The sequence below is a fragment of the Vombatus ursinus genome, unplaced genomic scaffold, assembly GCF_900497805.2.
Source record: "Vombatus ursinus unplaced genomic scaffold, bare-nosed wombat genome assembly UNPS02014781.1, whole genome shotgun sequence".
NCBI classification, from domain to species: domain Eukaryota; kingdom Metazoa; phylum Chordata; class Mammalia; order Diprotodontia; family Vombatidae; genus Vombatus; species Vombatus ursinus.
In genome coordinates this window covers 42,239,238-42,311,326 of record NW_020954559.1, presented here as the reverse complement: position 1 = coordinate 42,311,326, position 72,089 = coordinate 42,239,238, and the positions used below count along the sequence as shown (strand labels likewise).

The following is a 72,089-nucleotide window of genomic DNA, read 5'->3' as shown; positions in this document are numbered from 1 at the left end:
TTGTGACCTTGAGGCTACAGGTTCCCCATCCCTGTATTAGACCAACTATATACAGAGGAGAACTGTGCTCAAGGTAACAAGTTTGTGAATGTGTTGAGGGGTGTGATTCACAAAATATCAGAAGGAAGGAAAGATACTAAAGGTGTAAGAAAAATCTTGGGCTTTATTTATAACTAAAAAAGTGAACAACTACTATCAATTCATTCCTTTGCTGTGTCTGTCCTGTAGTGTACTGATGGATAAACTCTAGTACCCCTTTAACTATATTTCATAGTCTGAACAGTACACATTTGCCATCTACATGGTTTTTCCATGTGGATGGTAAGGCCAAACTTTTTAAAACAACTGAACAAGTTGTGGTATATGATTGTGATGGAATACTACTGTGCTATAAGAAATGAGCTCAATGATCTTAGAAAAACATGGATAGACTTGGATGAAATAATAAACAAAATGAGCAGAACCAAGAGAAAGTTCTACAGTAACAATTTTTTTATTAATTTATTTATTTTTAGTTTTCAACATTCACTTCCACAAGATTTTGAGTTCCAAATTTTCTCCCCATCTCGTCCCTACCCTCACCACAAGATGGCATGCATTCTGACTATCCCTTCCCCTAATTTGCCCTCCCTTCTATCTCTCCCCCCTTCTCTTACCCTCTTCCCCTTCAATTTTCCTGTAGGGCAGGATAGATTTCTATACTCCATTTCCTGTATAGCTTATTTCCCAGTTGCATATGAAAACAATTTTTTAACATTTGTTTTTAAAACTTCGGGTTCCAAATTTTCTCCCTTTCTCCCTTCCCACCCAACAATATTGTTTTAAGAACAATTCTGAATGACAAAGTCATTTTGACTATTATAAATACCCAAATTAACTAGAAAAGGAGCTACAAAGGAATATGCTACCTGCATCCAGAGAAAGAACTGATAAATAGGGGGTGGAGCTAAGATGATAGAACAAAAGCAGTGCCTTGCTTGAGTTCTCCCCCAAACCCCTCCAAATACCTGTAAAAAATTACTCTGAACAAATTCTAGAGCAGCAGAACCCACAAAAAAGACAGAGTGAAACAAATTTCTAGCCCAAGACAACCTGGATGGTTGATGGGAAAGGTCTGTTGCACCAAGCTGGGAGAGGGGCATAGTTCAACATGGGCCACAGGCAAAGACAAGGCCCCAGTAAAGCTGGAACAGGCCTCAGGGTATTGAATCACTGGCAGCTGTAGCAGTTTCCAGACTTCCCAACCCACAAACACCAAAGACAACTTAGATCAGTAGGAAAGGTCTGTTGGACCTGGGTGAGAGAGAAGCATGGTCCAGCCTCAGACCTGGCACAGCCCTGAGGTGGTAGCAGCTGCTTCCAGAGCTTTCGGCACACAAATGGTGGGGGGATCAAACAGCTGATCGGAGGGGGATTGCAGGGATCTCTTTGCTGGCTTTGAGGCAGGATTCTCTTGCTTTGCCCATGCTTGGATTTGGGTCACAGTCCTGGATGGCAGTCCTGGGGCAAGAAGGAATGCTGGCGTAGCAGAACTTGTGGTACTGGTAGAGAGGGAATGCTCCTCTCAGTTCCAAAGCAGAAAAGAATGCTTGTAGTCACTCACAGACCAGAGCACAAGTCAGGAAAGGAGTAAACACCTCTCTTTTGATCATGCCACCTTGGAAGAACTGAAAATTTACAGGTCCCTAGAAGTATCTCTGAAAACAGCTGCACAAAACCCCTGAAGCTTGGGACAGTATACCCTCCACACTACAACCAGAGCCCTACCTTAACAAAGAGTTAAAAAGTCAAGTAACTGGCTGGGAACATGAGCAAACAAAGGGGGAAAAAATTAGACTATAGAACCTTACTTTAGTGACGAAGAAGATCAAAACATACAACCACAAGAAGACAACCAAGTCAAAGCTCCTACATCCAAAGCCTCTAAGAAAAATATGAATTGGTCTCAGGCCATGGAAGAGCTCAAAAAGGATTTTGAAAAACAAGTAAGAGAAATAGAGGAAAAATTGGGAAGAGAAATTAGAGTGATGCAAGAAAATCATGAAAAAGGGTCAACAGCTTGCTAAAAGAGACCCAAAAAATACTGAAGAAAATAACACCTTAAAAAATAGCCTAACCCAAACGGCAAAAGAGGTCCAAAAAGCCAATGAGGAGAAGAATGCCTTAAAAAGCAGAATTGGACAAATGGAAAAGGATATCCAAAAGCTCACTAAAGAAAATAACTCCTTAAAAATTAGAATGGAGCAAACAGAAGCTAATGACTCTATGAGAAATCAAGACATTATAAAACAAAACCAAAAGAATGAAGAAATAGAAGACAATATGAAATATCGCACTGGAAAAACAACTGACCTAGAAAATAGATCTAGGAGAGATAATTTTAAAATTATTGGACTACCTGAAAACCATAATCAAAAAAAAAACCTAGACATCATCTTATTATAGCTAAATTCCAGAGTTCCCAGATCAAGGAGAAAATATTGCAAGCAGTCAGAAAGAAACAATTCAACTATTGTGGAAACACAATCAGGATAACATAAGATGTAGCAGCTTCTACATTAAGGGATAAGAGATCTTGGAATATGATATTCCAGAGGCCAAAGAAGCTAGGATTAAAATCAAGAATCACCTACCTAGCAAAACTGAGTATAATCCTTCAGGGGAAAAAAATAGACATTCAATGAAATAGAGGACTTTCAAGCATTCTTGATGAAAAGACCAGAACTGAATAGAAAATTTGACTTTCAAATACAAGACTCAAGAGAAGCATGAAAAGGTAAACAGGAAAGAGAAATCATAAGGGACTTATTAAAGTCAAACTGTTTACATTCCTACATGGGAAGATGATATCTGTAACTCATGACATCCCAGTATTAGGGGAGTTGGAGAGAATATATATATATAGACAGAGGGCACAGGGTGAGTTGAATATGAAGGAATGATATCTAAAAAATAAAATTAAATGGTGAGAGAGGATTGTATTGGGAGGAGAAAGGGAGAGGTAGAATGGAGTAAATTATCTCACATAAAAGAGTCAAGAAAAAGTTTTTACAGTGGAGGGAAGAAGGGAGAGGTGAGAGGGAATGAGTGAATCTTACTCTCATCGGATTTGGCTTAAGGAGGGAGTGACATACATGCTCAATTGGGTATAGAAATCTATCTTACCCTATAGGAAAATAGAGGGGGGAATGGAATAAGAGATGGGGGAGAGGGGAATGATAGAAGAGAGGGCAGATTGGAGGAGGGTGTAATCAGAAGCAAACACTTTTGAGGAAGGACAAGGTCAAAGGAGAGAATAGAATAAACAGCAGGGGCTGTGAGATAGGATGGAGGAAAATATAGTTAGTCTTTCACAACATGACTATTATGGAAGTGTTTTATATGACTACACATGTATAACCTATATCAAATTGCTTGCCTTCTCAATGGGGGTGGGTAGGGAAGGAGAAAGGGAGAGAATTTGGAACTTAAAGTTTTAAAAACGAATGTTAAAAATTGTTTTTACATGCAACTGGGAAATAAGATATAGAGGCAATGGGGTATAAAAATCTATCCCGCCCTACAGGAAAATAGAAAGGGGGGGGGGCAGCTAGGTGGTACAGTAGATAGAGGACCAGCCCTGGATTCAGGAGGACCTGAGTTCAAATCTGGCCTCAGACAAATAACATTTACTAGCTGGGCAAGTCACTTAACCCCATTGCCTAGACCAAAAAAAAAAAAAAAAAAAGGGAGGGGGATAATAGAAGGCAAGGGGGTGATAGAAGGGAGGGAAGATTGGGGTAAGGGATATTCAGAATGCAAGCCATCTTGGGGTAGGGGAAGGGACAGATGGGGAGAAAATTTGGAACTCAAAATCTTGTGGAAGTGAATGTTGAAAACTGAAAATAATAGAGCACCAGTCCTGGATTCAGGAGGACCTGAGTTCAAATCTGGCCTCAGACACATAACACTTAAGAGCTGTGTGACCCTGGGCAAGTCACTTAACCCCATTGCCTAGCCAAAAAAAAACAAAAAAACTAAGAACTAAAAATTAATTAATAAAAAAGAACTGTTAAATAGAATCATGTATAGAATGACTTTACAAACATACATATATACATATATATATAAAAAATGTAATGGTAGCCATCTTTGGGGGGGAGAAAAAAGGGGAAAAATCTTTATTATATACTTGATTATATACTTTAAAAAATAGCAAGTTGTACATATTAGATTTGAGGTTTCAAGTACAATCACCTTTTTTGTTGTTATTTTACTAAGTTATGGAAATGCTTGTTTTATTTCTTAAGTTCAGGATAAAATAAATAAAAATTTTTAAAAATAGAATGGTTATGATCTAAAAGGCTCTTTAGTGTTCCAGGTCATTTTGAAACTTGCAGTTCCATTAGCAAATAGCATATGAAGGACCTCACCATCTATAGGTATATCCCTTTCAGCAAGTTTCCCAGAACTATTGAGCTAACTTCCTTGAGGGGGAGAATTAGGATCACAGTTATGTTGGAGTTTGAGATGAGACTGTACAATGTGTTGTCTCTGCATGAAGTTTGGGGGCACTTGGAGATGAGTGAAGACAGAGAAGAGAGAGTTCTAGAAGATCAAAGGTCCACAGCAGGCACTTGAGGCACTGGCAACCACAGCAGAGGAATAGTAATGGATTTTTACCCTGTGGTTGGCCAAGCAACTATTCTATCTCTTTCCACATTGCCTACTCCTTGTATACCCAGATGGTGCCTTTTCGATTCTCTTTACACTGATCTTTCACAGTGCACTGATGAGTTTGGGGGCTTTTTTTTTATGTTGTTAAGCTTGATTTATTTAGATATATGTTCTAAAATATTTAAGCAGCTCTTTTTGTGGTGGCAAAGACCTGGAAATTGAAAGGATGTCCATCATTTGGGGAATGGCTAAATAAGTTGTGGTCTATGATGGAACTGTGATGGAATACTACTGTGCTGTAAGAAATGACAAACAGGTTGACTTTAGAAAAACATGGAAAGACCTGAATAAAATAATGAAGAGTAAAATGAACAGAATCAAGAGAACATTGTATACAACAAACAGCAATGTTGTTTGAAGAGCAACTGTGAATGACTAAGCTATTCTGAGTAATACAAATATTCAAATCAACTACAAAGGATTTAGGAAGGAAAATGCTCACAGTTATAGGTACAGACATAGACATAGACATAGATATATACATACATATATTGGTCTTGCCTGGTGCAGAATTGGGCAGGAGAGAGAGAGAAACAGCTCAGAACTGAAAATGTAACAACAACAAAAAGAATGATATATTTTGTGTGTTCATTTGTTTGATTCTATCTTGTTAAAGCCTTGAGGTTTGTGTAAGATTTTGCAAGTTTTTTGTTTTTGTTGATTCTTATTAAGTTTGTGGTTTTGCCAAGTTGTTTGTTTTTGTTGGTTCTTAATAAGTTTGTGATTTTGCAATTTTTTTTAATGTGAACAAGACAAAATATAAATATTGCAATCTGGGTTATTTGAAGTTTTGAAGGCTTCTGCTAGAATATTTATATATCAATTCACAAACTTCCTTAAGTTTGCTTAAGACTATTAAACAAAAGACTGGTTGGTGTGAAGAATATGTTATAATTATTATTAGGGATATTAAAACCCTACTTGCCAGCATTTTCTTCATTGAATGAAATGGCATTTTTTTAAGGTTTCTAGTTAGATTCAGAAATGAAAAAAAATTTCTCAAATCTTACAAAAGGGTAAGATCAGCCTGACTGCTTCCATTTTCTTAAAGGGATAATTCTTCCAGACATTGCTAACAAAATTGGCAAAGGAAAATATCTAGAAAACAAGTAGTAAAAGAATTTCCTAGGTAGCTCCAGGAAGTAAGGAGGGACCCCATACTCCCACCTATCTGTTCCACCTGTTACTCCAACCCTTCCCTTATCTATTCTTGGAACTGCAGGTTTGGAAACATATATTAGCCAAACCTAAATGTAACAGAGGAACTGAGCTAGTCTGTTATAAGTAAAAACAGGAAAGAGGGCTGGCATAACTCTCTTTGTATCCCATGCTTAGCACAGTTCTATTTTATTTACGGTAGATAAAAAAAATCTGTCCTCTCCTTTGGAAATAATAAATATTCTAAAGCAACCCTCTTTCCCAATGTCTTTTCCGGGGAAACTTTTAGAAGGCTAGGATGATCATAACATCTATTTAATCTCATTATTATTTTGATAAGATTATTATTTCAAAAACTATTTTCTTCCAAGCTATAAACTGATAGAGATCTATAGCATGATTATAAGCTCTTTAAAATAAGCATTTCTTTGCTGCAGCATTAGCATAATGCAATTTACTGCACTAAACAGAGTATTCTCTTTGGAATATGAGTTCCAGCTTATTATTATGAGGCCTTCCTAAAAAGAGGAAAAAAAAATAAAGCCATTTATAGTCATTTGTCTTAATCATTACAAATGCGGCTTTCAAGTTCTTGTTGATTTATTCTATTATTCAGAGAATCATAAAATGTACAGATCATCTCATCTAATCTCACTTTATAGATGAAGGAAACCAAAGTCTAGTTAGGTTAAAGCAAAATGCCTAAAGTCAAACAATGTTTATGGCTGAGGTGGCACTGGAACACAGTTCTCCTTACCCCAAATCCAGTGTTCTTTGCACCTCATTATGCTGCCTACCATATTATACTTAACTGACTAGCCATTAGCTTTACCTACTACTTACATAGGTAGCACAACGGATGCCAGACTTGCAATCAGAAAGACCTGAGCTACATGACCCAGGTAAGTCTCTTAATGTCTTTCAGCTTCAGTTTCTTCTTCTGTAAAATGGGGATAAGACTAACACCAACCTCATTTGATTGTTGTTAGGATCAAATGAGATAACACATGTAAAGCTGTCTGCTTAAAGATCTTAAAGCACTAAACAAATGTGAACTATTATTATTCTCATTATATCTCTCAGTCTAGCAAACTGGCTTTCAAAACTTGTCAGACAACTATGAAATTTCTAATTTAGATTTGAATAACAAAAAAACTAAAATGACAATCTACCCAGGAAAAAACAAGCTGTTGAAGAATCCCTGCTATTCAGAATATGACACATAGGTGGATGGCCAACATATAGAGTTCACATAATTGTATAATATAGAATATAAGATGCTTGAGGGAAGAGATGGTTTCATGTTTGTCTTTGTATCCCCAAGGTCTATCACAGTCCTTCGATACACAGCAGGTGCTTAATAAATGCACTGCAAATGAACACTGAACTAGGCCCACGATGGAATAGGAAAGTGAACTGAATAGCCTTCGGGAAATTGAAAAATTCTTTTAATGACCTCCAAGCATCTCCCTGAAATAAAAACACATCTCTTTTTTCTTAACACAAATGGTCTTCTGCAGATTTTGTAAGGTTGAATTATGGAATGTTCTAATTGCTACAGAACTGAAATCAAGGATCACCCAAAAGGCAATGGAGAGATACATAGTACTTGTGAACTCTCTGCAATGTGTTAGAAACAGTGAATTACACAGAAATAGTATAAAAGCTGTGATCTGTAGCATTCTTCTTGATCTGCTTGATCCTCACTGCTAAGTAGCAAAGTTTTGGCTATTCACAGAGGAGCAAAAGAAGTGTGTCAGTAAGGAGCAGAGAGGTGGCACAGTAGATAGAGCACTGGTCTGGAGTTAGGAGAACCTGAGTTCAAATTTGGCCTCAGACGCTTAGTAGCTGTGACCTTAGGCAAGTCACTTAACACCAACTGCCTGGGGGGGCGGGGAGAGTGTGTAAGTAACAACGATGGGAGGAGGCTTCAGGTAAAGAGGGTATCATTAAAAAGGTCAAGGACTTAAAGACTGAGAAAAGACATAATATGCTTCTCAGACACTGAAAACTGGAACTGAAGGGCACAATGTCTGGGATAAAGAGGTAAGGGAGGGGGTGATTTGGTTCCTTTCCCCATCATTTGATGTAATCACAGAAAATAATGAAGCATTGATATGATGCAAAGATATATTAACACCCTGTAATCCTTTGGAAATGTTAAGAAGTTTTCCTTGATTGAACTGGAAGTTGAGTCTGGCCTTCTGATAGGTAAAGATTAGCCTGAAGACGCTTAGAAGGTCTGAGCTCACCAGCTCTATGGTTAGTTCAGAAAGAAGCCATCAGGCAAACAAAAATTCAATCTCTGAGGAAGAATCACTCCACCTTTTAGGAGGCTGGGGGAGAAGAAAAAGAATCCTCTCTTCCTACTCTCCACCCCCAGTTACCCATGGTGCTTCCTTGTGGAGCTAATGGACCAGTAGAAGATTCTTCATTCAACAGGGAGCAGAGGCACACACTAGAAATAGAAAGGCAATCACTTGAGGGAGGAAGCAGCTTCAAGGATCAGGATCTCTGGCAGCAAAGAAGAGAACCTACTATAGACTCAAGAGAAAACGAAACCTGGCAAATAAGAGATGAGCTGTGAAGAGGATCAAGCCCTGGGAACCTAGCTGAGCATCCCACCCAGCAGAGATGCTATGGGAGAAGGGGATGGGGGCCAGCATGAAGACTCTACAGGGAGAGAGTTAAAGTCCTATAGTACCCAGATATGGGTTTCCCTGCAGCACATATTCCCTGAATGTGTGCCTCATTAGCATTGTACTATAAGCATGTGCTCAGTCTTGGTACAGACAATGTATATATATGCCCCTCAGATATCTGAATGGAATGTTTTGTACCTATTGTTCTTACTGTGTCATCTTAGTAAACATCATTGAATTGAACTGTGTCTTGTTGCCTTCCTACCAGAGATAAATTAATGGGCAATCATGAACTATAATTTGGGAGGTCTAGAGCCCAGGCTATCCTTTGAACCTGTGAGAGTCCTTGAACCAGTTGGGATTCAACCTACAAACCTGTCTGTGCCAAGTTAGGGAGGTTCCTCAGAGGGGGCAAGTTTCTCTCTCCACATTCCAACTGGCTATCATGGCACTTCACTAGATCAGGCAGAAGTTCCAAGTTCTCCATGTTGTCGGTCAGCCCAGTCCTTACGTATGCCCCTGCTCTACAATAAACGATAATACAGCTACCATTAAAAAAAAAGTCATAAATCTCTGCCAAGGACAAAGTATGTTTGGAAAATGCACCAACAATAAGAGCCTATTTTTATCCAATCTCAAGTCCATGGTCTGTGCTCAAGGATGAGGGGCTGAGTCTCAAGTCCAGAGTAACCAAGACTTCATTTAATAGCTGGCACTACTACAAGGCAAGAGTAAAATATCATCTGGGAATGGTGTTTCACAGTCTCTAGTCTCTTCCTTTACCTCCTCACAGGAGCAACTAGGGAAACTAAACAAACCAAAAAGTGACTTTCAAAGAATTCCAAGATTCAAATTGGACTGGGTAGTATGGGCAGGGAAGGGGCTGCATGGACCTAGGAGAAGCTATAGGTCTACAGCTTTGTGGTATACACATACATATACATATATGCACATATATACCATGTATATATATGTGTGTGTGCACATACACTTATATAGGCATATACCCATACATAAACATATATAGGTATATTCATATTTACATATGCATATACAATACACATATGTATTTCATTTCAAATTTGTTTCATTTCATATACACATAAAACAAAACTCACTTATTTATATGTACATATGTCGAATTGAAACAGAAATGAAAATTTCATTTCATATATAATATACATGAAATGAAAGAGAAATGAAATGGAAATGAAATACCTATGTGTATGGAGTATATCTATATAATTATGGGGTATGTATGTGTATGTATTATATATACATATATTATATATACATATACATATACATATACATATATACATGTGCTTTTGCCAAGAATAAGAAACTACTTATAGATGGGTATGTTCTATCTCTTCCTAAATGGGAAGGCTTCCATTATGCCACAATAGTGTGACTTGGGATCAGTACAATATAACAAGTCCAAATAAGAGGTCAAATTTTGCCATTAGGATAGGAGTTTGAGAGCTGTTTTAATTGGGTAGATCCACCTTAACCACATTTCCTTTTCTGATGAGTTGGCAAGGCCACCCAGAGAAAGACTAAAAGAACCCGGTACTTTTGACCAGAACAATGAAGTGCCATGACAGCCAGACTGAGTACGAAACTTGCCCAGATTCTGATCATTCCTGTTAAATAGGAACAGTTTAATGTGGCACAGCAGCATCTACTCGTTAACCACCTATTTGCTTAAATATCAGAGAAATGTAGAGCTGGAAGAAAAGATAGACTGGTTAGAAAGCAAGAACGAGGCTTAACCACCTTCACAGCACATTGCACAGACCTCCTGTGGTGAACTTACCAGAGGAACATAGACAACAACAGTCACATAGGATGGGCAAGCATGGATAGCTTGCAGTGTATCATTGGAGGAGGAATACAAATTGATGAAATCAAAGGTCTGTTGGAGTGGTTTTTTTTGTTTGTTTGTTTTTCCTAGACAATGGGGTTAGGTGACTTGCCCAGGGTCACACAGCTAGTGAATGTTATGTGCCCAGGTCACATTTGAACTCAGGTCCTCCTGACTCCAGGGCCCGTACTCTATCCACTGCACCACCTAGCTGGCTCTTGGAGTGTTTTTTCATAGCAACATTATCATTCTTAGGATGATAGGATCATAGATTTAGAGCTGGAAGGGGTAGTGGTAGAGACTCAAAATCCAGCAATCTTTCTTTTCACCAGGTGACAACTATCTAAGTTTCAAAGGGGTATCCAGGTTTATTAACCTAATTCCACAGGAAAGTCACAAACCTTACAAGGTGTCCAGATTGATGGGTGATCACCAGTTGGCCCATTATCCAGATATAAATATTGCAGCCAACTCTTCCTATTTTTTCTGATTCTTCTTCCCAGTTTGATGCACCTTGTTCTATCTCCAATTTCAAATCTCCTTCACTAGGAGCACAGCACTGCTAATTTTCCCCTCAAGTGCTTATGGGAATGAAGTTTATGCTGAGATATGTTGGCAGTTTTGAAAATTAATCTTCTTTTTTTGGGGGGTGACATCTATAACATGACCCACCTTCCATTATCCCTTCAAAGGGCACAGGGCCATGAACAGAGCAGACCTACACAAAGTTTTGCTTTGGTCAATCATTTATTTACACTTAATGTCACCAAATGTGTGCCAAATGTGTGTCAAATGTGTGTTTTTTCATTTTGGAATCCTTTAACAGGTTGCACCTGATTAACCCTAGACTAACCTTTGTGGGTCATTTTAAGACTCTGGCATTAATACTGCCTTTCTTTTCTTTCTATTAGGTGACTCTAAGTGCCTCTGGCAACATAGTTTTAGGTGTATGCTTGAGAGAGGGAGAGAAGGACAGAGACAGGAAGATACAGAGACAGAGAGTGACAGAGACAGACAGATACAGAGATACAGACAAACAGATACAAAGAGACAGAGAGAGAGAGGGAGACAGAGCGAGCGACAGAGACCCAGAGAGACAGAGTGTGTGAGTGTGCGTGTGTGTGTGTCTCCGTGGGGGTGAGCCCGATATTTCGTCCACCTCCCTTGGCCTCCCCTTCCCCTTTTCTTCCCCTTCCCCCTCCCCCGGATTCACAGAACAAGGAGGAAAGGAGGAAAAACAGCGTTACTAGGCCCCGCGGCCTCCTCCCGGATCTGGAAGGCGGAAGCAGGAAGCGCCAGCTCAACCGACAGGCCGTGGGGCGAGGAGTGGGGGTGGGGCTGAGCAAGCTGGGGGAAGAGCCACAGAGGCGGTGCCGCGGTTACCGACGTAACAGTGGGGGCGGGGCTGGGCGGGGCTGCGGTGAAACGTCACCCTTGACCCGCGGATGGAGCCTACGTCAACAGTGGCTCCTGCCCCAGCAGCTGCTGGAGACGGAAGTGAAGGGACTGCGGCGGGGGCGGCAGCGGCGGCGGCGGCGGCAGCGACCGGCTAGTCCGGGCCGGGGGGGGGGGGGGGGGGGGGGGGGGGGGGGGGGGGGGTGTGCTTGTGTGTGGGTGTGTGTGATGCCGGCGTGGACATGGAGGTAAGGCGCTTCCGGGGATGTAGGGTTGGGGAGAAACTGAGGTGCCTGCGGCGTAGACGCCCCTCCCCTTACCCCTGCCCTCACGATGTCTTCCTGGCGTCGGAGGCCTCCTCAGCCGCCCCTGGACCCCCTCGGTGGCTGCCTGTACCCCGCCCCCCCATCCCCGCGCCGGGCCCGTGTCTTTCCTGCCCCCCAGCCCCGATGCAGGAAGTTCCCCGGGAGTGACAACCTCTCCCTTTCTAATGTCTCCTCATACCTGCCTGAAGCATCCCACCTTTCGCCCTCCCGCCTCCCCGCTACATCCCCAAGCCCTTCTCATTGCCCTTAAAGGAGTACAAGGTGTCCCCAAAGTCTTTAAATTATTAAAGCTTAAGACTTTGTGGGACACCCTATATTTTGCTCACCTGGTTCCAGGAGAGAGGTGGGTGTGAGTGGGTGTGTTTATCGATGTAGCCCCTTTAAAAGAACGCAATTCTGACAACTCACAGGTTTGAGTCTGCTTTTCTTGCAGGATCCCGGGCAAGATGTGGCCTCACCAGCCACATCTGGAACTGGCAAATCTAAGGTAAAAAAAAAAATCCTAATTAGGGCTGCGTACGGGGTTACTTAGCAAATTCTATGAAGAGTTCCTTGCCTCTGCCTCTTAGAATCCATAACTTCCTTTACAGCTTAACTCCAGTGTTGTTGGAAGCCTTTCCTTGTCTGCGTCTAGGGCCCTCCCCTACCCAAATAACTTTGCTTTTATTTCCCATATATTTGTTTTTCTTATTATTTTGTTTTCCCTCCAGTAAATTTCATGAGAAGCTTGTTTTTTGTCGTTGTATTTCCAGGACCTAACACAGTGTATTGAATGTAGCAAATGCTTATTGATTACCTGAAATTTTAATACAACCCAAAAATTGAGAACCGAAAGAACCTTAGAGGCCAATCTCCATTATTTTATAGCTTGAAAACAGTAGGAAAGCCCTTTAGAGGGTACTTATTAGGGACACCTCAATAAATTTAACGAATACATTTTTATTTCCTAATTGGCAGAGATGTTATAACTACTGAAAGAACCCACAATCCAAAAGTTAAGCACTTTGTGCATATTTCTGTAGTGAAACAAACAAACAAAAAAGTAAACTAAGTAGGAGTCAAAAGACTTGGGATAGTCAAAGTTCTTCTACTAACTAGTGGTGTGACCCTTAGTTATGACTTGTACCTAAGAGATCTCAGATTCTTCTTCTGTAAATTAGGGTATTGAATCACTTGATCTCTAAGGTCTCTGTGTATCTAAGAGGTCAATAATTTCTCCTGAAAAGTCTATGAAAACATTACGTTGTTGGTAGCCTAACTTGTCTCTTCTTTCTGTCTTAGAAACAGTTCTTGAATTTTCATTTAGTCAAACTTCCAGTTTCTTAAGAAGCCCACAAAAATGGTCTTTAAAAAAAAAGCTTAAAGATTCTTTTTATAATTGATTGCTTAAAAAGTAAACATGGAATTAGGAATAGTTATCTAAATACATTTAAATACATCTAAATACATTTCAGTTGGAAACATTACCCAAGGAAGATCTCATCAAGTTTGCCAAGAGGCAGATGATGTTGATGCAGAAAGTTAAATCAAGATGCACAGGTAATTGGATTGATAAAATGTTCACTTTAACTGCCCAAATCTTCATTTTCTTTTTAGAAAAATTATATAATTGCTAATATTACACTGACTTAGCTTTGGTCCTTGATGATAGCATGCAAAACATATAATTCTTTCCAGACTGTCTTATGGATCCTAAGGCTATTTAAGATTCCACCCACTCTAGCCTTTGATGTTTTCATTATCTTACCACACTAAAGAGCAGTTGCCTTTGTCTTATTGAGCTGAAGGGAATATTAGAAGGATAGAACAAAGCTTGTTTGAGGTGAGTGGAATTAGAAGATGAAGGGTGGAAAAAGAGATGGTTCTAATGAAATAATTTAAAACTATCAGTTTTTAGAACTGTTTCAGAAAGTATCAAAGAAATTAGAGAGTGAGGATCAAATGAGATAATAGTAAAGCACTTAGCACAGTGCCTGGCAATAGTAATCACTGTATAAATGTTAGTAGTTATTGTTGTTATTAATATTCATTGACTGCTATCTTCAGTTTATCTTTTCCTCTTAAAAAAAGAAAACTCTGTTATCTTTCTTTAATGTGAATATTTACATGTGTTACCTTTGAATTTCCTGAATTTTTAATGATTTAAAAATGTCACCCTAAAACTTAAATTCTTACTAGAAAAATTGCCAGTTCTGGTTTCAGTAATATTTAGATCAAGGTGAAAAGGGACGATATTTTAGTTAGAAAGAAATCCTGCTCCAGACGAGGGTATTTGTAGTTATATTTAGGTCTACACATAACCTGTTGTGTGCTGATCTTAGAGGGTATGATAGGTTTTACCTTGGTACTTAATACATTGTTGAGAGAGAAAGGAGGAGTGGAAGTGTTGCTTTGCCACATTGTAAATTAAAGATATAACTATACGTTTTACAAAACTCTTTTGTAGAATCTTTATGCAATTATTTTACTGATTTCTGAGTCGTTCAAAATGTAATGACAGATTTTTTTTAAACTTTTTTTTAGAATTAGAGAAGGAGATTGAAGAATTCAGATCAAAACCTCTTGCTGGGGAAACTAATGATGTAATTCAGGTAATAGCACATTTCTGAGTAGTACTAGTGGGATTGGTTGTTTTTATATGCATTTACTTTCATGGGAAATATCTGATAAGTCATGTCTCCTTGCAGGTTGGCAGCTTAGCGCATTGGAAAAAACACTACGATAAATCAGGAGATTTGAGTTCTAATACTGGCTCTTCTATCTCTCTGACCTAGGGAAAGTCACTTAGACTTTTAACACCTCAATTTCTCATCTGTAAAACAAGAGTGGACTCTAAAATCAGGAATTCTTGACCTTTTTGTATCTTGGACTCTTTGGCCCATATAATTGGTCTTGCTTCTACATTTGAGTGTTTGTTTTGTCTTCATATTCTTTTTTTTGAAATATCACTACCACTGCCCACAGACTTTTCCTCCCTACCTTCGACCCATTCCGTGTAAATAAAATCAAGCAAAGCAAATAATATGTGGCCAATTATTAAAGCATAGTATGCCTCATTCTGCACTCATAGTCCACCACATCTCTGCCAAGAAAAAGGGGTTATGCTTTGCCTTCCGTCTTCTGAAATCATGATTTATCACTTCATTTATCAGAGTTCCAAAGTCTTTCAGTATTGTTTTCTTTACATTATAATGCCCATCTAAAAATTGTTTTTTAATGTCTTTCCATCCCCTGAAACCCAACAAGACCAAATCCAAATATTCTTTCCTTTTCCCTTCAACCCTGCCTTTTCCCAACCCAGCTTCCTTTTCCAATTACCTTAGTTCTCTCAAAGCTGTTACCTTCCCTCTAGTCTTTTAGCCTTTGTGAGAGTTAAATCAAATTGAAAATAATTCTTGTGAAATATTAGCTGTTCCACCATCGGATTATCCTCAGAGTTTTATTATACCATTTCTAGATAGCAGGCCATAGAGAGTTCTTAAAAATAAGTGTCTGGTCGTCCATTTCCCTGATAAAAAGCAGAAAATGTTTCAAAACTATATTAATGTTCTGTAGTTGAACTATAATCTGTTTTTTGATTAGTACTTTACAAACACATTGTCTTGTTCAAAAATAGGCTCTCACAGAACGGCTGGATGCTATTCTTCTGGAAAAAGCAGAGGTTGAGCAACACTGTTTAGCTTTGAAGAAAGAAAATGTTCAAATGAAGCAAGAAACTGAAGTATGGAAATATAGTCTTCTCTTTTTTTTATATATTCTCAATTAGTATCTCTAGCTTATTGTTGCATTGTTTAATCATGTTGGCAGTATTGAGAAAAATCATTTTGGAGAGAAAAAAGTAATTTTATTTATTTTTATTTATGTATTTATTGTTTATATGATTCTAAAGTGATTTTATTTTACATATATACGTATTCTGATATTTTTAAAATATCAAAGTAAGTAATAATTACAATGCTATTTGGAATAAAGCAAGATCTAGTCTAGGGATGATGGCATGGAGGAGGGGCAATGAGTCAGTGAGAATTAGAAACAGACAGGATTCCCCAGTGTGAATCAAAGTACAGGGATATGGAAAGAAAAGGTTGAGGGTCACTGAGGGACAGGATAGAAGAAAGACCAGCTGAGCTGCCCATTGTTTGTTCTAGCCCAACCCACCAACCTTTACCAGTCAAAGTAATTTTACTTTCTAGGCTAATCTCAATGATTTATGATTTCACAAGGCCCTGGGAGGGAGTTCCCTTGCCCTATAAATTCTCCACCAAGATTCACCTGATTAAACTGCCTTTCATTTGACATTTATGGAAAAAAATTTAGACTTGTAAGTAGTCAAAATAGTTAACACTGTTGTAAATGAGTTTTAGCCAAAGTTTTTATTGTGTTGAGGAAAGGGTTAGAAAGCCAGGTGATGAGCAGCTAATGGGGGAAGAGAGTCAGAGGAAGAGAAAAAGGAATACCATTGAGGGGAAAAACAAACAGAAAATGGAGGCTAAAGCCACTATAGAAAGTTTTCTTCCCATGTTTACCACAGACAAGCAATTTTTATTTTCAACTCTCATCAAATAATAACAATTGGACAGTGGTCAAAAATTACTTATAAATGCATCTTCTCCAAGGTTGACAGGAACTATGTCTGGGAGTTTAAATGATCTATTTTTTTCTCCTTGGGTCAGCTACAAGTATATGAAATATAGACATCTTTAATAAAACCTAAATACCCAAAGTGAAGATGTAGGTGCAGGATGAGATGAGAGAGACATAAGTAATGTTTATTATATAAAGACTTGGAATAACATTATTTCAATGTTATGATTAACTATTTAAATACAGTTAATAGGAGCATAGATTTTTGAGCTAGAAGTACCCTCATCAAGTTCATTCCATAGTGATAAATTGGTTTTCTTCATGTTTTTTTCTATATATAAGTAGCATAAACTATAATAATCTTCCCTCATTTACCATTATAGGAGTTGTAATACATCTGATGATCCTAAGTATCCCTGCTCTTAAAAAGTACAGTGCTAATCCTGTCATCCATTTCTGTCACAATTCTGGCTATGAAATTCCTTTTTCTTTTAAACAAAGTCCAATTATACTTTACCATATTTGATTAAGAGAAAGTTTACTTTTTAAAGTAAAAAATAATTTTTAGGAGCTTTTTAAAGGAAAGTCAGATTCATAGATTTTATCTGCTTTTTGTCCAACCATTGGCTGTAGTATTTATGGCATCTTTTACAATAGTGTTCATTAAATGTTACTTTTGGTCTATTGTTTAAAACATGTTGCTTTTTCATTCAGGCTGAGCCTTATGGGAGAGATTAAAAAAAAAAAGCTTTTTTCGTGGTCCTTCTTCCTATTGTGATGGGACAGGAATTAAGCTAAATTTTTGAGCCTTCTTAGGATAATTATTCTCTACCACTTCTGCTTGGTTCCTCTTCTATCTGGTTAGACTGCAATTAAAAAGATGCAAAGAAAACTGGAAGTTAAGATTAATCGTATCTTTTCAAATGATTAATGTATTTTTTTTTTAAACCAGCATTCCATAACTAAGATGGAAGACCTACAGAAGGAGTTTGAACACTCAAATAGAAGTTACTTGAAGGAAATTGAAAATTGGAAAACTGAATTGACTCAGTTACAGTCAAAGTACAGTAAAGATAGAGCTGCCTTAGAGAAGGAGTTGGAGGAAGCAGTGAAAAAACAAATAGGACTTTCAGAAGAGCTTAAATTTAGTAGTGAATCCCAAGATGATGTCAAAAAGTTGCAGGAAGAGATTCAGAGAATTAAACCAGCTTATGAAGAACAAATTTTATATCTGAAAAAGCAATTGGAAGCCATTACTGAGGAAAAGAACCAAGAAATTAGTGATCTCCAAAACGTTATCAAGGCTAATTCTCAACATTACCAAAGTGAAATCAGTAGCTTGCAAGAGGAGCTTTTTCAGCTAAAGACTACACACAAAGAAGAAATGGCAACATTGATGCATCAGCTTGAAGCTTCTGGTAAAGAACATGAAGAAGAAAGAAACAAATTTATACACCTAATGGAGAGTACGGCAAATGATGAAAACGTTCAAGAGAACTCTAAGCATGAATTTGAAAACCTTAAAGAAGCACTGAATCCAGTTAAAGAAAATCCAGTATATGACAGGGAGATCCAAGAGGATACAGCTGTAAAACAAATAGTTAATGAAAAAGTTAAACACTTAGAAGATTCCTTGAAAGAACTGGAGTCACAGCATAGTATGTTAAAAGATGAAGTAACCTATATGAATAATCTCAAGTTAAAACTGGAGATGGATGCCCAGAATATAAAGGATGAGTTTTTTCATGAACGGGAAGATTTAGAGTTTAAAGTTAATGAACTACTACTTGTTAAAGAAGATCATTGTTGTATAATTGAAAAATTAAAGTCAGAGCTAGAAGTTTCAAGAAATCAATTTAGTAATACTGTGAAACAACATAACATGGAAGTACAGAGTCTTAAAGAAGAGTACCAAAAAGAAATATCAGAACTAAAGCAAATTTTATTATCAAATTCAGAAAAAGAAAAATTAACCATAATGTTTGAAATGCAGGATCTTAGGGAACAATATGAAAATTTACAGCAAGAAAAGCAAGAAGCAGTTTTAAATTATGAGGGTTTGCGAGAAACCATGGAAATTCTACAGAGAGAATTGGGTGAGTCAGCTGGAAAGATCAGCCAGGAATTTGAATCCATGAAACAACAGCAAGCTTCTGATGTTCATGAATTGCAGCAAAAACTCAGAATTGCTTTTAATGAAAAAGATAGTCTTATTGAAACTGTGAATCGTCTCAAAGGAGAAAAAGAAATACTGTTATCTAAGCAGGATGAGGCACAGGAACATGAAAATGTAATCAAGAGCCTTCAAGAGAAAAATGAAGAAATAATGATTAGTCTTAATCAGAAAGATATAACGATACAAGAGCTACAGGCAAAAATATGTATTCTTAGTGATGAAAAAGATGATTTCTTAAGTAAAATACAAAATGCCGAGGAAGAGTTGGATAACATCCGTGAAGAATGTAAAAGGAAAGAAGAAGAGATTGTAGAACTTAAGGAAAAAATAGATCAAATTACTCAGTACAGCAATGAACTGGAACAAAAGGTGAAAGCATTAACAGAAGCATGGGAAGAAACTTTAAAAGAAAAAAAGGACAACAACCAAAACATGGAAAAACTTGAGATTCAAGTTAAAGTTCTGTCTGAAGAACAGGAAAAGTTATCATCTCAAATTAAGAACCTTCAGGAAGAAAATGAAAGACTAAATAAGGAAAAAGACCAAGTGAGTAAAGATTTGGACACTTTTATATCTGAAAAAAAAGGAGACATTAGCTTTAAAGAGCAAGCTACAGAATTGGAAAATAAACTTCAATTGGCAATTGAAGAAAAAGATAATTTAGATAAGTTATTTGTAAAGGAACAAACACAAAACTCAGTTGTTAGGTCTCAGCTGTATGATTTTCTGAAAGAGATGGGATCCAGAGTTTCAGAAATAAAGGAGGAAGAAGATATCATGATTATCCTACAAGCTGTAAGAGACTCTTTAGGTAGAATGAAGGAGGAAAAACAGACTTTGGTTTTTCAGAATAATGAAACAGTGCTACAGTTGCAGAAAGAAAATGAACATATCAAAGAAGAGAATTTGGTTCATTGTGAAGAACTTAAATCTTTACTTGAAGACTATGAAAAAGAGAGAGTTCTTCTAAAGGAAGAATTGGAAGGATGTCTGTCAGAAAAAGCAGCATTGCAACTCGACCTTCAAGAGATGAATAATGCAAATGAAAAGACTAGGCTTGAAAACCAAAATCTTTTAGCTCAGATAACAGAACTTTCTGAGAATCTTTTATGTAACAAAAATGAAATTCAGGATCAAGGAAAGTCTTCTGTAGAAGAACAAGAAAATGTAAGACTGTTGCTTAAACAAAGAGAGGCAGAACTACGTGATGTGAAAGCAGAACTGACATCTTTAAAGGTTGCAAATTATTTTATTTTATTAATAAAATTAATCCTTGATTATAGAGTATGCCTGTTCAAAACACTAGCTTTTAATCATAAGACTTTGGAAGAATAAACTTAGATAAATTCAGAAGAGAATTAAGCATTTTTTAATTTTATTTCTAAATGGTAAGCTTTCTCAAAAATATTGAAGGTTACAAGCACTAAACATTTTATTTTTTAGATTTTAATTATCTTAATCTTGCAAAGGAATAGTGAGATTAGCAGGTCACTAAGATCCAGAAAATTTTGCATACAAACTTGTAACACAGTAAGCAACAGTTTGAAAACAAAAATAGAACTGTATGGATACTTCCCTTTAATTAAAATGTGGAATTCTCATACCTAAAAATTATTTAATAGTAGTAGGTAAGCAGGAAGAACTATTTGATCTTGTCTATATTTAATTATGAGGACTCCATGTTACAGATTGTGTACCTTATTCGTGGATGCTACGCTTTTCTACATTTAAACTTTGTATTATTGATTTATTTTCATAATTTGATAAATTTTGATAATACTATTATGAGTTCAATATTAGTTACATTGTTGGTCTAGAAAAAGCTACCCCAAAAAAAAATCTTTATGTAAATCACTTGTGATTTTAGCTTCCCTTTTTTCAAGACAATGATATTCTTACTAACTCCTCATTACAAAAAAAAATGGTCTAATTACATCATTTTGCATTTTTTTTTTTTGCCTTTGTTTAAAATGTAGGATTCCTTAGAGAACTCACACTCTGTAAAAAGTGATCAACATTCAGTAATGGAACTAGAAGATAAAATTGGTAATTATTTTTGTTTAATCTATCTTTTTGTAAAGATAATTGTTTTTTTTTTAATATCACATTGTTATGGAATAAGAATTCATGCAGCTATTAGATTTTTATGGCAAATATTCTTTTCCCAGTGCCTTTACTATTTATTAAGTTATGCCTTCTTTTTCCAAGTATTTGTCTGTAGAGAAGGATGTTTGATCTGGTGGGGAGGAAGGGAATTTAAAGGCTTAGGGTGTCAAGTTTGGTTTAGTTAAACATGTAATACAAAGGAAGTTATAAAGTCTTGGAAATTTTAAAGAATTAAATTCATCTGAAAAGGTTTGAGTTCAGAAGGAGGTTCAACCCTTTATTTCTATAAATTTATTGTTTTCTGGTATTTTCTGTGTACCATTTTTAATTTGACTATTGTAGGTTTTTTTAAGTATTGTGACATCATTTAAGTAATTATATATTTTACATTGAATAACTTCACTAACAAATCATCTCCCAAAACATTTTTAGATTACCGACTAATAATTAGCATGAAATATTACAGTTACCACAAGATTATTTCTCAGTCACTTACTAGTCACTTGAATTGATGCTAATCTTTAATTGAAAAGCATGAATAATGCTATAGAAATTGGAATTGATTGTGATAAAAATAAAATCAGCCTTAAGACAGCCTTAGCACGTAACTTTCTAAATTAAAACATACTGCATTTGCATACATTTGTTCAATAAACAATGAGCACCTAAAATATACAATATTCAATTCTTAAGGACCTTTTAATAAAGGGTATAAGATGTATAGGAATAGAAGAATATATAAACATAAAATAGTTACAAAGTGTTAATGAAAGTTCTGAAGAGAAAGAAATTGTTTTCTAACTAGGAAGGTCAGGGAAAATTTAGAAGACATGGCATTTCAGCTAAATCTTAAAGAATGATTAGGATTTCAGCAGGTAGAAATGAGGAGAGATGAAGAAATTCCAGGCATAGAAAAATGGAATAAGCAAAGACATCAAGGCAAGGAAGTGTGGTGTCTGTTTATGACATGATGAATAGTCCAGTTTGGCTTGAGTGCCAGTTATATGAACATGAATATTACATTGAGAAGTCTGCAAAAGGTAATTTGGTGCCAGACTATAGAGGACCTTGAGTCCTTGTCTTTGAAGTTTGAACTTTTTTTTTTTGGTAGATAATAAGAAGACACAGAGGTCTTTGAATAGTAAAGTTTCATTGTCAGACCTTGAATTAAAAAGGTTGCTTTGACAATGTCATGAGGATTTATTGGGTGGAGAGCTGTACACAGGGAGATTGGTTAGGAAGCCACCCCTCTAATCCAAGCAATCATGAAGGCTCGGACTAGGGTGATGGCAGTGGGAATGTGAAGGAGAAGACGTTGTCGTGAGCAGAATTAGTAGAGGTGTACCAGGGACACAATCAATAGGATTGGCCAGCCAGTTCGGATGTGGGACAGTAACAGGTGATACCAAAGTTTTGAGCGTCGGTGACTAAGCAAATGGAAAGGCAATGTAGAGTTTGTTAAAGGTTGAAATCTTAGTCTAATAGCAGAATTGTTTTGAAAAGTTTGTTTTTATTTTTCAAAGATAGTTGCATTTTATCAGAAGTGACATTTAAATTGGTATAATATGAAAGGTGAATTACTTAAGGAGAAAAAAGTGGAAGATTTAGAGTTTAAAGTTAATGAACTACCAGTTGTTAAAGGTCATTATCATTTAAGTAAAAAAAAAAATCCAAGCTACAGATTTCAAAGAGTCAATTTAGCAATACTGTGAAGTAACATAACATGGAAGTACAGAGCATGTGTTAGAATTGAAAGAATACTAGGTTTAGAGTCAGAGAACTGGATTTTGAATCTGCCGCTTGTGTGACTGTAGACAAAACACTCATCATTTCTGAGCCTCAGTCCTCGTTTGTAAAATGAGGGGATTATATTAGATAATCTCTGAGGTCAGTGATCCTATGAACTCTTAGTAGGAGTACTTTACATTTATGCAAACAACCACACACATTCATTCTGCCTATTCTGATTATTGAATCTGTCTTTAGCCAGTTTCTTGATAGTGATTTCCTGATTAGTAGAAAGGGTTAATAAAGTAATAAGAGCAAATAAACTTCTGTATTGTTTTGCATAGATAAAGTTGTCATGAAAACTAAGCAGTGTCATGTCCAGTCACCAAGTTTATATTTCCAGATGAGATGGAACTTCAAAGGATTAGATTGGTAACCGTGCAGCAGCAAGCTCCAAGATAGTGGTAACTAAAAGATACTTTAGATTTCCAATTAGGAAACTAACTAGTGCTTAACTAGTTATTGTTTTTCTCCACTCATTTAGGCAGTCATATAGTACTGCCTAAAAGAAAAAACCCACTTTTACTTTGTCTTCTGCCATCTTTACGTGCTCATTTGGCAGTTTGCTTGGTCTTCAAATGCAGTGAGCCTTACCATTAGTGAAAAAAGTCTAGCTGTAATTTAAACCAGTGTTTGTGGATGAATGTACTAATTGCGTTTTCCTTCATTGTTCACTTCAAAAATTGATTAAATACTTGTTCTTTGTGAGGCTCTGTGTTAGGCTCCTGGGATATACAGATTCAGATACCAAAAAGGTAGCAGTATAGTTGTGTGTTCAGTCATTTTCAGTCATGTCCTACTTTGTGACCCCATTTGGGGTTTTCTTGGCAAAGATACCAGAGCGGTTTACCATTTCTTTCTCCACCTTGTTTTATAGATGAGGAAACTGAGGCAGAGTTAAGTAACTTCCCCAGGGTCATACAGCTAGTAAGGGTTTGAGGTCAGATTTGCTACAAGGATTGTAAGGGAAGGAGGATCCAGAAACGTCATGCAGTATTAGATTTTGAACAATATGTATTTTATATTTGGTAGTTTCAAATCAACTTTCTCTGAACATTATCTTTTTGAATAGTAAGTTAAAGCTATCTGGAAAGAAAATCTGGTTAAACAGATTTAAACAAGATAATTTTAAAGTACTCCTGGATCATATTTACTGACTTTTATGGCTACTTATAAATAATTTAGGAGAAATTTACTTTTATATTAGTTGCTCCTTAAATCTCAATTTTTTTAAATGATCATAACAAAACCACATTATATTAGTGCCTTGAAAAAATTGTAATTGAAAAAATAATCATAATATAACAAAATATATAGTGCTTAAAAAGAATAGCATGATAAGTTTTATTTAGCATTTTGTTATATAAATCGGTCTTCTCAATAACTGCTCGGCTAAGGTATGGGTTTTTTTTTTCCCTAGTGCTAATTTTATCAATTTTCCTTTCTGTGTTCCTCCTCTCTGAAGTGCATTGATATGTAAAAATACCTTCAGTAAGAATGTGCTTATATATAACTATGGCCTATCCAGTTAATTAATGAAAAGAAGCAGTTTCTTTAATTAAAAACATCTTCTGCAATAGAAAACATTTGGAAATTTCTCACTTGAAAATATATAGAAATCCCAACTTAATACTATGTTTACTAAACGTGAAGCAAAAAAAATATATAATCTATCCTTCAGTCCTACCATTTAAATTTTAGAGATTCCCAATCAAAACATCAATTCAGTTGACATTTAATTTATAAATACAAGATTTATGATCAAGAAATGTCTCAAATAATAGATCTGTGTTCTCATAGTAGTCTTTTCCCTCTTTGTCCTTTTAAGAAGGCTTTTTTAACATCAAGGTGAAAACTACATACCAGATAAGAAATCTGTTAAATATTATCAGCCACCATCTTGATGTAACTTCTTAGTGAAAGTGAAAAATATTTAAGATAGGAAGCAAATATCAAAAACTAAATTGGTAGTAGTGTTAAAATGAGGAAGAAAAGAAGAAAATTGTCAAGAGGTCAGGCTTTTTTCTCCTAAGCTTCTCTCTTTTGGTTAATTAGAATTTAATCAAGGATCAGTGTCAGAGCCATCTTCCAAACAAAGGAATAATCAAGAGCCAATTAATGAAAAAATTGAAATCAGAAACTCAGTATGCAGGGGCTTAGACATCATCATGATAATAACAGGAACACTATAGGTAAGTTGGAGAGAGAACGAGAACAGAAGCACCACGGTGTAGGTTAGAAAATGAGAAATACATCTCCAGCAAAGATGAGAATGCCTGAGGCCCTTTAGAAATGGACTGTGCCAAGTGGTTTATTCTGTTTGACCTGATCCTGACTCACAAATTAATCCCTATAGTCCTTGCCTTCCTACTCCATTGTACTGTTGTAATGGCTTCCCCATCACCTTTGACAATCCAAAAATGGACCCAAATATAGGATATTTGGGGAAATTGAAGGATACTAATGCCATGAAAGCACTCTGTTTACCTAACTTAACCAGGAGCAGTTAGACCTTAAATGATTAAAAAGATTAATGTTACTTTCCCACTTTAACAGCCCAACAATATGTTTATTGAGTTCCATCTTGATGATTTCTAATTACGTTTATGCCAAGTGTCTTAACATTGGAAGGGATTTCAGATGTCATCTAGTCAAAGGTGGACTTGAATAGTTTTCTTCTCTGTAACATCCCGGGCAAATAGTTCTCCAGAATCTCCATCTGAAGACTTAGGTAATGGATAACTCATTACCTAGAAAGACAACCCTTTTTGTGGACTGTTCTAATTATTAGGAAGTTTTTCGTTATATCAAACTGAAATTTGCCTCTGAAACTCATTGTTCCTAGCTCTGTCCTTTGATAAATTAGTCAATCAATCTAGTCCTTCTGCCATTGGAAGGCAGAGATGAGATGGGGGAGCATTACACTCTTGAGTGACAATGTATATAAAAGCCCACAAGCAGGAGACAACATTTGGACTGTAGGATAAAAGATTTAGTGTTGAATGGGACCTCTAATCCAACCCTTTCACTGTTGATGAGGAAATTGAAGCCCAGAGAGATTCAAAGGCCTTGTCCAAAGATATGTAGGCAGTAAGTAGCAGAGCCAGAGTTAGAACCCAGGACTTTTGACTCTAAATCCAGAACTCTTTCTACTGTATCCCACAACTATTCTGCACTCCACCACCACCACCACAACCCCCAGAAATGTGTCTTCTCTTCTCCAGATTAAACTTTCTCTGTTCTCAGTTTTTATATAGCAGGTTTTCTAGTCTCATCACCATCCTCATCAATATTTTCTCTAAAATACTCTGCCCAGAACCAAAATACTTGTTTTATCTTGCTAAATTTTGATTATAATAATAACCTGCTCATTTTTGGATCCTACTTCTGTCATACTCTATGTTACTTATTTCTCCTAGATTCAGATATTCCACAGATCTGATGAACATACCCTCTCTGCCTTTATTCAGGTCATTGATAAAAATATTGAATTGAATATGCCTGTGAACAGATCCTAAGAGCATTTTACTAAAGAGCTCCTTGTGGGTTCAATTCATTTCAATAAACATAATTCTTTTCATCCTTGTATTCAGTAAATTTAGAAAAAGAATCCAAAGAAAAAGAAGAGAAATTAAGTAAGATAAAAGTTGTTGCCTTGAAAGCAAGGAAAGAACTTGATTCCAGCAGAAAAGAGGTAAGATATCTTTGAACAGACTCTCAAGTTTCACAGTTTAAGCAAATCTGCATTTTTCTGTGCTGAAAAAATTCATAATATTGATATGTGTGTATAATAGGCACAGTCTCTGAGGGAAGAACTTGAATTGGTTCGATCTGAAAGAGATAATTTGTCTACTTCCATGAAAGACCTTATTCAAGGAGCAGAAGGCTATAAGGTAAAAATAATTATTGTCTTTATGTTTTTTTCTATTTTTTCTTTATAATTTTTTAAAATTTCACTTATAGCTTCAAAGTGAAGATAATTATTTCTAGAAATATATTTTTGCTTATACTAAGATGATACTCTAAATTTCAAACCGATCTTTTTTACCGTATACATATTTACATATATCCTATCCTCAATTCAGCAAGCATTTATTAAACACCTACTATATATAAGGCGTTGTGCTAGGTGGGATATAAAGACAAAAAAAAATAAAAAATTCCTGTCTTCAAGGAACTTATTTTCTATTGAAGATAACAGATTGTACACATATAAATAAGTTCAAAATGCTTAGAGAATAATTTGGGGATGAGGGGGGAGAGCTCTAATACAAGACCTTATAGAGGAAGTAGCATCTGAGCAGAGTCTCAGAAGACATCTAGGAATTCTAGAAAGCAGAGATGAGGAGGGAGAGCATTCAACTTATGAATGACATCTTATGCAAAAGCCTAGAAGTGGGAGAAAACATGTTGCATGAGGAACGTCAAGTATGGTACAGTTCAGCTAATCTGGTTAATAAGTTTTGAGAAATGGAATCCAACAGAAAAAGTAGGAGGCTTAATTTTAATAGAGGATTTAGGCCCTTCTTTTTGTCATTTAAGGTGCCAGTTTTTTAAATTTCAGTTTAAATCTCCTAAGGAATATCCGCAAAGGTTTCATTTTTTTATCCCAATCCAGCTAAAACTTGTTAAGTACCTGTAATTTTTCAAGACACTTTGATAGGCAGTGCAGATTATATACACAAGTAAACCAAATTTATTTTTACTTTATGAGAGCTTATAACTCCTAAAACAAGCAAGATATGTGGTTTTAATTTGTTCTTTTTCTAGTTTTTTTGTTTGATACCCAATTTATTAATATGCATTTTCTTTTTTTTATTGTTGTAAGTTTTTAGAGATGGATAGATTAGAAACCGGAATCTAGCAATATGCTGTTTACAAGAGACACACTTGTAACAGAAAGATGTACACTAAATTAAGAGGCTGGAGCAGAATCTATTATACTTCAGCTGAAGTAAAATTTAAAAAAAAAAAAAAAAAGACAGGGGTAGCATTTATGAACTCAGACAAAGGAAAACCAAAAATAGACCTAATTAAAAGAGATAATAAGGGAAACTGCATTTTGGTAAAAGGAGGAATGAAGTAATATCAATACTGAACATATATGTACCAGCTGTTATAGAATCCAGATTCTTGAAGGAAAAGTTAAGTGAGTTACAAAAGGAGAAAGTAAAACTATACCAGTGAGGATCTCAATTTATTCCTCTCAGACTTAGGTAAATCTAACTATAAAATAATCAAGAAAAGAGTTAAGAGGAATAGAACTTTAGAAAAGTTAGCTATGGTAGGTCTCTGGAGAATATTGAATGGGAATAGAAAGAAGTATATGTGTTTTCTCAATGATAAATGGCACCTTCACAAAAAATGACCATGTATTTGGACATAAAAACCTCCCAAACAAATGCAAAGAAGCAGAAATGTTAAAGGCACCCTTTTTGGACATAAGGCAATAAAAATTATTTTTAATAAAGGGCCTTTGAATCATAAGTTAAAAATTAATTGGAAATTAAGTAAAAGAACAAATCATAGAAACAGTGAATAATTTCATTAAAGATAATGACCACAATGAGATAACATACCATAATTTGTAGGATGTAGCCAACATCAGTAAAAGAGGAAAAGCAGGTGAATGAATTGGCTATGCAACTAAAAAAAAAAGAACAAATTAAAAATCCTCAGTTAAACACCAAAATAGAAATCCTGAAAATCAAAGGAGAGATTATTAGAACTTAAAGTTAAAAAAACCATTGAACTAATAAAACTACAAGCTAGTTTTAGAACTAGCAAAATAAAGTAGATAAACCATTGGTTGATTGGACTTTTAAAAAGAAAGAAGAAAAGCAAAATACAAGTTCAAAAATTAAAAGGATAAATGCATAACCAATGAAAATGAAATTAAAGAAATTATTAGGAACTATTCTGCCCAATTACATGTCAATAAAATTAATGATCTAAATGAAATGGATAAATGTTTACAAAATTAAAATTGCCCAGATTAATAAAAGAGGAAAAAGAATACTTGAATAGCCCATCTTATAAAAGGAAACTGAATAAGTTATAAATGAGCTCCCTAAGGGGGGAAAAAAACAGACCAGATGGATTTATAAGCGAATTCTACCAAATATTTAAAGACATTTATTTAAACATTAAATTATTTATTTATTATTAAATTTTAATTATTAATTAAATATTAAATATTTAAATAAATTTAATTACTATATAAACGGTTTTTAAAAATATCAAATTCCTTCTAAAACAACATCCCTGTTAAAAACACTACAAAGCATAGGAATCAGTGGAGCTTATATTAAAATGATAACTAATATACGTCTAAACTAAGACCAAGCATTATCTGTAATGGGGATAAACTAGAAGCCTTCCCAGTACAATTAGGGGTGCAGCAAGGATATCTATCATCACCATTATTGTTTAATATTGTACTAGAAATGCTAGCTATAGCAGTAAGACAAGATAAAGAAATTTAAGAGATGAAGAATAGAGAATAAGGAGAAAAATCACTTTTTGCAGATGATATGGTGGTATACTTAGAGAATCAACTAAAAAACTAGTTGAAACAATTAACAGCTTTAGCAAAATTCTAAGATTTAGAATAAACCCACATAAATTATCTGCATTTCTCCATATTACCAACAAAACCTGTCAGGAAGTATTAGAGAAATTCCATTTAAAACTGCAAACAGCATAAAATACTTGGGAATTTACCTGCCAAGACACAGCCAGGAACTATATGAACACAATTACAGGATACTTATTTAGACAGATCTAAATAATTGGAGAAATATTAATTACTTATGAGTAGGCCGAGCCAATATATTAAAAATGACAATACTGCCTAAATTAATTTACTTATTGAGTGCCAAAACAGTTAATCAAAGAATTATTTTATAGAGCTAAATCATCTGGAGGAAAAAAGGTCAAGAATGGCAAGGGAATTAGTGAAAAAAAATAAGTGAAGGAAAGCAGCCTAGCAGTATCAGATCTCAGACTCTATACTACAGAGGGGTAATCAAAACAAGCTGGTACAGGCCAATTGGTCAGTGGAATAGATTAGGTACACAATATACAGAAATAAATGACCACAGTGGGCTCGTATTTGATAAACCCAAAGAGCCAAGCTATTGGGGCAAGAACTTGCTGTTTAACAAATTCTGTTGGGAAAATTGGAAAGCAGTCTGGCAGAAACTAAGATAGAGCAAACTTTCACACCATATACCATGATATGGTTAAAATGCATACATGATTTAGACATAAAGGGTGATGTGATATAAACAAATTAGAGGAGCATAGAAAAAATTACCTTTTGAATCTATAGATAAGAAAAATTTTATGATCAAACCAGAGATAGAGATGATCAAGGAAGTATAATGGATAATTTTGATTACTTGAAATTAAAAGGGAGTTGCACAAACAAAACCAATGCAACCAATTAAAAAGACTACAGGAAACTGAGGAAAAAATTTACAGCAAGTTTCTCTGATAAAGGTCTCATTTTTCAGATATATAGGAAACTGAGCCAGATTTATAAAAATATGAGCCATTCCCCAATTGATAAGTGGTCAAAGGATATGAACAAGAAGTTGTCAGAATGAGAAATCAAAGCTATCTATAGTTACATGAAAAAATGTTGCAAATCACTAATAGTTAGAGAAATTCACATTAAAACAACTCTGAGGTATCCCCACATCCATAAGATTAACTAACAGGGTGAAAATGGTTAATGAGAAATGCAGGAGGGGATATGGAAAAAATAGCTACACTAAAGCATTATTGGTGGAACTGTGAACTGGTCAAACCATTCTGAAGAACAGTTTGGAACTATACCAAAAGGGCTATAAAACTGTATTAAAACCTTTGACCCAGTAATACCACTACTATGTGTATCTCAGAGAAAAAGAAAAAGGATTCATATGTACAAAAATATTTATAGCAGCTCTTTTTGCGGTGGCAAAGATTTGAAAATTGAGAGGATTTCTTTATCCCAACCCATACCTTCAACATGTGGGACCAACCTTTTGAGTACTGTATTTCACCACATAGTCGTCGCCACCGCATAATCATACCATCCTGGTGTTTTGTTTTTTTTTTCCCCTTCAGTCCAAAAATTTGTTTATAACCTTTCATTGTATAATCATCACATGGTATAATTCTGTTCGTCACGTCATTTAAAAGGTAAATAGAACAGCAGTGTATTCACCATTGGCATATAGATATGCGTTTATCTCTCACACATTGAGCCACCAGTGCACGTGCATTGTCAGTATATTTCTGAAAACCGATTTGCACGATTAGTTTGGAGTGCTATAGTTCTAACAGTATTGTCACTCAACCCAATGAAGAGCCATAGACACAAGGGGAGCAGACAGACAAGTGAAGCTGATGTGAGTGAGTCACATGATATGGTAAGACTTGCATCCTCTTGCGCTAGCCAGACTGTACAGTTCATCTGCCAGCCATACATTAACATGCAAAGCATTTCTTTCTGATTATGGATAAATATAAAAACTATTCTGTGGGCTTCAAGTTGAAAGTTGTTGTGTTCACTGAGCAGCATGGAAACAGCTGCAGAAAGACAGTTTTCAGTGAGTAAAAAGTTGGTGAGAGACTGGCAAAAACTGAAAAATAAGTAATACCAGCACAATGTGTTGTTGTTGTTGTTGTTACTGTTGTTTAAACTTCACATAATGGTCATACCCGCTTTTTGACACAAAATCTTCGACGGTTCTGCAGTGAAATACATATTCATGTCAGTTGCCTCCAAAAGAGACAAAACCAGTAACTTCATAGTCATTGGAATGTTATGCAACTATATTTTATGTTAAATACTGGTAAACAATGGTCAATAAATAGTTTATATTCTTCCTTTTAAAAAATGTGTATGTAATAATGGTGGCTATCATGTCCCCTGACTTTTAGGGCGTGACCGAACCAAAAGTTAAGGCACAGGATCAAGAACATGATCGTAGCCTGAAAAAATAATTGTTCCTATGGACCACTAGGGTCCAACTAAGAGCTAGTTTTGACTTATTAAATGAATATTTATATTTATAGGCTCTAGGTTGCCAATCACTAACTTGAAATTAGTGTGGAAATTTATATTGTAAGTCCAAGTAGGATTTGTAGTAGTGATAACTTTAGTCTCTTATGCTTAAAGTAGCAGTTTGGAGTGAAATATATAACAATTCTTTTCATCACTTTGTAGAAAATTTTTAAAACTAAAAAATTTCTTTTCCTTTAATTATTTTAGCTATCTTCCATATTAATGGCAAAAATTATTTAATTGTAGCAAAGGTGTTTTTCGTTGCCTAGTTTTCATGCAAATTAAGTATTCCAATTTATCCCTGATAAAAAAAATTAACATCCAGTAGTTATTTATAAATATTAAATACAGTAATATTGCCCTAAGGGTTCAGCATGTGATATTCTTATGTGCTTTACTTATGGTATTGTTTTGTCTCTTCTTAAAGAATCTTTTTTTAGAATATGATAAACAAGCAGAACAATTAGACATGGAAAAGGAGCGTGCGAATAATTTTGAGCATCAGATAGAAGATCTTATAAGACAATTAAAGAATTCAGGTTCTCAGGTAATTGAAAATTGATTGCTTGCGGGTAAACTAACACATGCTCATTGATTTTAATAAAGAAAACATGTTAACAAAACTATTAATGTATAACTTGTAAAAAATTATTAAATTATTCGAATGTCAGCAACTCTTATTTACAAGATAGATTTCTTTGCCATTGTCTGTTTGTTGTTGTTGTTGTTGTTTTTTAATATACCATACTTGGAAACAGTTATTCATGGTGTAAAATTGAGCATCTGTTTTTCCTTTTCATCCAACAGAAATCAGCTGTATAAGGAAAAGCACTATGCTTTCATTTTGATTGACAAGTAACCAAAAGAAATGAATGTATAATCATGGATTTTGTGCGTCTTTAGTTTATGTTTGTTCTGTTTGTTACAGATTAAGGATTAGATCATTTCTTTTTAGTAATTTTTTTTTCTAATTGAGGGGAATGAGTATGAAACATAGCAACAGTTGGTAAATATTTTTAAACAAAGCCTCCCAAATGTGAATAGCTGCATAGGTGAGCGATAAGTTCACTTTAGGGAATTGAATAAACATTATTATAGTTCATTGAATAAGATTTCTTTTGTAAAACCTATTAATTATTGTCCACTAGGTTGGCCACCAGTCATGTTGAATTTCATTCAGTATATATACTATTACAGATACAAGTTATTTGTCCCTTCACTGTGTTGAATGCTCTGAGTTATCAGTACTTAATCCTGCAGAATGTATTCAGTTCTTTCTTCAAGAAAACTTCTTTCATCAGATATAGATTAGATTAAATGCTAGTAGAATATAAAATTTTTAGTTAATAATCTTTTTTTTAATTTCCTGCTGTGTGCAGGCACTGTGCTAATAAGAAAATGAGGGTGGTAGGTGGAATACAAAGAAGTATAAGACAGAATCCATGCCTTTAAGGAGTTTATAATCTAGTTGAAAAGTAAAACTTGGACATATAACTGTGACTTCATCATTACTAAATTAGAATAAAGAGTAAAGATAAGAAGATAGGAAATACAATTAAGGCAACTCTATTTTGACCTATTTTTAAAACTGTTGATGCTGAAAAATGGGAAATGGATTAAAGAATAGACATTGAAACAGCCATGATAGTTTCCTAAGTTTAACAGTGTAATTCAGTAGCCACAAGGGGGAAAACCAAAGACCACAGAAACCACCTCAGTCATTGTAAACATTTTGTCTTTTTTCCAAGCAAGGAGAGATGCCAGCCCAAGGGCAACAATGGTTAGGAAGAATATAAACTTATTTGTAAAATTTAGTAGAAGAAAATAATAAAAGATTCTTGGCAAAATAACCAAATGAGTTGGGTCATCCCAAAAGCATTTCTGGAAAGATGACAACAGAAAAGATTATAAAGATATTTGTAACAGTCTTATCAATGACAGTGCAGCTGCCACATTTAGATTCTGATAACACAGCCCTCTATGTTCTACATAATGAAGTACAAATGGCACTAAAGATGAGAATAGCAGCTATAGTAAACCAGACATGAAGAGGAGGTCCATGTTGGAGGAAACACAATTGTTGAGAGATTAATTCTCAGTCTCAAAGAGAGGAGATATACCAAGTACTTGGGAAAAAAATTAGAGCCCTGAAGAAGGTGACCCAGAAAAAATATCAACTATTAACCTAAATGCCATTTTTCCATCTCTACTACGAAAATTAAGATTTTACACATACATCAAAGGTATCTTTGATTTAACTGTGACAAGAAAACAGGTGAGCTTTCACAAATAATATTCTGCATTTTTACATTTCAAAAAACTTAACTTAGATAAAAGGCATAGAAAATACAAGGTCCCACTGTGCTTATTTGTTGACTATAAAAAGCCTTGAATTAGAACACACTTCCTCCGTAGAAACTCTCAACAAAATCTCTTCTGTGCATGTGTCAAAATCACACAAGATTCCTTGAAATGAATAATAGAAAATTTTATTTGATCCTCTGATTATTTATATCAAACGAGGCATAAAAGAGGAAGACTTCGGCTTACCAAAGGTGTTTGCCAATATTCTTGTAAGATTTTCCTATCCAGCACAGACACTAAAAGAGGTCTTCCACTTGACAGTGTTTGTAAATAATATTGTGTTGATTGTATCAAGTCCAAATGTCTCCTAGAAGATACATACTCAAGAGTTCACCCTTAGTTAGGTAGATAAAGAGTACCTACTTTTCAGACTATTGTCCTGTTGAGTAGACAACCCAACCGGGTCCACCACTACAAGTGGCTAAGAAAGACACGTCAGCTATTCCATGACTTGGTCCCAGAATTGAACAGGAGGAAGACTAGGCTGAATTTGTTTGGAAAATTATAACGTGCTTTAAGTAATCTCAAAACAAAGGCCCAGATTTTTTTCATCGATATTTTTTCCAGTGATGTTATGTGGCTACAAGTCAGAATAATGTAGTCTCTGAAGAATTAAAGGTTTTGATTACCAAGAGGGCATATAAGTGCATGGTGGGCATAAGTAGGTGACAACACTTAGCTAACAGATACACAAGAGAAACTGCCTAAGGAATGTCATCAAAGAGATGTATGACTGGAAATGGAAGAGGGCTGGTCACATACCAGAATCAAGCTATTGGGCAGCCCCTTTGGCTCCACCGGGATGAGATCAGAAGTTTCCAGAATGTTGGGTGGGCATCCTCTTGGATGATTTATGGTAGGAATAGGAGTCATGTAGGATGAAAAAGCAAAAGTGGGTTCACTGTTGAAAAGATGCCTGAAATCACAGGTGCATCAGAATATTGGTGGCATGGAAAGAACCTAGGGTTCGGAATACAGCCACCTGGGCTCAAGGCAGCTGTGTGTGATTCTAGACAAGTCATTTAATTTGCCAAAACTTCAGGGTCTGTTTCTCTGTTTAAAAAAGAGGAGAGGGAAATGATACTACACTACTCAACTCTAAGGGATTGTTGTGAAAAAAGTTCTTTATAAACTTTAAAGCACTATATAAATGAGTCATTTTTCTAAATTAATCATTTAATCCTTTACTACAGTTTACAGAGTACTTTTACCTCTGTTTTCCTCATGACAACCCTGTGAAGTAGGATAAGTACATATTACAGATGAAGAAACAGACTCAGAAGGAAGCAGCATGAACAAGACAGTAGATTGCAGGACTAGGGTTCAATTAAAAATGAGATTTTTTTTTATTGCCAGGAGACAGAGCTAAAATAATTCTATAGGAACCATTATTCTTACTCTAAATTTCTTCATTCCCTTCTTTCTTCCTTTTAGGAGGCACCAAATTGGCACAGTGGATAGAGCACTGAGCCTGGATTCAGAAAGACCTGAGTTTGGATGTGATCTGAAACATTTAATAGCTGTGTGACCCTGGGCAAGTCACTTACCCTCTGCCTGCTTCAGTTTCCTCTGCTGGAAAATGGGGATAATATGGCACCTCCCTCCCTCTCAGGGTTGCTGTGAGGATCAAATGAAGTAATATTTATAAAGCACTTAGCACAATGCCTAGCACATATTAGGTGCTAAGTAATGCTTATTTCCTTCTTTTTTCTTTTTGTCATTTTTTGTATTTTCATAGGATCATAGATTAAGCCTGGAAGGAAATGTAAAAAATCATCTAATCCTCCCCTTCATTTTGCAGATGAGGAAACTTGAGGCCCAGAGAGGTTAAGTGACTTACTTTCCCAAAGTCAGGCAGGTAGTGACAAAGGTCAGATTTGATCCTAGTTCCTCTAACTCCAGATCCAGTTCTCTTTTCCCTGTACCATGCTAACTCTTCTAGCATATTTGGTCACTTATAGGATTTGTAGCAGCCTTTGCCCTCTCTTCCTGATATAAGGTAAAAAAAAAAGAGTATATCAATATTAGCAGTGATATTTTTATAATTATACTTTATTATATTTTATACTTTAGAATTGATTATGAAATTTTGACCTTAAAGCAAGTGTAGTGGTTTCACTTTTCAAGCCTCTAATCATTTGACATCTAATCATTTCCCTCCTCCTATTTTCGGTGTCACTTTTTGGGTGGAGGGGGGTGGAGGTGGGGACTACATCTCCCTAGCTTGCCCAAGCTTGAAGTGTAGCAGTCATTCATGAACCTGTTCCTGCTGCTCTTCAGCAAAGAAGGTTTGACCTGCTCCATGTCCAACTTGGGCCACTTTGTCTTTTCTTAAGCAGTTTCACATTGTAAAGAAATACTGATTTCTTGATTCACAGTACTAAATAATTTGTCATTTTAGTGTGACAGGCTGAGCTCTGATAATGAAGATCTCCTAGCTCGTATTGAAACTCTACAGTCTAATGCCAAGTTGTTAGAAGCCCAGATTTTGGAAGTTCAGAGAGCCAAGGTCATAGTGGACAAAGAATTAGAAACTGAAAAACTTCACAAAGAGCAAAAGATAAAGGTAACTGTGATGTAAAGTCCCATTTATGCATTTATATTTTGTTATTCTCATTTTACATTACTTAATTGGTAGATTAAGGGAATTCTGTAGACACTGTATCCTTGTATTTCAGTAAGATATTTGACTTATTATATCCCTTTCAATTCAACAAACACTTAACAATTATGATGCGCAATTAATCAACAAGCATTTATTAAATGCCTACTATATGCCAAGTACTGAGTATACAAAGACAATAATTAAATGCATCTTACTCTCAGAGAACTTATATAATATAAGCTCTCAAAGAGCTTATTTTTTATTGAGGAAGATAAATATATATATATAAGTATATGTGAGAATAGATCTAAGTTATCTTGGGACCATGGAAGGCTTTGGCAGCTGGGTAGATTCAAGAAAGTCCACATGTAGAAGGTGATGCTTAATCTGAGCTTTGAAGGAAACTGGGAATTATTGAATTCCAGACCTAGGGGACAGCCTGTGCAAAAACACAGAGATGGGAAATGGAATAGCAATAAGGCTAGTTGATTAGCCTTATTGTTCATGAAGAAGAATAATGTATAATAAGCCTAGAAAGATAAAGTAATGTACTGTATCCTTGTGGACAAGTTGAAGAAATATGGGACGTACTATTAACTGGATTAATAATTGGTTGAACAACCTTACCCATGTAATAGTGATTTTGGATCACCATATATTATCCTGGAAATCTGTAGTGGCATGCTACAGGGTCCTGTCCTGGACCCTTTTTGTTCATTTTTTTTAGCAGTGATTTTAAATGATGGCCTTAATTGGCATATATCTTCAAAAAAATGTTACAGTGACACAGAAATGTGGAAGAAAAGCCCTTTTACATGACAAAACTGGAATCCAACAAATGTCTTGACAAGTTGGAACAATTGACTATACCAAATAATAAGAAGTATTAGTAATAAATGTAAAGTCCACTCAGGTTCAAAAACTTAGCTTCACTAGTACAAGATTGGGGGAAATTTGGAAATATAACAGTTCATGAACAAAAAAAACCAAAAAACAAAGTGTGAATTGCAAGACAGATTTGAGTCAGTAGTAAAAATGTCAGCCATAAAATCTCATATGATCTATAAAATTATAGAGTCCAGGAGAAGGGAGATTAGACCTGATAGTTGTCTCTTTAAATATTTGAAGATCTGTCATGTCCCCAAGAGACAGTCTACATTCTTTAAAGCTCCAGAATGAGAGAACTATATAGAAGTTAATGGGCTGCGGATTTCAGCTTACTGTAAGGAGGAACTTGGTAATGATTAGAGATATTCAAAAATGGAATGGGCTTCCTAAAATATTATGGTCCCTATTATTAGTCATTCAAATGGAGGCAAATGACCATTTGTCAGTAATATTGTTGAAGAGAATAAGGTGTAGATTAAGCTTTAAACTAGATGACTTCTGAGCTTGTTCTCTTCTAGTTTTAAGATTCTCTGATTCTGTGTTGTGAGCTAAATGTTTATTCATGGTATTATTTAAGTGAAAGAAAAGCTCTCTGAGAAAATGGTCAGCAGATATAAAATGACACTCATTAAATCTTGAGTATTTGCCAATTGTTGATTTTCATATAAGGGATATGATTTTATATAATTGAAGATAAGAAATTAAGGAGCTGGCTATAATATTCACCAAATCCAGATTAGTTTAAATATAAATCAGAAGATTTGTATCAAGTGTCACAAGGTAAAGAGGCAGCATGTGGTATAGTGGAGAGAGAGCTAGCCTTGGAACCAGGACATACTGGCTGTGTGGCTCTTGTCCAAGTCACTTAAGCTCTTAGTGTCCTAAGTAACTCTCCAAGGCTGTAAGTTACAGAAAAAGTGCCAGCTTGTGTTGGTAGAGGGAGTTTCCTCATCTGGGAGTCCTTTATACCACTGAAATCACAGGTCCTATCTACCATGAGGTAACTTCATTTGGGTAACCTTGTTGCAAATGCTTTTTTAATAATTTTGTTGTAATTTTTAGGAGCATACTAATACTTTAAAGGAACTTGAAGAGCTTCAGGTACAACTTCAGAAGGAGAAGAAACATCTTCAGAAAACCATGCAAGAGTTAGAGATGGTTAGGAAGGTAAATAAGCCCATTTAGTTAAATTTTGTAAGCCAGATACTCATAGTACCAAATTGCTTCCGATAGTTTGAGAAGAAACATTTTAGAAGCCCTATTTTGCCTATTTTGAGATCTTATTTAACTTTACACATTTGTTAGAATGCATAGAAATCTTATTAATTTTTTTTCTTTTGTGAACAGTTATAGTGAAAAAAAAACTTTTATTACTTACCAGTTTTCAGAATGTAAACATTTAACTTACCTATGAAAAAATGTGAATGACAATGGAAAAACCAATAAGAGTCACAGAATTTAATAATAATAAAAATATTTAGGGGAGAATTATTTTGTGCATGTAAAAGAACAAAAGAGGTAATATAAAACTAGAATAAATCTAAGAAAAGCATTGTAAATTAAAACTAGATGAATAAGAATTAGCCTTTGATTTAGACATCAATATATAAAATAATTCCTCTTTTATTAAGGGGGTTTTATATTCTCTATGGATAATTTTTTTTAATAATTAAAACAATTTTGAACTGATTTGGAATTTTGTGTGGATCTTTTGTATACAAAATATGCAGGATGCTCAGCAAACTACATTGATGGACATGGAAATAGCTGATTATGAACGTTTAGTGAAAGAACTGAATCAGAAAATTACTGATAAAAACAGCAGAATTGAAGATTTAGAACAAGAAATTAAAATTTATAAACAAAAACAAGAAACCCTACAGGAGGAAATGAGTGAGTAAAATGTAAACTCACTTTTCTCTTATAATTTGAAAGAATATTATGCAGGAATTGGGTGAAGGGAACAGGTGAAGTTGGAAAGACATGTTAAACCTGGAGAAGACCTGAGGAGAACTTGGCTGCTATCTTCAAATACTTGAAGGCTGTCAAGTGGGAGAAGTATTAAACTGTTGATCCAGGTTTTGTCCTTGGTAGCCAGTGGGTAGAAATAAAATCAGTTTTATCTTTTGTAAGGCAAAGCTTCCTAATACTTAGACCTGCCCCAGAATGCATTGGGCTGCCTTGGGATCCCCCATCATTAGAATCAGGTGGAGGTTAGATGACTGCCTATCAGGATTTTATAAATTAGATTCATTCTTAAGGTAATAGTTGAAATAAATTACTTCAGTTCCTTTTTAACTCTGCAATTCTATGATATTAGTAATTGATTCATTCAGTTTTCAGAATTTCAGCTTGTTTAAAGGATGGGAGATTAAGAGTATTCATATATCAATGTTTGCCTACTATGTGCATAACACATACCATGAAAGATGCAAAAAATGATACATGTGAATTTAAGGAACTTACAGTACAGCTCGAGACATGAGACTGGCATTAGTGAAAAAGTCAGTTGCAGTGCAGAGTAGAATGTGATCAAAGCTAAACTGAGGAATACTGAAAATATGTGATGTAGGAGCCCAAAGAATTGGAGAGATCAGAATGTAGTAGGGTCTTTGAGACCTTCATGCACAGAAGGTGGATCTTGAAAGTAAAAAGAGTATGGTGTAAGTAAAAATTTGGAGGAAGAAGTGAACACAGTGTGTTTGAAAGACGTTGTGAAGAAGACTGATTTGGCTGGAATCTATATATAGAGTTCCTGCTAAGAAGTAGTAGCAGGAAATGAGATGAGAAAAATATGGGAAATAAAGAGTGGAAAAGTGTGTTTAGTTAGGACAGACTGTCGAGGGCCTTGAATGCCAGCATGAGGAATTTGGTTTTCATTTCATAGGTAATTGGGATTTTTCAAGTCTTTGAAGCTTTTGAGCACAAAAAAAAATGGCATAATTAGTACTAGAGTTGGAGAGAAATGAGACCTTAGAAATCATCTAGTCCAGAAATAAAATTACTTTTAGGAATATTTATCTGATGGCAGATAGTAAGCAAAGAGAGGTAGTGAGGACAGAAAAGAAATTTAGATTACACTAAATCAGAAGTGAGATGATGAAGTCCTATACTTAAAGTGGTAGAAGTTGGAAAAGAAAGGAGATGAAAGATGCAAGATTAGAAACAGTAACAGTAAAGCTTAAGTTACATACACATAACCTAGAATCTGAATGTAGCAGAGGAATGAATATACACTTATAAATTCATGTTTATTAGATATAGTGCCATTGTATACCTTTCACATATTGTTCTAACCATGTAAACATGTCTTCATAAAGTTAATTATATCAAAAGATATTTTCACAGAGTATTACAGCAATAAAATGTAAAAGCTACAAAAAAAAGACATCAATTAAGTGTTGTAACCTCTGCTTAACTCATTAGTCACAGTTTAATTTCTATGGTTCTTATTAGCATTTTGGAATATAAAAAAAAAATTTGTCTTTGAAAAATTGATTTTGTAGTGAATTATCCCTTTAATTTTAAACTAAATTTGTTTAACTTAAAGTAACACAAAATGCTCTGTATTTTTGATTTCTGAAACTTGTTTTTCTTACACCAGCTTCACTTCAGTCTTCAGTGCAACAAGCTGAGGATAAAAACACCAGAATAAAGCAACTACTAGTAAAAACCAAAAAAGAACTAGCAGATTCAAAACAAGCAGTATGTTAATTTCTTGACTTTATATATTAATAGTCTTCGTAACCCATTTGTTAACTCTTTGCTAATTAACCAAAATATTTATTCTTTAGGAAACCAACCAACTAATACTGCAGTCATCTTTAAAAGGTGAACTAGAAGCAAGCCAGCAGCAAGTTGAAGTCTATAAGGTAAGGTTCATTTAAATAATAAATTTTTTCATTGGAAAGTAGGGTGACTTATGCATGTTCCTAAATAGCCATATTTCATTAAGCAAGAGTCTTCAATCTGTAAACTCTTTTAAATATCTTGAAATAGTATTAGTGAATAATTGCTTAGCATACAGTTAGGTTGTAGATATATACCTTACAGAGAATTGAGATATCTCCATTGAAGAAAACATTTAAAAAGCTACAATGATATCCTATATAAAACTAAATAAACATGTTTCCAAACTAATATTTTTTCTGTGGTTATATGATAATACGACCTGACTTTTGTTGATGGAGGGAATCTTTTTCTCATTAGTTGTATGTACCAAACTTCTCCCCTAACTCCACCCCCCGTTGTGAAGCCTTACAAAATATTAGGTTTTGAAACCATAGAGAGTAACATGGATGATGGCTTAAATTGCATGGTCCTAGACCCAATGACTGATCTCCAGAGAAGAGGTTTCCTAGATCCATATCTAGAGCAATATGGGTGAAGAAACAAATTTCACCAATAAGAGTAGAAACAGCTATTAAAAGTAGCTAGCAAGTTTATGTAAGACAGATCAGCCAGGAGAGAAAGATGGGTCAGAGGCTAGAGTACATGTCTAGTCAGGACTTTTGAAATCTCCTCAAGGGTATAGTTGGGAACTGCCAAAGATCGCAGTAAGGTCAAATTTTAAGATAAAACCTTGAAGGGGTTTTTATTGTCTGGGGAGCCCAAGGATAGGCAGGCTTTAAGTTGGTCTGTAGCCAAAACGATCTAAGATGAGAGGAGACAGTCATTAGTTCCTTACAAGGCTGAAACCCAAGAAAAAAGGGTTCTCTTTTCAAGGAGAAGGGAGCATAGAAGGGGAGCATCTCTGCCATAGGCATGGAATTCCTACACCTGACACTATATGGAGAAGATTCTTAAAAAGCTGTGACATGTGTCATTATTGCCAAGTCTGATCTGTGTCAGCTTAGAAATATTGATATATCAACAATAAACAGGATTGGGTCAGCTTATTCCAAAAAAAAATTCTGCTAGGCGAGAGGGAGCAACTAAGAATGAACAAGGCTTTAATCCCTTCAGAGCTTATAGATAGGACTAAGATTAGCATTTAGGAAACCTGCAACTGTGTAGCTTTAACATTTATTCATTATTTTAGTGCTTAGTAACAAAATCCTTTAAAATGCCTAAAGCAAGGGATGTATATAGTTTTCAGTAGCAGAGCAGGAGTGAAAAGGAAAATCAAATTCTTTATTACAGTTAAGACTTGAATGTGAAGGAACTACAGCTCAGAGAAGAGGGAGGTGGTAGCAGTAACAAACCACAAGAGGGCGCCATAGAACCCAGTCCTCCAGCTTGCTGCTGGAGTCTTGGAGACTGAGCCCCCATAGACTAAAATTTAATTTAGAATCGTAAGTTTTAAACAGCAAACTGACAGTTTCTTAGCATTTGAGGTAAGCATTAAAATGTAACATCCATGCCTAGGCAGCTAGTTTTTTCTATATAACTAGTACTTATTCTCCTGGGAAGTTTATTTCTTCTTGACCTAGGTTCCTTATTAATAATGAATGGCTAATTTTAAAAATACATTTTATTCACTCTTTAAATGAAGTATTTAAATGTTGTCACCTAGTTTAAGATGTATCTTTTTTTGTAACTATAGCTTGTTTTAAAAAAAAGTTTTCCAAATGTGTTGGTGATTGAATCAGTTTAATCAATGAGAAATTTATTTACCACCAGTATTTTGAAACAAGAATATTTTTTTTCAGATTCAGTTAGCTGAAATAACATCAGAGAAACACAAAATCCAGGAACATCTGAGGACTTCTATAGAGCAACACCAGCGTGCTCTGAGTTCTTGCCACCAAAAAATCACAATTCTGCAAGAAGAATGCAACACAACTAAGGTACTTTATACAAAATAGATTTGACTTACTACACAATATTTGTTGTATATTGTTTCATAATTACTGACATGAATTTCCTTACCTTTTAGTGTGGAACCAAGTTGCCTAAAGAAACTTTAGAATAACCCTAAATGGAACCTATAAACACATGAATTTTTGTCCTTCAAAACTTATTTTCTATTATTATTATTAATAATCACAGTTATTATTCTAAATGTTACACCAGTTAACATTCTGTAGCAAAAAATGTATGAAAGGAGAATCCTTCATTGTATCCTTGATGTAACTCAGTAACTTGCAAAGATGTAACTTGATGATTAACTCTCCTTCACTATTGTCTCATATGAAAAAAATAGTCCTTTTCCTTACGAAGACAAACCCCTCTATATCCATTCCATTTTGTTTAGCAAATCACTCTCTCTATTATTCACACTCTCACTTATCTTCATTCTCTCTCTAATGGCTGGTTTCCTGATGCAAACAAACACAGTCATATCTCCCTCATCTTCAAAAAAGCCTCGCTTAATCTATCCATCCCCAGTAGCTATTATCCTATATATCACCTCCTTTTCGTGACTAAAGGCCATTTACAGTCCATCTCTACACTTCTTTCCTCTTACTTTCTAACCACAGTCTGTTTCTGATCTCATCATTTAACTGAAATTGTTTTCTCCAAAGTTACTAGTGATCTTTTAATTAACAAATTGACAGGTGGCATTTTCTCATTTTTGACCTATGTGCACCATTGACTGTTGATTACCCTCTTTTCTTTGATACTCTTATTCTCCCAGGTTATCATGTCCCTGCTTTCTCCTCATTCTTCTTCCATCTATCTGATTACTCCTCCATATTTCTTGCTAGATCTTCATCTAAATAACACCCTCATCTAAATAACACCCACTGATTGGATATTGTTACCAAGCCTCTGTTCTGGGCCTTCTTCTTTTCTCCCTTTATAGTATTTCACTTGATAATGTCATCAGCTCTCATGTATTCAGTTTATCATCTCTATGCAGATGATTCTCAGACCTATTTTTCCAGCCCTAACCTCTCTTCTGATCTCCAGTCTCACATCTTCAACTGCCTATTCCAACGTCTCAAACTGAATGTCACCGAGACATCTTAAATTCAGCATATCCAAAACTGAATTCATTATCTTTCCTTTAAAATCTCCCCTTTACCTAATTTCCCTGTTACTGTCAGAGGTACCACCATCCTCCCAATCACTTGGGCTTTCAACCTAGGATTCTCCTTGGATCCTTGGATCCACTCTCTTCATTCCCCACTAATATCTATTGCCAGGTCCTGTCGATTCTACCTTCATAAGATCTCTCATTTACCTTCATGTCTTCTCTCTTCTAACACTGCTGCCACCCTGGTGCAGGCCCTCATCACCTTAAACTGGCACTGTTGCAGTAGCCTCCTGACTTAATTCCTTTCCTCAAGTCTCTACCCTTCCATTCCATTCTTCCACTCAGCTATCAGAGTCATCTTCCTAAAGCACAGATTTGACTATATCACCTCTCCCTAACATACAGTAAACTCCAATAGTTACCTCTTATTTCCAGGATCAAATACAAAGTCTTCTGTTTGGTTCTTAACTTCCTTCATTACTAGGTCCTTTGCTACCTTTTCAGTTTCTTACACTTTATTCCCCTCCATGTATTCTGCAGTCCAGTGACTTTGGCCTCCATGCTCCCCCTTACACAAGATACTTGATCTCCTAATTTCTGCAAGAAGTCTTTCTCTGTCGTCTTTAACACTAGTGCATCATTCTCTCTGAGATTTTCTCCATTTTACATTTCTATATCTCATTTGTATGTAGTCCTTTGCATGTTGTCTCCTTCATTAGATTGTGAGATCCTTGAGGAAATTTTTCCTTTCTTTTCATGTCCAATGTACTTGAATGTATCCTGAAGACTGAAAAAATAATGTATTAAGCCTATAAATATTAAATTAAGTTACCAGTATGTGAAGCATAGAGTGTTGGCACTGGAAGGAACCTTAGAAATCACCTTCCCCAACCCCTTTATTTTGTAGATGGTGAAGCTGAAGCCCAAAGAGGTGAAGTGATCATCAGAGTCAAGGGCATCATAAGATACAAACCCCTCTTTCAGAGGACGTTTGTCTTTTATGAGCTGAAGAAAACTAAAGCCCAACATAAATCTTGCAAAAGAACTTAAAAATTGATTCAGAGAATGAGTATTTCTTTCCCTGCGTACACCCCCTACCTTATATAAGTTTTTGCTCTCTGTACATAAATTCCTTCAATACAAAAGGAGCTGAAATATTGTATTTGAGACTAAAATGTGTTTCTTTTCTTTTGTTTTCATTTTAAATGTTATAGGCAGAGCAAGCTACCATTACCTCTGAATTCGAAAGCTACAAAGTCCGAGTTCATAATGTTTTAAAACAACAAAAAAATAAATCTTTGTCTCAGAGTGAAACAGAAGGAGCAAAACAAGAAAGGTAATTTTTTTTTTCATTTTTGCTATGAAAGTAATTACTATCAACAAAGACAAACAAAATAAGGAAAGTATGACCAAATGAATGAACAGTTAACAAAAAATCCATTTCCTCTTACTTTCCAAGTATGCAAGTCAAATTCTAAAATAAAAGGATTCTTTTATTTTAAAATATTCAAAATTTTAAATATTTAAAATATTCAAATTTTTATTTTAAAATGTTCAGAAGAACAAGATTCTTGTATATTCATTTATTTTCATTTTGAATATATATTCATTTATTTTCATTTTGAAGTTTTACATATATACATCCTCAATGAGTATTTCTAAGCAACAAACTGGTGTTCACAAGTGGTCCTCATCACTTTTTTTTTTACTTTTTTTTTTTAAAAAAAAATCACATTTTTACCAGCTCACAATTAAATGAAAAATATAGAAAACATAAGAATCCTTTGTGTTCATTGTTTTGTGATAATGAAAAAAAATTGAGTCATTGGTAGGACATAATGCATCCTTACAATAAGATGTCCTCCTGTCCATACATTGAGATCATTCAGAAGTTGTTGGATGATGTAAACAAAAATTACCCTCTTCAGTGACCCTCTGATCATTAACATCAGGCAAGGTATAAAACAGTATGCTCACCAGAGGTATTCACCACTGCAATAGAAGAGATCCATAGCAAAGTCCAGGTTGAGGAGGGATTCCCTGTGGATGATGAAGTTTTATTGATGTTCTTTGTTAGAGATGACATTGTAATGATTTTCTTCAAAGCCCAAAACTTTGCAGAGTCTACCGAAATTACAAAGAATTTTTGCTGACTCCATAATATTTTATTAATGTTTCTGTATGCCAAGGAGACATGAAATACCACTACCTCCAAAGATGAGTTTCACACAGAGGGCAATAGAGAGGCGTGTGGTGGGTGTGAGCAGGCTGCTGCATAGAACCAGTGAAAAACTTTGAAGGAGAATAAAAGTAAAGAATGTCATCAGGGGATTGTATGACAAGAAAAAAAGAGAAGATAGTCTGGTGAAGTAGCAAGAGCGAGAGTTGACAGATTGACATCCATGGTGGCCCACTAGTGTGTTCACAGTGTCAGGAGAAAGCAAGAAAACTTACAGTGTGTTGGATGGATTCCATCCCCCACTCACCCCCAGGCTTGCCTATTAGGAGAAACAGATAAGAGCAAGATAGGCATGGATAGTTTTCAGTTTCCATCCTTGGAGGAAATCAAAGAGATCACAGGTATATTTGAGTATTTGAGAGTGGTGTTACAAGATAGCTATCTGAAAGGGAAACAGAGTGCCCAACTCACACACACCTACTACAGCAAAATCCTAAAGTTCACACCGGACTTAATAATGATCAAAAATCCAGTAAGAAGCTAGTTTCTTGGGGGAGCTAGGTGGCACAGAGGATAGAACACTGACCCTGAAGTCAGGAGCTCCTGAATTCAAATTTGGCTTCAGACATATAACACTTACTAGCTGTGTGACTCTGGGCAAGTCACCTCTCCCCAGTTGCCACCCACACACACACGCAGTGAACTAGTTTCTTTTTAAAATAATCATTTATTGTTTTTATTTTTATTTTCAAATTATAAGTTTTTAAAAATTAATCTGTCCCTCCTACTTACCCCCCTCCCCTTTTACACCCATTGAGTAAACTTTAAAAAAGAAACAAAACCAGAACAACACATCCCTCTAAACATAGGTCTACATAGTCTGGTAAAACAAATTCCCACATTAGCCATGTCCAAAAATGCACTTCTCTTTCTCCATTTTAAGTTCATCACCTCAGTGTCGAGGTGAATGGAATGATCTACATTCATTCCTTCAGAATCATGGTTTATCATTGTGTTGATCAGAGTTCTAAAGTCTTTCATATTTCGTAGTTTGTTTTTCTCTATAAGGTTATCAGTGTATTTTTTTTTTCCAAGTTCTGTTCGCTTCACTTTGCATGTGTTCATAAAGGTCTTTCCAGTTTTTTTTCTGAAATTGTCCATTTCATCATTTCCTCTGGCACACTGTTTTTGGTGAGCCATTCCCTAGTAAGAGGAGATCCCTTTTGTTTCCAATTTGTGGCTACCACGCACAGAATTGTTATAAATATTTTTGTATGTAGAGATACTTTGCCTCTTTATTTCTTTGGGGCACTGACCTACTAATTGTGATGTAACTGGGTCAAAAGTTTGGTAATTTTCTTGGCATAGTTCCAAATTCCTTTCCAAAATGGCTGAACCAATTTATTAGCTCCACTAACAGAGCACTAATTTATCTGTTTTCCCACAGCACCCCCAACATTTATAAGGTTCCTCATTTTATCATCATCTTTGATAGGTATGGGGTGGAACCTCAAAGTTATCCAAATTTTTATTTTTCTAATTTTTAATGATTTAGAGTATTTTTTCACAATGATCACTAATAACATGGATGTCTTCCTCTGAACACTGCCTGCTTATATCCTTTGACTATTATCTATTGGAGAATGGCTGTCTTATAAATTTGAACCAGTTCTTCATAGAACTTGAATATGAGACCTTTATTAAAGGACCTTGTTGCAATTTTTTTTCAGTTAACTTGTTTCTCCTCTAATTTTTACTACATTAGATATGTTTGTGCAAAAGGTTTTAAATTTTATGTAACCAAAATTGTTCACTTTATCCTGTGCAGTCCTTTTTATCACTTATTTTGGTGATGAATCTTCCCCTTTTCATACATCGGAAAGATTATTTCTTCCTTGCTGCTAATTTGTTTATGATGTGACCTTTTATATCTAGTTCATGACCATTTGGAGCTTAACTACGTGTATGGGTCTTTTCTCTCAGTTTTTAATTGGAGGGGTGTTGGCAGTTAATGTCTAGATTTTTTTTTAAATATATGTATGTGTTTGTTTTAAAGGGATACAAAATGAGGAGTTATACTTTGTAGAGTATATTCTCTTTTTGTTCCTTTTTTTAGTGTTTTAAGTTCATAATAACTATTTTTCTTTTTAAAAATCAAACACATAAAGTATTAGGATATCTCCAAATATAGGCTGTATCCCTAAAATGAAATTTCTTTGAAGGAATACTAACAAATCTTATGTAAGTAAACACTAAGTCTAGGCCATACTCAAATTTCACATAATCTAACTTTGGGGGAAGAGTGGAACCCGTGGCCAGACCTGTAAGAAAATGTAGCTTTGGTTTCACTGCCTATCAAGGACAATAGCAGAAACTTGATCAGTTAAGTCACTATATCAAACTTCAGGCAGGGAAGAAAGAAAAAAGATGGCTGCGTGAACATTTAGGTCTTTCTGGTAAATATATGATATACTCTATTCTTTGTTAAATGGCTGTGTCAGGCCTGCACAACTTGCAGCCTGCAGGCTGTGCTTGGGCTGCTTGCAGCGCATCAAAGTATTCCAGGCAGCCTGCAATAAATGTAGAGGAAATCCTTTGACCTGCTGCAAGTGCAAGTTGTGCAGGCCTGCAGTTTATGTTGAACTTGTTGCATCTGTTTTTATTAACAATACTAACATTGAAGTTTCTCAGGGACTGGTATCTTTCAAACTTTCAAATTTTGAATGTTTAAAAACATTATTTTTTATACAGATTGAGAAATGATTGTTTAGTTTCTGTAAATATTTGAAATCATTTAAAACTGAAAACTGAATTTTGGTCAAGAAATGTTTTCATATATAACTATTACTCTTTATGTGTATCTCAATGACCATATTGAAATAATATTTGGTTTAAATATTTCCAGATCACTTTTTGTGGATTATAAAAAAAAATTAGAGCAGAAGATGATTCAGAAGTTCTTTTCATGCATATGTTTTTGTTTTTATAACTAGAGACTCAGCATTCAAAAGAATTTTCTCGTCAGGATCTCACTATTCTAAGAAAGATCAAATATCCTGGAATGTTTTTGTATATCTGAAGCTTCTTATTTTGAAATCTGTTGACAGAATGCAGGCTGATAAATGATGGCAACTAACCTGTCACTTGTAAAAATTGTGGAATATAACTTTAAGAATTTAATTAATTGAGTTTTCACCTGGCTCTAAAAATGCTTGGTTTGGGTTTTTTTGTTTGTCTCATTCCTAAATATCTCTGAATTCTGAGGTCAGATAATAAGCCATAGTTGTGTTGAATTTTTTTCTTGCTTTCTGACCCATTTTCTTATTTATGTTTCTTTTTTTCATACATTAGCCTTATCTGAAAGTAGAATTCAACAAAGCAGAAACTGTTTTTGCTTATTCTTTCACTTTTACTGTATCTTAACATACCGTTCTTTCTTCTGTTGGACAGTAACTCAGGTTGTCCTCCGAAAACTTTAGAGCTATGTCGTATTTTGCTCATGACACAATCATGTTGCTTCAAATAAGTTCTTTGGTGCTATTAAATTATTGCATTCCATTCTAACGTGCAGGGATATTTATTATGTCTCAGATTGCCTAGTATGTGGAGATTGAAGTGTCAGTAAATGTTAAAAATGTTATAACTTCTCCATTGTGACATCTCTCTGTGACTCCTGATGATAGAACTGAACAGCTTACCTATTAGGAGTTGAATTATGGAAATTAAAATATATTTTTCAAAGTCAGATTTTCTCCTTTCCTTTTCCCTCCAGACAACATCTAGAAATGATGATAGACCAACTGAAAATGAAATTGCAAGACACCCAGAATAATTTACAGACCAATGCATCTGAACTTCAAGTATTGCAGTCTGAACACGATACGCTACTGGAAAGGCACAATAAGATGCTGCAGGAGACAGTCACAAAAGAGGCAGAACTCCGAGAGAAGTATATTTTTTGGAGTACTAATGTGTTGTTTTGACTTTATGTGTCATACAGTCATTTTCAGTCTTGTCCAACTCTTCGTAACCCCATTTGGGGTGTTCTTGGCAAAGATGCCAGAGTGGTTTGCCATTTCCTTCTCCAGCTCGTTTTATAGATGAGGAAACTGAGGCCAACAGGATTAAGTGACTTGCCCAGGGATACACACCTACTAAGTGTCTGAGGCCAGATTTGAACTCGGAAAGATAAGTCTTCCTGACTCCAGGCCCAGTGCTTTACCTACTTTACCACATAGCTGTCCAAATAAAGAGCTAAGAAAATTATATGAAATAAGAACTATAACAAGTTTGGGGTAATTTTGCCATTATAATTTAGTATTGGAAATTGTCATGACACTATAAATGAAGCTCATTAGTATTTCGTTTTTATAAATTTGAAAGTTATATATCAAAGAGCTTTACATGTGTCATTTCATTTGATTTTCACAACAACCCTGTGAGGGAAGTACTATTTTCATCCCCATTTCAGAGATGGGGAACTGAGACAGAGGTTAAGTGATTCACCTAAAGTCATACAGCTGAAAGTATCTGAGACAGGTTTCGAACTCAGGTTTTCCCGACTCTGAGTTCAGTGCTCTATGCATTGTCACCTTTAGAGTTCCCTTTAGAAATGTTAATGCAAAATACATGAATAATGAGGGGGGAAATATCATTGATGCTCTTACATAATTATTGATGTGATTATAAAACTATGAAAAAGCTTGCCCTCAGTATTTTTGAGTTATGCTTTGTTTGGAAATTTAGTTTTCTTTTAAGTGAGATTGGAAAGTGATTGGTAATATAGCCATGCCCTAGAAAGAAGAAATAAAATGGTACTAAAACATCTTCTATATTTTTAAACATTTTAAGATTTAGAGAAGCAGGTGTCTAGCATTTCATACTGGGAGCAGCAACATGAGGCAATGACATTTCAAAGAAATGTAGAATTGAGATTGTAGAAAGGCTTTTGTCACACTGAGGATATACCTAATTTCCAGAGAGGAACAGATTTTTTGTTCTCTCTCCTAGTCCCTAAAGAAGTAAAGTTAAACGGTTTTAGAAAATAAATTTTATTCATCCTTCAGGCTCTGTTCCGTACAGTCAGAAAACATGATGATGAAGTCAGAGCACGCACAGACTGTGAGTCAGCTAACGTCCCAGAATGAAACCCTCCACAGTAACTTCCGGGATCAGGTGAGGCGTTTGCAGGAAGAGCACAGGAAGACCATGGAGACATTGCAGCAGCAGCTTTCCAAAGTGGAAGCTCAGTATTTCCAGCTTAAGAGTGACCCCACTACGAGAAGTATGTATGCATTCATGAAAGGAGTAACTTTCTGATGATGTCATTTTTTTTAAACTTTCAGACTTTCACAACACTTTCCATTTGACCATAAGAAATGCCACTCTGAAATCTTCCTATTCATAAATGTTTGCAGTGGTTGCCCTTCATTAAATCAATCTCAGAAATTTTAAGAATATACCATGATTATCTTTAACTTATCCTAAATTATCCATTACTATATCTAAATCTTTAAGTTCATATTTTCAGCCATCATAACCTTTTAGAGCAGTAAATCCTCATTTATGTACTATGTGTTGTGTCAGGTAATATTTCCTTTTCTTTGACATTAAACTTGCTCCATCAGTCTCCACAGAATGATGCTTCGTCCTAGTGTTTTGTGGGACTATACAGCATTCTTTATTGCTATTCATTAAACAGACTGATATAAATATTTTATGTTCAGAAGAAAGACAAAACACCTCATTTCCCAAAGCATTAGCTTCACAGATACTTTCCTTTGGTTAATAGAAAGTTAAAGCCTAAACTATTATAGAAGTGACATCTTCAGGATAGTTTTAAAAGACGTTTTCAGGTTTGCTTTTAATGCTACTACTAGTTTCAACGTAGCCCTATAGGCTAGAAAAGGTTGATATGACTTCAGCTCTACCAAGATGACTAGTTAGATTTAGATCCTGCTGCCCAAAAGGGATGACTGGACTCTAACAAAGCTTCTGAATCAAGTAAAAACTATTGCAGCATCTTGGAAGCAGGCAAGCAGCACGCTTAGGGGCTCGGTTTGCCCTGCAGAAAGCATACTGTTAAAAATGTTTTATTTTCCTTCAACACCAATCATATGAAATTTAGTTATCACCTTGTTCTTCTCCCATCCCTTCACACATACCCTCTTCTCTACTGCTTTTTACAGGTGTTGCCTGGGGGTAGGAAGAGAGGAGTAGAGAAATTAAGACCCCGGCTTGTATTTAGTGGTGTAATATCTTGAGTTACCAACCACCTTGAGTTACCAAAAAGTTTGCGAGTGTTAGAAGCTGCCCATTCTAAGAATTTTGTGAAGGTCGTTTTACCTCATCCAGCTGTTGAGAAAGCAGTAACTTTCAGTCCCTGTAGAAATGGATTAAATGATAAAAGATTCCATATTATTAGGAAATGTATTCATTTCTGGTTTTTAAAAGTAAGCTAGGAATTCCTTCTTTGTACCACTTGGCCCTTTAAGTTAAATAATTTTCCCACCTTTGAATTTGTCCCAGTTATCCGTTCATTTTCATTGTTGGTCTTTGACTTAGGCATGTACAGCTTATTTGGAATTGCTTTCATCTTTAATCTTTTTTTTTTCCATTTATGGATTCAAAGACATACCATTCTTGTTTTATTTTTTCTAATTAGGTTCAGCTTCTTCACATCAACCCCTGAAGAATCTTCGTGATAGGAGAAACACAGACCTGCCCCTCCTTGAAATGCACGCTGTAACGAGGGAGGAGGGAGAGGGAATGGAAACTGCTGACACTGAGTCTGTGTCTTCTACCAGTATCCATACACCGTCTCTGGAACAGCTTCTTAATTCTCCTGAAACTAAACTTGGTATGTTCGTTTTTTAAAACATAATTTTCCTTATTTAGGTATTCTGTAGAATTACTACTACTATAAATTATGAGGGTCTCCTGTTAAGTCATGATGATATTTTTTTTGAATGCCATTGTACTCCTTCCTGAATTGCAAGTGATAAGCCTTACCTAGAGTGTGGTTTGAGATTTTGTTTAAATAAGCTTCTTTCCTAAATCTGAGTCAGGTGGATGCATCAGAATTCAGTAGCAATATTAAAAAGTAAAAAGTGGCAATTTTTTTTTAAAAAAAGTGTTAAAAAGGCAGCAGGGCCTATTGGATAGAGAGCTGACTTTGGGGTTATTAAGATTTGCATATAAACCCTTATCTGACACTGGCTGGGTGACCCCTGTCAAGTCACAATCTCTTAGAGCCCTGGGCAGGGTCTTCTCTGCATTGATTAAGGGAGTTTTCCTCACTTAGAATTCCCTCTACCATTGAAATCACAGTTCTAGTCCAAAAAAAATTAAAAAGTAATATTAATTTTTCATTGTCCCTGTTTATAAACTGAAAGTTTTATTGTTTTCATATGATTCCATAATTGCCTACTGGATTCAGAATCAGTGACTTAACTTCCTTTATTTAACAGTAAACTTTTGTCCTTAAAAATTTTAATAAATATTTGCCTTCACAATTGAATCCATGTTGGCTCTGTAGTAGACTACATAAATATTTCCAAAGGAGCGTACAGTTTTGGTTTCTTCCTGGTCTCAGGATCACACAGACTGGGGGTGTTTTCGCAGGGCTTTCATTAAGCAGGAAGTCAAAGATGGTTTGTCAAAAGGTCCACTGGGAGGGTGTGGGCAATAGCTGCTGGCCATGCAGTTGCCCTGTTGAATCTCCCTTAGTAGATTATAAATAACATGATACTTTCAGTTCTCAGGAAGACAGATAAATGACCGGAAGATCAATGACAGTTTTGATAAATAGTTGTAAAGGTGAAAGTTTACCAAATGACAGATCAGAGACTAATACAACCCATAATTACCTGGAAGCCTCTTAAGTTTCTTGAAGGCAGAAACCTATCTTACATTGATTTTTTTTTTCAGTGCAGGGTAATCTTTCAATTAAAGACCCCTTGAATAATTGGATGGTAGACCTAAACCACCATTTGATTCTTTAATAATGAAACTGTGAACATTCATTAGTTTAAAGGTGCAAAGAGGAGAAAGTACATAATTAGTACATAATTAATGCATGAATATTTGAAATAAGAACAAAAAAGAATAGGATTGAGGAGTTTAGAAATTTAGAAATTCCTAAAGCAGTTCTTCGATTTGTGAACCCAATTAGAAAATCTTGTATTTAAAGTGAGCATTTAAAAAGTTAAAGGGACCTCAGATATACCCACATTTTACAGATGATATCCAGAGAAGTAAAGTGACTTAGCAAAGACAAATGGAAAGTTTTGTTTTGGAAATTAATCTTTCTTTAATCAATAAGAACTTAGCATGAGTACAAGTCTCTCATAGAATGTGTTTTGAATCCATTGTTACTTATGGACTCCAAAAAAATCAAAGAGAGTGGGGCAAGAGAAACATTTATTAGAATTAAAAATCTCATACACAAGGCAAAAGAAAATAATATAGTGGATGGAAATAGCCTGCAGCATATAAGCAAGGAAGAACTTCTGGGGAGAAAAAAAAAAAGCAGATGTCCTCCAGGAGATAAATGATAGGAAGAAAAGATGGCCCGCCACATAGCAAAGCAAGTGATGACAAGTTGATAGACATTCAGAGTGCCTTCCTGGTACCCTTATAGCATCAGCAGAGTAGGCCTCCAGCATGTTGAATGAGCCCCCTCTGTTGAACATATGGGAGAACATAACCAAGAGTCATACAGGATGAGCTTCTTTGTCATCAGAAGGAACTCCCAAATTGGTAAGATTACAAATCACTCATGTGATAGTATGGGCTTGAGTGGACAATGCTATGGAGTACAAAAGAATTTTAAGTACAAACTGTTGTCCCTTCCTCCTGTGAACTTAGTTTAGTTAATTTACTTGTACATCTAGCCCATGGGCTTTTTCTAGGTTTCTTTACTCTTTACCTCCTCCTAATTCCCCTTTACCCTAATCTTCCCCATTTCTTTAGCCAGTCATTTCACTTTTTATTGAAATGCACAACCAGAAAAAAATAGAAATATTCCGTCAAACCATTTGGCAATTTTGGACTGCTCCAAGAGTCAAGGAAAACTTGTTGCCTAAAATAAGACTTTAGATTGCTGGTGAGATAATTTTCAGATCCTCCAAGGAGCCAGGGCAAGAAAATTAATTTGATAAATTTGCTCTCAAATTATGGTGTAAGACCATTGGCTAGCCTACTCCCTTGTCTGTACTTAGGAGGCCCTTACCCACCCTCTATCCTCTGACTTTTCACCATCCTTTTCCTCATTTCATACTCCTTAGAGCTTGGACTACATAGAGAATGAAATGCATCCAATCCACATCCTTCATGATGACCTTACTGCATAAGGTCATTAAAATTGGTCCTGGGCATATTTCTGTAGCAGAGGTGGAACTGAATTTTCCCCTCTTCTCTGTACCCTTTTCTAAAAACAATCCTTTCTTTTTATGTAACCTGTCCTTTTCCAGAATTCCTTTGACCTGAATGAGGAACTGCTAGGTAAATAGTATGAGAAACCTTCTGAGTAGCCCTAGAAGACCCTATGAGAATATCGGATAGCCTAGAGATCCTACCCCAGGATTTTGAGTAAGGGAACCTGCGTTCTATTCCAGACTTAGTATAATAGGAAGAAAACTGGAGTCAGAGTATCGAGGATCAAATCCTGGCGTTGTAACACATTAGCTCTTTGAACTTGGAAAAATGAAACTCTCTGGTCTTCAGTTTACTCATCTGCAAAATAAGGACGTTGATATTTAAGATGATCCCAAAGGACCTGTCTAGCTCTAAATCCCATGATCTAGGTTCTGCCACAGAGAGGCTCTGTTGCTTCACTTTTCTAGGCCTCAGTTTCCTTTTCCATGGTAAGAGTATTGGACTAGAAAATTTATTTCACTTTCAGTTGTCTGATGTTCTTATTTCCTTGAAGACACTGTGTTTATTTTGTAACCCCTCTTTGGTACTTTGTGCACAACTGGTCTTCAGAAATGTTAATTGGCTGGGATTTGTCTGGAATGGCTACTAAAACTTTTAGTCTTTTGCTGTCAACTAAGTCAGCTTGAGTCTTTTCCCTAAACTTCAGATGCTAACCAAGTGCTCGGTGCAGATGTGACCATATCACTCCTCTGTTTCCTAAACTCTGTTCCCCTATCACCCCCAAGATCAAATATAAAATCTCATTTGGCATTCAAAGCTCTTCACAACCTGACCCTCATCTACCTTTCCAATGTTCTTACCTTCCCTTCCTCCCCCCTTGCCCACTATCTGTGATCCAATGACACTGGCCTCCTTACTGTTCCTTACATAAGATGCTCCGTTTCCTGACTCTGGGTCTTTTCATTTGGAAATAATCTTCAGAAAATAAAATTTCAGAACCTCCTTTGTGGCACGAAGAACTCAGCAAAGAAGAATTGGTTCAGAAGCTGAATTCCACCACAAAGAGTGCCGACCACTTGAATGGCCTCCTTAGGGAGACTGAAGCAACCAATGCGATTCTCATGGAGCAAATTAAGGTGAGTCTAACCAAACCCAGTCACCATTGAAACTGTGTCAATATTTGTAAGCATTCTTTCTATATGACATGCCCATTAAACATATCTTCAACAAAAAGTTATACTGTATGTATACTGTATGTATGTAGTTTTTATGGATAAAAGAGCTATAAAGCATGAACTACTTGAAATTCAAGAAACATTCATCAGGCAATGATTGGGCATCTGCAATGTGCAGAACACTCTTCTAGACCCTTAGGAAATCTATAAAATGTAACCCTTTCCCCATCATGCTTATAGTCTAAAAGGGGGACAAAAGCATGGATAGGTATAATGACATTATATGATATGTTCATTAGAGAACTCCAAAACCAAGTACCCTTGTGTAAAATCCAAGGTGGGGTATTTTTATCCACACACAGATCAGAGAAAGCTTAAGGATGAGATGGCACTGGGGTCAAGTTTTAAAGCATGGGTAAAAGTTTTCACACAGAAGAAGAAAAACGGGAGGTGGTTCTAGGCATAGGTGACATCATGACCCAAGAGATGGAAGGACAGAGGAAACACGGTGACTTCAGAGAGTAGTGAACCTGGTTAGATATCTGGTCAGTTAAAACTGAAAGAGAGCATGCTCTCCAATTGTGGAAAGCATTGAATGCCAGGTGGGAGCGTTTGAACTTTACCCAGTAGAAAGGCATGGAAAGATTTTAAGCAGAATGACACGGCTTGAGTAGGTTTAAGTCTAAAAGAAATCATTTAGATTGCGGCTTTACTGCCAGAGGTTGGGTTGGGGGGGGGGGGGGTGGAGCAGCACAAAACAGTACTCCTGCACACAGTGAGTCTTGAAACCTTTAGGAGCAATTGTGGATGAGGCACACTTTTGCACTGTGCAAGTATGGAACTATTTTCACCTCTATTCTTCATAACTCAAATCCCAAAATGGTGGAGCCAGTTGTGGCTAAAATTTATGGAATTGCGCTAATGACCATTTGAGACCTCTGAAAAAAAGACCAGATTGGTGCCTTTATACATGTTTTCAAATGTTTTTCTTTATAGCTTCTCAAAAGTGAAGTAAGAAGATTGGAAAGGAACCAGGAGCGGGAGAAGTCAGTAGCTAACCTAGAATACTTGAAGAATGTTCTGCTACAGTTTATATTTCTAAAAGCAGGGAGTGAAAGAGAGAGGCTTCTTCCTGTCATAGACACAATGTTGCAGCTCAGTCCTGAAGAGAAAGGAAAACTTGTTGCAATTGCTCAAGGTTGGTGAAATTAAATTTTTCCCTAATTGTCAGACTTAGAGTGTGATTTGTTTATTATACATGTGTGTATGTAGACATATGTCAAATATACACACGTATACTTTATATCACATATTTCTGTATATATCTCCATAAATTTCTTCAAGGTATAAACTCAAGTTATTTATCTTTTCAAATTTTTTAGTCTGTTGTAGATATGAAAAAAATTTTGTGTTATTCAGTGACAAACTTAGTTTTTAGGACACCAAAAATAGTTTTATATATTTCAATATAATCACCATATGTTCATAATAAAATCCAAATTTAATATTTCAGCTCCTTGAAAGCTAATTGTGTTGATGATCCTAATCCCAAATTCCACCAAAAAATATAATTTAATTGAATAACCTATACTTTTTATAAAATTAAGCATATACCCATAAAAATTAGGAAGACAGTCCTCAGCAGTTTCTTGGGCACTTACTATACTACTTAAAGCATGAATGTTACTCCCCAGTGCAGAAGAACTAAAGAGTTGTGTTTTTCAATTAAAGGATAGAATTATCCTTTCTAAAATTTTGTTCTTGAAGAAAGATTAGTGCAGGTGTTTCAGTTTTGAATTTTTTTTTTAAATCTCTGCAGAGCAATTTGGAACTATGGCCAAAGGGCTGTAAAACTCAGCATACCCTTTGACCTAGCAATACCACTGCTAGGTCTCTATCACAAACACATCCAAAAAAAGGGAAAAGGACCTATTTGTACAAAAGTATTTATTGCAGTTCTTTTTGTGGTGGCTAAGAACTGGAAATCAAAAAGATGCCCATCAATTGGGGAATGGCTAAATAAGTTGTGGTATGTGATTGTAATGGAATATTACTGTGCTATAAGAAATGACAAGCAAGATGATTTCAGAAAAACCTAGAAGGACTTCCATGAACTGAGACATAGTGAAGTGAACAGAACCAGGAGAACTTTGTACACAGCAGCAGCAATATTGTTCAATGAACTGTGAATGACTTAGCTACTCTCAGCAATATAGTGATCCAAGACAATCCCAACGGAATAAAGTATGCTATCCACCTCCAGAGAAAGAACTGATATTCACTTGAGCATGCTATTTTTTTTTCATTTTTTTATTTTATTCAGGTCGTCTTATACGAAATGACTAATATGAAAATGTTTTACTTAATTGTAAATGTATAGCCTGTATCTGATTGCTTATTGTCTGAGGGAATGGGGAGAGGAGGAGAGGGAGCAATAAGATTTGGATTTCAAAACTTTAAATAACAATGTTTTTTAAAAATCTCTTTTTGGGGCAGCCAGGTGACACAGTGGATAGAGCCTTGAAGTAAGAGGAACTGAGTTCAAGTCTGGCCTCAGACACTTGACACTTACTAGCTGTGTGACCCTGAGCAAGTCACTTAACCCCGATTGCCTCACTAAAAAGCAAAAAAAAAAAAATCTTTTCACTTTAGACATAAATGTACTGAGCACTTCATGCATTTTTTTTGTATCTTCACAAGGGCAAAGTTAATATATGTTGATTATGGGAAAACAGAAATATATAATACGAGAGAATTGTTCTTCTGAATAATAGTTCTTGTAGTCATGTACTATTTACCATGTATATTTAAAGAAGGCTCAGTTCTCAATTTTTTTTTTTTTTTTTTTTGGAGATAATCAGGCTTAAGTGACTTGCCCAGGGTCACACAGCTAGTAAGTAGCTTGAACTCAGGTCCTCTGGACTGCACTTGACTTCTTAATTTCTACAACTACATTTTTAGATTAGGCCTTTTAAATTGTCATATTTATTTTGACACCACAGCATTGTTTGCTAATGGACTTGGAGTGGAATATAAACTACAGTTGCTTGGTTTTTATTTCATATGGGCATATCTTTGATACTAAAGAGTTTAAATAGATTTTTTTTTTCCCTACAAAGGTGAGGAAGAAAGTACATCTCGACCCTCTGGATGGGCATCCTATCTACACAGTTGGTCAGGCCTTCGATAACATGGTGATAAGAGAATGTTTCTTGAGCTTGTAACCAAATAGAATATTTGTGACAAAAATAAGCCAGACACATGAAATCCTTTTGTTTCTTTTGTGAATTTGTGTGTGTGTGTGTACAAACAGGATTTATGTAGGCAAAGAGTACATCAACAGCAGCTTGAAGGGTTGATGTCAGATGTCAGTCCTTCAGAAATCGAATGCTGCCAAGACCATCTTCTTTGTGGGCTTTTCATTATGCTGCCAGTGAGGATGGGATGGGGTCCCTGTCTTCTCACTCTTTAGTGCCTCTGAATCCTCTTCTTGCTTAGGAATACTCTAAGTCATGAACCCAACTTTTGGCCCCATAACAGAACTGTAATTTAGAACATTTAATGTTAATTATATTTTACCAAGATATGATTTGCCAGAAGTGTTGTTGCTAGAAATTAATTGGCAGCAAAATTGATAGGACTTGAATCTAAAGATAAAAAGAAAATGTACAATTGGAAAATTTACAATTGGCAAGGTGTCCATGAACTTAAGTGACTGGATAAAAATGCTACAAATGAATTATGAGGCTAGGTTACCGAATTCCACACAAATGTTTTAAAATGTGTTCAGAATATAGACATGCTTTCAGTCTTTTTTGTATGGCTACAGGAATAAGAATACTGTTAGATGATAGAACACTGAATCAAAACAGACTATTTTTATTGCATGATAACCTTTTCCATTCTGTTAAGCTATTTGTAAGCTTTCATTGTGTGTTCAAAGTTTGGCTAAATTATTACAAACTTGTTCTCTGTAGCTCTTTTCCATTTCCCTTCCCTCTCCCACTTACACCCCTACCTCACCCCAGGTTAGTGAGAATGTGGATCCTCAGAGCCATAGAATTCAGCATTATATTTAAATGAATCAGCACTAGGGAACTTCCTGTATTCATGCAGAGTGTGTAGCCCCAAAGGCTTTCCAGTAACAAGGAATTAAAAAGACACTGGTTTTGGAGGGGTGTCTTATTGGAGGCTGTCTGTCCATTCTGAGGATAATCCACAATCTCTGTGACTAACTGAGTGGTATAGAGAGGGGTTACTGTCTTCTGACTTTTGAGTACGTACAGTTGGCTAGTAAAATCAACATTGTGTTATTAAATCTTAAAATTTGAGAGCAATCTGATTAAAAATCATTTACTATTTAGTGATGTCAACATACAACCATTTTGATGAAGATCTTTAAACCTGTTGATTTGTACTTTAAACTTTAAAAATCTCAGCTGAAGAATTGACTTTGCACTTTGTTTACTAGAACATTAACTTCCAAACAAGTTTAAGTGAAAATATGCTGCTGACTTGTTGAGTTTGTTCTTTTAAGAAATTTCTCCTCTAAGTGACTTTTGTCATGTTTTAGAAGAACAGACCAAAACTAGTGAATGTGTCACATTATATGCATTTGTCTTAGAACTGAAGTTAAATTAAACATTTGTTTTTCGTACTTCCAAAACTGTGAATATAAGTATGCCAATAGCATACGATGTAAAACTTTGATAGTATTTAAAGAAATTTTAATTTCTCACAGACCCTCAGATTTGTGAATCGTATACATACTTGTATTGAAATATTGAGTCTGTATTCATGAATGTAATAAAAATACTTTTGCATGATACAAAATGGTTACTTTTAATTACAGGGGGAAATGTTCTTTGAGACTTTCAGTAATGAAAACATAATTTATGATTATTTTAATAATCACTTATTAAACATTTCACTGTGTAATACAGTTTTATGGATAAATCTTTTATTAACATCATCTCTTTGGGAGTTTTGAATCAACTCATGGGTTACATCTACTACTGCCCTTACTGAATAAGAGCTGGAATTTTAGGTATATTGGAATTCCAATATTAGAATATTGGGAAAGAGCAATGATTGTTCCTTTGATAGCATTGGATTATACAAGGTGATGTCTCTAGTGTGTTAGAATATATATATATATATATATACACTCAAAATACTGAAATCAGTAAACATTTATTAGGTGCCTACTACATGTTGGGCACTGTGCTCCAAGACTCAGTTTCTTCATCTGTAAAACAAGAATAATAATGGCACCTACTTAATGGAATTGTTGAGAACTGAGATAATGTATTACGTTTTGCAGACCTAAAAAGGGTATATAAACTAGAAATTAGGAGAAATATTAGCATTTGTATTATACTTTATGGGTATAAATTATATTACATAAAGTACTTTAATCCCCACAACACTGTGTGGTAGATGGTGCAAGTATGAGCTCCATTTTACAATGAAGAAATTGAGGCCGGGAGAAGTTATGATTTGCCCAAAGATTTCCCATTATTGTTGCATGATAAACCTGCATCTTTTCTATAATCAGTCTAAGTGGGGAAAAAAAAAATAGACCAGGATAGGGAAGAATATGCCTTCTCTTTTCCCCTCCTTTTTACCAGCAGTTGAAAAAAAAACCCTTTATGTTAAAGAGAAAAAATCTCAAAACTATTGCCTCTTTCAGGGACAGGAGAGAATTTGTAAAATTATTCTGTTCTGCTGTGACTTTACAGGAATTTTGTACTTAAAGGGACCTCAGAAATAATGATAAGGCAGAGAGAACACCAACCTGGGTGTCCCCCAAATAGAGCAGTTTAATTTAGTAAATATTAAGTGCACATTCTGTTCAAGGCACTGAGCTAGATGCTAGACATATAAGAATGAAGAAAAATAAAACATTAAAAAAATAAGACTTCAAAGAATTTGCCCCAATGTGGTTCTGGCCTTTTGTTCTTCAGTAGGCAGGAGAAGAAAAGAAATGCTGGTCTAAGGAATGAGTATTGGTGAAGGAAAGGAAGGAAGCAAGCTACAGCCCTCAGAAAAATGGAATAACCAACTAACCCGCTGTAAATTAACCACACAGCATCCCTGTAGATTTACACTGGACAACCCCGTCCTCTCCCACTGCCCATCCCCCTTCCTCTGCTGGCACTTCTACCTCATGCCATGGGCTTCTCTACTAATGACAGACTCAGCTGTTAGAGGGTGTTAGGGAAAGGTTTGTTTCTGATGATAAAGGTGTTTCTGGCATCCCAAGTTTTTAAGTTTCAGAGAAACACTGTTATTACATTTTGGTTAGATTCCTTAATAATATTCTTCAAGTACCTCATGGTTTAAATATGCTTTTGTGTAATAGCATGGGAGTCTATCCACTATGGTTCCATGATATATATTTTCATCCAAACCATCAATACTGAAAACCTGTTCCTGAGTTTGGAACTAGATGTTTTCTACCAAAGGTTGCTAAAGAGGGTGGTGACCCAGATGGCTAGTTGGCCATGATTTTGCTTTGTGTTTTTGTTTCATTTTTGGTGGTGAGTTGGCACAGTGGGGTAGACCACTAGGCCTGTGGTCAGGAAGACCTGAGTTCGAAGACCTGAGTTCAAATCCCTGTTTGACTTTGGACAAATCACTTCACTTTGACCTGTTTCCTCATCTGTAAAATGGGGATAATAATACCACCTACCTCCTAAGGTTGTTGTGAGGATCAACTAAGATAATAATTGTAAAGCACTTAGCACAGTGCCCAACACATTGTATGTGCTATATAAATGTTAGCTTTTTTTTTTCCAAGCTGAGTTAGCTACCTACTTTTTTACCAAGAAAAATAATTATGGGCTTTTCTGACCAATGCCTTCTGCTCCTCTGAATAAACTGGGATGGTGAATTCAATTTAATTTAAGAAACATGAAGTGGTTCCTGTGTAAAGAGCACTCTTTAGGCATTGGGAGAGATAGGAACTTTTTAAATAAGATATGGCCCCCACTGTGGATCTTAACAGTCTCAAATGGGAATAAAACAAATACACAGAAACCTACAATATTCCATAATTGCATGAAAAATGCATAAAGAGGTGCAAAGTGTTACGTGAATTTGAGGAGGGGAAGGTTGTCAAGGAAGAGATCAGGGAAGGCTTCATGAAGGATGTTCCTCTGAGTTCAGCTTTAAAAGTCAAGCAGAAATTCAACAGGTGATGAAATATGTCTCCATGGAACAAGGTTAGATCTTTGGGAACACAACACACTTGTGGTAGGTCAATAAAATGTGGTTTCAGATGGAGAATGCATTTATTTTTAAATGGCTTAGGCTTTTTCTATCCCCTTTATTAGAAATGAAATTAACGTGAGCTGATTTTGTTAATGAATATAGTGGAAATAAAATCTTTACACAAGCTTTTAGAATTTTTTTCTCATGCTTTCAACCAATCTTACTATTAATATTTTACCTAAAAGGAACAATAAGTCCCACTTCCTATACTAGTGATCCTTAAAGGCTGTTATGCAGTTATTCTACAGCAGACTGGCACAACTTGGCGGTAATTAGAGGCCAAAAATAAAATAGGCAAAACTTCTTCAGGATGCAGATAGGTTTTAGTGGCTCACTTTCCTAGCGAAGGTATAATTAATGATTAAACTATCTTGCAAACAAACCAATTTTTTTTAAAAAGGGAAATTTCAATTAATATCAATTAATTACACTTATTAAGATTTTTACTTATGAAATCACTCCTCTCAGACTAGAGACAGACTGACTATGGTTGGTTGCCACAGGTCACGTGACAAACAGGAGAGCCATCACAGTGGCAACCCACCCACAAAGTTATATGATGGGCACAATAGTGACTACTGTGGGTTAAGTGGGCACAGACAAAGTACTTGTTGCATCATTTGCATCCTCTGCATCTTTTGGCGGGCCACAAGCAGCCTGTTCTACAGTAATACTCACTGGAAGGAGTATAAGATGCCAAGTTTTCTCTTCCATTTGGCCCATTTTACTTTTTAAGGAGTTCTGTTCAGTGAGTTTTTGTGCCTGCTATAAGAAATGACAAACAGGATGATTTCAGAAAAACCTGGAAAGACTTACATGAACTGATGCATAGTGAAGTGAATAGAACCAGGAGAATATTGTACATAGTAACAACAGTTTGATGAAGAGCTGTGGATGACTTAACTATTCTCAGCAATGCAATGGTCCAAGACAATCCCAAAGGACTGACGATGAAGCATACTATCCACCTCCAGAGAAAGAACTGATATTGCTACTGAATACAGACTGAAATATGCTATTTTTCACTTTCTTTCATTTTTTCTTTTATTTGAGTCTTCTTGTACAAAATTACTAATATGGAAATGTTTTACATGATTGCACATATATAACCCATATCTGATTGCTGACCATTTCAGGGAGGGGGAAAGGGAGAGAGGGATAGGATTTGAAGCTAAAACTTTAAATAAAAATGTTAAAAAATTGAAAGTTTAAAAAAAAGCTGACAAGTTTTAACTAGAAATTCTCTGATGTCACATGTTGAACCATAAACATTTGGAGACTGCTTCTTGGTTTTTCTTCTGAAAGTTAGAAATGAGACTGATAAAAAAAATTTTTTAATTTAAAAAAAAAAGAAATGAGACTTTGATATTCTGATGGATTAGTGTACATTGTCAAGGATTCCAGAAACAAGATTCCACCAAGGTTCCTTCACTCCAGCTATATACGGAGATGTTTCTAATTGGGACAGCTGGTTGAGGAGCTAAAGCATTGTCAGCAAACCAACCCTCTGTGTACAAACACCTGGCCAAGACCACCATGAGAAGACAACATGCCTAAAGCTTCAGTAATCTAACATGCAGGTCTAAATAACACTGGAGCCAAAATTGATTAGACATGCTTTCAGCACTTGGGTGTTGAGGAAGCTGTAACCCACAAAATAGGTGGCACCTAGTACTTTGAAGAAGCAAGTTTTTTTAATTTTTGTTAAGGCAATTAGGGTTAAGTGACTTGCCCAGGGTCACACAGCTAGAATGTGTCAAGTGTTTGGTCTGAGGCCGGATTTGAACTCAGGTCGTCCTGACTTCAGGGCCGGTGCTCTATCTACTGCGCCACCTAACTGCCCGAAAGCAAGTTTTCAAATGTTGATTGAAAATGTTGATTCCAGGGGGCAGCTAGATGGTGCAGTGGATAGAGCACCAGCCCTGGATTCAGGAGGACCTGAGTTCAAATCTGACCTCAGACACTTACTAGCTGTGTGACCCTGGGCAAGTCACTTAACCCCAATTGCCTTAACAAAAAAAAAAAAAAGAAAGAAGGAAAAAGTTGATTTCAACACAATTGACTAAGAAGTCATACAACATAGCACCTGCCAAACATTTCATTTGGTTTCTTCACTGGTTAGTGTTACAAGTTCGAAGATTGTAAAATTTTCCCAGGAGTGAGATCAGAAATTAGTGTATGGTTTATGGTTTTAAGGGCCCTTTTTAACACACAAACTACAAATTGATGAAGATCAAATTAAGTGCGACTCTCAATATACAAAAGAAAGAGTGCCTCCCTTTCCCTCTTCTCTACCTTTAAAAAAAAAAAAAGCCTACTTTGCTGCTAGAGCTGAGTGCTACAGCAAGAGAAGAGAGTAAAGAAAGTCAAGTAAAAGTTTGCCTGCCACTTGGTTAACATTAGAGGAAATGATTTAAAATTATAGCTGTAGCTTTAGCAATAATCCTAGCTACTTTTGACTTACTTTTTCCCTCTCTTCTCTCTAACTGGATTGCTAAAGAGTTGAGTCTGTTTAAATTTTTTTAAGCTTATGAATTATACATGAGAAGAAAAGAGGCCCCAAATTCTTTTTTTTCATCTCTGCTCAGCCTTGAAAGAATATATAAATATGGGATTTTAAACAAAAAAAAATCCAAACAGTCTTAATTTAAACATATTTTTAGCATGCCTAGGTGGAGGGAGGGAGACAGGGTGTTGTTTGGGGGTGCTTTTATTATTCAAACAGGATTTTTCTAATGATCCAAATACTTGGATTAGGATAAAGATGACATCTTTTTTATTATGAGCTTGCTGGCAAAAACAACAGAGAAAATGGAGTTTTGTTTTGTTTTTAAAAAGCTCACAGTCTCTTACTACTAAGAGATGCTAAGAGAATGTGCTAATTGTTGGAGAAGAAAGTATCTTTTTAAAAAATACATACGGTTTAACTTTTGAGATCCAAACACATTTCTTTAAAATAAAAACTCAGCAGGGCACAGATACTGTGATGACATAGCATTTCTAAATTATGCTCAGTGCTCTAAGCTTGGTCCAAGGCTATTCCAGTACAAATCAGCCACTGAAAATCAGCTGCAGCATCAATTTTTAATTCACACCAAGGAAGCGGAACTTAATTCCACACAACTAATGTCTTTCAGCTGAGCTTTCTCCACAGGGATTAGTAAAATGGAGCCGCTGTAGCTGTATTACAAAGCAAGTCAAAATATTTTGTGTACTGTACATACTCATAAAACAAACCAGGAGAGAAAACTTTCTGGCCTGAAAGTCTTATAAGTAAGTACCTTCAAAGAGTTACCCATTTTTCTTTTTAATTTTCATAATTATCATTAAGTTAAACATCAACAAACAAAAACATTTCAATATACAGAGAGAACAAAAAAGGATCACCTATGAAACTGGACATCTCTTACAAACTTTGATTTTTAAGTGTATGTTAAATGTAATGCAGTAGTAACAAAATTGTCACTTGTGTTTCCTGAATTTCTTTAAATTTTTTTCTTCTTTTTGTTAATGCTGTATTGATGTTTTTTCTTCCTTTATTCTTCCTTTCTCTTTTTTCCTTTCTTCCTCCTTCCTTCCTCCCTCTCATCCTTTCATCCTTCCTCCGTCTTCCTTTCTTCACTTTTCCTTCCTTCCTCCCTCCTTTTTCTTTCTTCCTTTCTTCCATCCTTCCTCTTTCCTTCCCCTTCTCTTCCTTCTTCTCTCTTTCTTCTTTCCTTTCTCCTCTTCTTCCTTCCTCCTTTCTTCCCTCTTTCTTCCTTCCTTCTTCCCTCTCTCCCTCCCTCCCTTCCATCCTTCTTCCCTTTCTTTCTTGTTATCTATTTTTCATTGGAAAGATTGTAGGAACCAGCAAACCAAGTTTAGTTCTGAATTACAAGCATGGCAGTTCTAGTTTAGACAAATGGTATAGACATCTTACATTTCTTCCTCTTCAGGATGTTTATGTATATATCCCCAGGGTGTTGTGAAGAATAATCATGAATGTTCATTATATGTCATCAATGAAAGACATTCAGGAAATCTTGTCAGCCTGCAATATTTTTTTTTCATCAGACTGCCACATTTTCCCTAGATCTTGAAAAATGGTGGTCATGACACATGCTTGATGATAGAAGCCTGAATCATAAGCATATCCTACATGTATATATATGTATGTATATATGTATATTTTTAATTTGTATTATCTCACTTCATCCCACCAACATTGTGAAGTAAATAGAGCAAATATTATCTCATCTTTATAGATGCAGAAGCCAAGACATAAAGGCATTGGGGAATTTTTCTAAGATCACACATACTGTTAATGATTACAGCTGGGAAGAGAACCAGGTTTCCAGTACTCTTAAAAATGCTATGCAAGGTTTTCTTTTGTTTACACTTTTTATTAATGTCTTTTGTCATCTTTTTAGGTCTTACAGCTATCCCTACCAAAAAATTTCCATGACTGAGTTAAATTTTTAGAAAAATATATTTGTTGATTATATTTTGTATCCTAGATGTGATACTCTCAGAACTTTATAATTATAAAAGACCTTCCATATTGACTAATCCTAGGCCTTTACTAGGTGAGAAAACTGAAGTCTGGATAGCGGCTTGCCCAGGATCACTCAGCTAGTTAGTTGTAGAGGAAGGACTGGAATCCAAGCCTCCTGATTCTCATTCCCCAGTAATAAAGCCCAGTAGGCAGAGTTAATCAATTAACAAATTTTTTTGAAGGACTTATTGTGTGCTGGGTATTATGCTAAGCACTGGAAATACAAAGAAGGGCAAAAAGAGACATTGACCTCACAGGGCTTACATTCTAATGGGAGGGACAACATGCAAACAACTATGTACATACAAGAAAGAGCAATGACCTCCATAGAAAGCCAGACTTCCATATAAACACAGTAGAAACAGAATATTAGAAATGAAGAGGACCTTAAAGGTCACCTTATACACTTCATGCGTTTTAAAGATATTAGCCAATTTAACTTAGAAACATGCTAGCCCTTTGTGATATGCCCCCATCTAATGATATTATTGTTTACTAATATTAAGAATGATCAGACTTGGTTTTGTGGGCTAAGTTGTTTTTTCCCAAACAATATTTGTAGGTTGGAGAAATTATTGCACAGAATATATTTTTGTTGAATACTACAAAAATGCTATAGACCTACTACTACTGCTACTAATACTACTATTAGTAACAATAACAACATAATGCACTTACTCTGTGCCAGGCACTGTGCTAAGCACTTTATAATTATCTCATTTGATGCTCACAACAACCTTGGGAGGTAGGTGCTATTATTCTCATTTTGCAGTTGAGGAAACTGAGGCAAAGAGCAATTAAGTAATTTGGTCAGGGTCACACAGCTAATGTCTAAAGGGGAATTTGAACTCAGATTTTTCTGAGGCCTAAGGCTGTATCCACTGCATCACCCAGCTGCCTCTAATAATTGTGACTTTTTGGACATTAAATCACATTTCTTTGGTCCTGGTTCAGTCCTGTGTTAAACTATTTGTAATAATGAGGTTTTACAGCTGTTTCTATTCTTTGCTTTTATAAAATTTACTTTTAATGTAGATACCCAACAACTGGGGAATGGCTAACCAAGCTGATTTATGAACTACCTAAAGCAAAAGTTTAATTATAGGCCACTTTTCCCTTCATCCTGTCTGTTTCTCATCTTGCATGATGTCAATAATTATCATTACCACCACCAACACATACTCAGACACAAGACTAATTTTAATATTAACAAAAGCAAAATATGATTAGAGTGGCAAATATGTTAAATATGTTTTCAGCATATTTGCATATACATATATATATATATATGTAAAACCAAGTATAAGTGACATTTGTTTAAAAAGGGAGTAGGGGTTAGACTAGATCATATCTGAGGTCTCTTTCAGTTCTAACATTGTACTCAATTATATGATTCCATGACTTTACCAACAATGACTTTGGGAGATTGCTACCCTCTCTCCTTTAACATAAGTAATTAAGAATTCATTATATTTGGAATTTTTGGCATTTCTGGTTGAGTGCTTTCTTGAAGTCAAAGGCAAAGAAATCTTTTTTTTTCCTCTCCTAAAAGACCCAATTCTCACTGCTCCTGATGTGTTGTTGCTCTAGCTGATGGTTGATATGCTTGCCTGTTTAGAAAGCTGGAATTCTCTAGCCCCCCTTTTAAACCTCCACTCATTTTCAGTCTACACTGCACTTTATATTTCACATTATAGTTGCCACATTTTCCTAATGAAGTCTTGTGATTAAAGTCTTGTGATTCTTAAAAAGCAAAAAGTAAGACTCCAAATTCAATGTCAGTCTTTATTTTTATTAAACTCTCAAAGAAATACAACTTGTTAGGAAAATCTGTTTTGCTCTCACAAAACCTGTACCAATTTTGAGTAAAAGGAAAAAGGAAGGGAAGTTTTAGATTATTCCTTCCTCAACATAAATATAAATACCATGTGGAGTGGCCTATGTGGTTATGAAGAATCATAGGCTAGTGTAAGCATAACATCAGTTTTGGGAACCAACTCATTTGTAGATTGTCTCCTGCTTGAGTCAGAGAAAACTTAGTCTAGACACTGTTTTCCTTCCTATAATCTATAAATAAGTGAAATCCTGAGCTCAGCACCATTGTACCCTCTGTTCACTTAACCATTGAACAAGCTAGAATTAAGAGGGTTTATCCCTTACATTGATCCCCAGCCCTGAAACCTAAATCACCTTCCCAAACACAGCTGCTTGTCACTGAGGATCCACCTATACTTTCTTTTCTTTTTCCCTGTTACACACATTTTTGACACCAGATTTTGCTCTTTCTAGGTGTTTCTAGGAGTATGCCAAGGTAATTAAAAGTGTATAAAAAAGAACCTACCTAGGTCAAACTGGGTGGCTCTATAAACCCAATTAGGACAAATGCTTAGATCCTTACTCAATGATTTTGCCATAATTATCAAGGTCCCAGAATCACAATAAGCACCTAGATCCAGAATAGTCACCTTTCTCCAAAGAATCTCTTCCTTCTTTCTTTTTTCCCTATCCTTCATCATGTCACCCTACCCCCACATCAATCCACTCATCCTGGCGCCCTGAACAGAGTCAGTTTGTCAGTTGCAAAATTCCCACCAAACCTCATCCAAACAGAAAACCTTAAAATTTTCTAGAGAACTTTTGTCCTGTTGCCCACACATTCTAGCCAAGGACATACTGTAAGACAGTGCTTCTTTCCATTTGAAATTTTTGTTGACTGAAAGGGGCAGAAAAAAATTGTGAGAAATGTTAAGTAAGCAGCCTTTATCTAAACACACTCAGAGTAAAGATGGCTGAAATGTCCTGTTTCATAGCATATATTTTACATACGACATATCAACACTGTAAGATTGAAAGCTCGGAAATCCTCAACTTTGGAACAAGACAAGACAAATAAATATTTTTAATAACATTATAGTTTTCCCCAATTACATATAAAAACAGTTTTAACATTTTT

At 35.6% G+C, this 72,089-nt stretch overlaps 1 protein-coding gene across 1 annotated transcript; it reads left to right on the top strand.

Annotated features, from left to right (window-relative positions):
- Nucleotides 1–11,972: 11,972 nt before the first annotated feature.
- On the top strand, nt 11,973–60,589 carry LOC114046091 (GRIP and coiled-coil domain-containing protein 2-like). The gene is made up of 23 exons (XM_027866328.1): nt 11,973–12,026; nt 12,538–12,591; nt 13,559–13,643; nt 14,628–14,695; nt 15,721–15,825; nt 17,641–20,100; nt 20,841–20,910; nt 26,352–26,452; nt 26,553–26,651; nt 32,244–32,363; nt 36,582–36,746; nt 38,736–38,840; nt 39,404–39,566; nt 41,278–41,378; nt 41,468–41,545; nt 43,325–43,462; nt 45,810–45,931; nt 50,547–50,723; nt 51,841–52,058; nt 53,439–53,633; nt 57,149–57,288; nt 58,324–58,525; nt 60,447–60,589. The coding sequence occupies exons 1-23, from the start codon at nt 12,021–12,023 to the stop codon at nt 60,515–60,517; spliced, it is 5,043 nt and encodes a 1,680-aa protein (XP_027722129.1). The 5' UTR covers nt 11,973–12,020; the 3' UTR covers nt 60,518–60,589.
- The last annotated feature ends 11,500 nt before the right edge of the window (nt 60,590–72,089 follow it).

What these genes read in the sequence shown, in the direction of transcription:
- LOC114046091 (XM_027866328.1), top strand. An exon ending in AAATGAAGCAAGAAACTGAA is followed by an intron (nt 15,826 to 17,640) that starts GTATGGAAATAT and finishes TTTTTAAACCAG; the next exon opens with CATTCCATAACTAAGATGGA. An exon ending in AAGAATGCAACACAACTAAG is followed by an intron (nt 43,463 to 45,809) that starts GTACTTTATACA and finishes TAAATGTTATAG; the next exon opens with GCAGAGCAAGCTACCATTAC.